General features: G+C 40.5%; 2 protein-coding genes and 1 long non-coding RNA gene across 3 annotated transcripts in view; 2 read left to right on the forward strand and 1 right to left on the reverse strand.

The window, feature by feature from the left end:
- Positions 1–29,540: 29,540 nt before the first annotated feature.
- LOC130996181 (serine/threonine-protein kinase BRI1-like 2) lies at positions 29,541–33,358 on the forward strand. The gene has a single exon (XM_057921693.1). It carries the CDS (start codon positions 29,889–29,891, stop codon positions 33,252–33,254), a length of 3,366 nt encoding a protein of 1,121 aa, XP_057777676.1. The 5' UTR covers positions 29,541–29,888; the 3' UTR covers positions 33,255–33,358.
- Positions 33,359–54,218: 20,860 nt separating this feature from the next.
- On the forward strand, positions 54,219–56,366 carry LOC130994159 (uncharacterized). The gene has a single exon (XM_057919190.1). The coding sequence runs from the start codon at positions 54,219–54,221 to the stop codon at positions 56,364–56,366; it is 2,148 nt and encodes a 715-aa protein (XP_057775173.1).
- A 15,343-nt stretch (positions 56,367–71,709) lies between these two features.
- The window catches only part of LOC130996182 (uncharacterized), a 1,484-nt gene continuing 1,104 nt past the window's right edge, over positions 71,710–72,089 (reverse strand). The window contains exon 2 of the long non-coding RNA XR_009092426.1: positions 71,710–71,971. This is a non-coding gene — a long non-coding RNA (uncharacterized LOC130996182). The remainder of the gene's footprint in view (positions 71,972–72,089) is intronic.

Here is a 72,089-nt window from a genome sequence, read left to right on the forward strand (position 1 = left end):
ATGCTTTGCATATTTATTAATTGAGCATTGAGCATTTACACAAACTATTTACTCCATTTAACAAACCCTGATGAATTTTTACATTTCCGATAATTTTATCCTGAGGGAGTTCCGATAATTTTATCCTGAGAGAATTTAATTGTCCAATCCATACCCATACCATGTGTACCTACTACCCACCCTAAACCTACTACCCTCAATTCAACTTTTGCCCATCCCTTGGCAGTCACCAACCCATATACCTCAGTCAAATCCCCCATTTTCACTACACACGCAATTTACTCCACATTTCTCTGGAAGAAAAAAAGGGCCCATAGCTGATCACCCAAAAACATTCAGAGCATCCAATTCAAGTAATCCATCCCAACAAAGGTTCAACTTCTAACTCCTTGTTTTTCAATCGAACCAAAAGTAGAATAACATATTGTATTCATTATTCCAGATGTGCATATATACATGCATACTGAGCCAGCATGAGAAATGCAGAATTGTTCATATATGCTAATGAGCAAGATATCCAGACACCATACACCTTTTCTATATATTTATATTCCACTGAATCAACTATTAGAGAAGAGTATACATATTTTATTTTGATAACAAATTGCAAGATCATGTTTTTACAAACAAATGAGTCATTGAATGATTTTAAGAGCATAGGTGTGGACTGTTGGCCTGTTGTTGTCCGAGTCGAGTCGGGGGTGGAAGGGGCTTAGCTGCTATCGACCGAACCCTGGTAAAAATTTCCGCCATTTATGTAAATACACTACTACAAAAGTTTACATACATAACAGTGCATACATAACAGTTTTTTTAAAAAACCGTTATGCATGAGCGCACTTTTAGGAATAGATAACGGTTTGACAAAAAACCGTTATCTATGTAGTGTTGTCCATAAGTATAGATAACGGTTTATGGTAATCCGTTATGTTTGTGCGTTATCTATTAGTTGCATACATAACGGTTTTTATTAATTTAATTTTCGAGATAAATAACTAGATAAATTAAAAAAATATATTACAGTTATAAAAAGTGTAAAAAATTGTCATAAAAAGTGCAAAAAACTGTTATATATTTCTATCAAAGATAACGGTTAAAACCGTTATGCTGAATTAGGAAATTTATTAGAGAAAATGAAAAAACAAAAAACCCCAAACGCCGGGGACAAGCAGCGTCAAAATCTCAAAAACGAGGAAAACAGAAAGCAAAAAAACACATTGGATGAGCGGAAGAGAAGACTTCAGAAGTTCCGGCCGAACCATCACCTCCAAGTTTCTTGGCCCAATCCAACGAAACAGGGAAAACCAAACAACAATAACGCCAATGACGCACCAGCACACTAGCGCCCCATCCTAACAAAAGTGGAGTGAACGTCCTCATGCACCAGCTGTGAGATCTCTGGCAGCGAATGATACCAGAAACCTTCATGAGAGACCGAAGACGCCATGAAATCCGCAACTTTATTACCTTCCCGAAAGATGTGAGAACAAATGATAGTAAAGCTGACGACGCCCTTAAGTGCGGCAAGCCAACGTCCACGGAAATGCCACGGCACAGGGGAAGAGCGGTTGTTAAAAATGTTGACGACGTAAGTAGAATCCGACTCTATCCAAAGATTATACCAATTATTGGCAGCAGCTCGTTCCAGAATAATCAAAAGAGCCAAGAGTTCTGCTTCGAAGGGGAATCCAGGTCCCGCTGAGAAATGAAAGCATGCAATCACCGAATTAAAAGCATTCCGAATCACCCCTCCCGCATGCATGGTAGTCGGTTCTCCCCTGATGGAACCATCAATATTAGCTTTGAGCCAAAGCGGCGGCGGAAGCTTCCAACAAACATCAATAGATGTCGGAGGTGGCCTTGGATTGCCCGCGACTTTCACACGGCGGAGCACCTGCAACTCACTAACAGAATTTGCCATACAGCCCAGTCGAAAGTTGCTCGAAGTCTCTTTGAAAGAGAGGAAGAGCAGGCTGATCATCGCTTGCCGCATCGGTTGTATATCATGGAACACCATCTTGTTGCGAGCAGACCACAGTCCCCAAATCATCGTGACAACTCCAAGCCTCCAAAGGTTGGTCACCTGCGCGCTAGCTTCGAATCTCATGGCCTGAATAATCAAGCTCCCCACATCATAAACCAAAGGCGCTTCGACCCCAAACCAAGAAAAGAAGGTGCTCCAAATTTCCTTCGCAAAACTACATTCCCAAAAAATGTGGTCAATGCTTTCTTGCGCTTGGCGACAAAGCGGGCAGAAGCTGGGCCCAACGAACCCACAACGTCGAAGAGCATCAGTAGTAGGCAGGCGACCCAAGATCACTCTCCAGCACGTGATCGAACGACGAACCGGAATAAAAGCAGCCCAAATCCATTTACCCCAATCAACAACCGGGTAAGAGGGAGCAAGATAATCAAACGCCAGAGGAGCCGTAATCTCGCCGAAACGTGAGTGAGTCCAAGCCCTATCATCGATATTATTAGCAAGGGGAACAGAGATGATATCAAAGGCCACTTCCGGGAAGGCTTCGATAAAAGAGTCGGTGAAGTGCCAAGTATCCTCAAAGTAATAATCCGACACCCGTTGAGAAAGAAACGGGAACATGTAATGCGGAATATGCAGCTTATCCACCAATTTATAGCCTAACCAATTGTCGAGCCAAAATAAAGTGGAGTCACCGTTTCCCAGGATACAGAAAGTATCGTCCACAATCTGTTGCATTGGCTCTCGAACTCCAAGCCAAATAGTAGAGGAAAACCAGCGAGATTTCGCGCGAAGGACTGGAGAGAGATATCGTTGGCGGAAAAGCTCAAACCCCAAAGATTGCCCCTTCAGAATCTGCCAGCATAAGCGAAACATGAAGCTGCGGTTTATATCTCTGAAGCTTCTAACACCCAGCCCGCCCATAACCTTAGGCGCACAAACCCGATGCCACGCCACCGAAGATCGAGCAGTGGTCGTGCTGCAACCAGTCCAAATAAAAGACCTGCATGCCTTATCCAACTCATTCAAAAACCCCATTGGCCATTTATAAATTAGCATACTATGCACCGCCGTACTTTGAATAATCGAAGAGACCAAACAAACACGTCCAGCCATAGAAAGATGAAGACCTTTCCAACGAGAGAACTTTGAGAGAATAAAGTCCTTTGTCTTACGAAGTTTTGAGATAGAGGCCCGTCCCGTGAACACCGGCACCCCTAGGTAGGTAAATGGAAGCGAGGCAGCAGCAAACCCAAGGACACGCTGAATTCTTCGCTTCCTCGGAGTAGAAACCCCTTTCCCAAAATAAATGGTCGATTTAGCAATATTACAATGTTGCCCCGACACGCCAGCATATATCTTTAAAATAGAATTAATCATCACACAAGATCTCCTTGACGCTCTACAAAAGAGAAGAATGTCATCTGCATATAATAAGTGTGAAGGAAAAAGCAACTGTCGCGACATACGCATCTGAGAAATAAAGCTATTGTCAGCCGCATGAAGGAGCAGTCTGCTCAAGACATCTTCAGCTAAACCGAAAATGATAGGGGATAACGGATCTCCCTGCCTAACTCCTCGACCGCACGAGAAAAATCCGTGGATCGTGCCATTGAACATAATGGAAATCCGGGCGATATCAAAAATAATTTGGATCCAATTTATGAAGGTAGCAGGAAAACCAAATGCCTGTAACACCACATCCACAAAATCCCAGTCCAGAGTATCAAAAGCTTTTTTGATATCCACCTTCAGAGCCAAATTCTTCCCCTTAAGAGAACGATTCATGCAATTAACTCCTTCTGAAGCAAGAAGAATGGCCTCATGAATCGAACGCCCATTAACAAACCCAAACTGGTTTGGCGAAATAATAGAGGAGGCAATCTCATTAAGTCTAGTGGTTAAGACTTTAGTAATGATCTTGAACAGAAAATTCCCAAGAACAATAGGCCGATAATCCGAAATAGACAAAGCATCCTTCTTCTTAGGAAGAAGAGTGAGAATATTGGAATTAAGGCCCACCGGCAGATAATCTCGAGTAAAGAAGCGTTGCACGGCCGCTGTGATATCCATTTTTATAATCTCCCAAGTCACCTGAAAAAACTTGCCATTAAAACCGTCTGGACCTGGGGCACTGTTACTGTTCATCGAGAAAACCGCCGCCCGAATCTCTTCTTCAACCGGGTAAGCAACGAGTGCAGTCCCTTGATCCGCGGTGACAAGGGAAGGAACATGTTGGTGAATCCAGGACCTATCCACCACCGTAGGTTGAGCAGCAAACAGATCGAGATAGAATTGAACCACATGCCCAGCCATGGCATCATGATTTTCGATCACCACATCATCAACAATGAGCTGCTTTATGTTAAGGCGAGAGCGTCTATACTTAACCATCTTCTGATAAAATTTCGTGTTACGATCACCATCCGAGAGCCAAGTAATGCGACTTTGTTGCCGCAGCAAAGAAGACTGCCTCGTAAGCATGGTGCTAATGGAAGCCTGAATTTGAATCTCCTGGTCAAACAAATCATCAGTATAGCCCGAACTATCAATCTCTTCCTGCAAAGAACTCAGCTGAGTATAAAGATCAGCCAAAGAAATGTTGAAGTTGCCAAAAATATCTCGGTTCCAAATTTTCAGTTCCTTACGTAAGCGTTTAAGCTTTCTCATCACTCTCACAATAGGGCAAAGAAAATTAGTCTCTTGAGACCAAGAGTGACGCACAAAATCCATGAATCCGGGATGGGAGCACCACATGTTTAAAAACCGAAAATGCTTATGTACTGCCGGCGTAGCCAAAGCACAGCTGAGAAGGATAGGAGAATGGTCAGAGCCTAAACGCGGAAGCACTCTATAGCTAATAGAGTCCCAAGCGTCATCCATCGAAGGAGAAATAAGGACCCGGTCCAGCACCGACTCCGTGGTGCATGGAAAACGTCGCCTATCAGTCCAAGTGTAATAAGGGCCCGATGAGACCGGTTGAATAAGCGAGTTGTCGTCTATGAAAGCTCTAAAATCCCGACAAGCAATCGAACTGGGGTGACGTCTGCCCCGTCTTTCATGAGACCCAAGAATGGCATTAAAATCACCAATGACGATGGTCTCATCAGTCAAGTAAGTCGACAACTCCTCCCAGAGGATACGACGAGTTATATAGTTGCAACTAGCATGCACAAAAGCAACAAGGAACGGGGCTGAAGCATGGATCCTAATCACAACCACTTGCTCCGAGGAAAAGACCACATCCGTTATAAAGTCTGGGGAGGCGAAAACCCAAATATTTGAAGCATGTTCCTCACGGCAGTTTTGATGCACCGGCTGAACGTTCAAAGAATGCCAGAAAGAGGCAGGAACATTACTGAAATTAGCTTTAGGCTCATAGAGACCAATCAGAGAAGGAGAGTGAGACACACAATAACTGTGTAAAATATCGCGGGCGATGGAATTCATGCCCCGAATATTCCAAGAAAGAATATTCATTGAAAATTGATTAACTGCTCTTCCTCAGAGTAAGGAATAACAGCTTTAGCTGACTCTTCAGTCATAACATCGCCCCATCTTTTAGTGCTTACCGCGTCCATTGCAAATAAAGGCGTCGAAGTCCTGGAAGTTGTGGAAAAAGCATTAAGAGGAAGGCCATTAGCATTTGCTTCCTTCACACGAGCCAGGAAAGCTTTCGTACGAGCGTTAGGCGTCTCCGAATTTATCCCATTCCCTGATCTGAAAACCCCGTCCGAACCAGCTGAACCAGCGCTCGTGCCTCCAGAAAATCCCACGGCATGAGACTTCGCCAAAGCGAGTGAAGAAGAGAGACGCTGCTGAGTATCTTCTAGCGCCGAGCGAGGAGTGTCTAAAAACCCATCTCCAACTCCACCACCTGTATGCTGAAAAGCCTGAGAGGAGGGGGAGATCTGTTTTCCACCCTGCAAGGGGACCTTTGTTGTAGTATCATCATCAATAATCCTGTTGGCCGAAGTGATGATGACCGAATCCGGTTCGGCATGCTGATCAACAGAACTGACAGGAACAGTCCCATGTTTGCCTCCATAGTCACCAGCTGTTTGTTGAAATTCCTGTGAGGCAATCAAATTTTCCTTCTGTGCGGCTTCAGGCTGAGAGTTGCCTTCATCAGCATTCTCCTTGAGATCAGGATTCTCAATGTTAATAGCATCCCCATGTTTAGGGTCAGCCTCCTCGTAAACCACCTCCGTATCCGAATCCACTTCTAAAGGTTGAAACGAATTATTGCAACGAGCTTCCGAAACTTTCGTTTTCCACTGCTGCCTCTTTCGCCCACGATTTCTTTTGCGAGCTGGATGAAAAGCCTCCTCTCCCAGCGGTGCTTTCTCCTTTAACACATTTTCGACCTTTTCCGGAGCCACAGACTTGACGGGGGCCAAATCATTAGTAAAAACCTTCTCCTTACCTTTATCATCAGTAGGCCTTTTGAAGCATCTGTCAACTGAATGTCCCACCTTTCTACATATGCCGCAGTAATAAGGAAGATTTTCATAATCAAATTCCACATCAAACGTATTCCCACCACGCGTCAACGTTAAACCATTTAGCACAATTTTGGAGACATCCATCTCCACGAGGACCCTTGCAAAACTCCCCACCGCTGCAGAATAGGTCAAACCATCCATCTTAATCGGGGTGCCAACCGAGCGAGCAATACCTGCAACAACATTCGGATGCCAAAATTCATGAGGTAAATAGTAAATCCTCATCCAGACATGAGAGAGTGTGGAGGCTTCCTTGTAGGGGTCAAAATACGGAGTCCATTCCCTGATACGGAAAATCCCAAAAGGTAATTTCCAGGTAGTTCTAGCCTTGGCTTTGAGCATATCAACCTCCGTACTGAATTGGAGTGTGAAGAAACCTTTGCCCAAAGGAACGACCCTAAAAGGGCTGTCTGGTTGCCAAAGTTTGGCCAAATCAGAATGAATCTCCATAGCGTTACGAGGCGTGCCCCCCTTATTCATCAAAAGCCGCGAATGAAGAGCGAACTGAAAATCCTTAAGCTGCTTTTGATACAGAGAGTCTGGGATATCCAGGATCAACTTCTCTCCCGTGGAGTGTGGATGTAAAGCACAAAAATCCTGGGCAAGTACGTCGGGTGGCCTGGGCATCGAAACCCTAGTTGCTGCTGCATAGGAATGATTAGGTTTAGTGTTTTCAAGACCCTCCGCTGAGGGCTGTGCAGGCAAACTGGGAGAATCAGGCAAAACAGATAATCCCTCGCGAGCAGAGGGATCTTGCTGATTCATGAAAGGTAGCCCCATGTCGCCATGCACGACGAGGGCAAGATTGTGAGAACCGGGAACAGAAGTCGGGGAAACGGGGCCTAAAGGAACGGAGGCCATGCCGCCAAACCCCGGAGAAAGCCAAAGCCGGGGTCAGCGGCGTCGGAAAACCAAGAGATTAAGCAAAGACGGCGGCGGCGCAAAACCCTAGCATCGGATTTGTAAGATATGAATTATTCGAATTTTTAACGGTTAAAACCGTTATAAAAAGTATAAAAAAACTGTTAGCTATGATGAAATATATATATATATATATATATATATATATATATATGGGCGCGCTCCAGTGAAAAAGTATAAAAAAATTGTTAGCTATGATGAAATATATATATATATATATATATATGGGCGCGCTCCAGTGAGACCCCCTATTTTTCGTGTAACATGAGTACAATGAATAAGACATATAATACTAATGAACAAAACGTATATCTAATGAACAAGATGTATATACTGATGAAAAATAAAATTTAAAAAATTCGTAATGAATAAGACATATATATTGATGAACAGAGCCGTATTTACTGATGAACAATGCAGTATATACTGATGAATAACAAAATTTAAAATATTCTGCTCCCTCCAGGATTCGAACCCTGCGAAAAAAAATCACCCTCCAGATACAATATCAGCCATAGGATTGATAAAATAAACGCACCAGATCGTGCCCTAGATCTCACTAAAATTAGGAGGTATCATTGGAGCGGCCCCCTATATATATATATATATATATATATATATATATATATATATATATATATCTAATACATAACGGTAAAAACAATAATACATAACAGTAGGAACCTTTATGTATCACTTATAAAGATAACAGATATTTACTGTTATGTATGAGTGCACATACCGTTATCTATACGACTATACATAACGGTTTTTTTTACCGTTACGTATGAGTATCATACATAACACCACTATACTTAACGGTTTTGGGGTCATAAATAACGGATTTTATCCGTTATCTATGAGCGTTTTTGTAGTAGTGAATACTAGCCATATGATACAATGAAATCAACACTCACAAATCAATCTAAGATCTCATCAAGTATAGGGGATCTCATTGGAACACTCTCCTACACACACACACACACACACACACACACACATATATATATATAGGGTAGGGTTAACATAGAAACCCCTCTTAAGATGAAAACTAGGAACAAATTTAAAGTCATTGATTTAAATAAAATAGAGGGCTGAGATTAAACTACAGATGCACAATTTCGATTGCATAAATACACAGTTTCAATTGCATAGATGCACAATTTCGATTTGCTTGAGTATTTTGCATTGTTGGTTTCAATTGCATAAATTATATATTTTTTAAGTGCACAGTAAAATATAATAGATGCACATTTCTTTTGTTGGCTAAATCCTAACCATTAGATCTAATATTTAAAAGGTCAAGATTAGGTTCCTAGTTCTCATTTTAACAGAGGTTTTTATTAGAACCTCTTCCTATATATATTAAACTTTTTTTAAAACCAAGTAATGAAAAGTTATGCATGTGCACCCGAAAATAATTTTAACTTGGAATATTACATGCTTGAGCCTTTTAGACAATCACATTTGCTATTTTCGTTATTTTCCCCATTCGAAGTTTTCAAGTTCTTGGATGAGGTTATGTATGTTTCATGAATCTCAATCCTTTGCACACACACGTAAAAATCTGAAATTATTTGTAGAAAGTGATTAAAAAAAAAAAACCCCCATTAAACAGAAAAGTAACACTTGAAAAAGACTTCCAAGAATAGTACTTCATCCATCTCATTTATAATGTTTCACTTTTCATAATGAGATTCGTATTATAAATGTCCTTTTTTTTTGGTAATATATTTTTTATTTAATATTTAAATAATTTTTATCAATTCACTTTATTTATTAATTATATATTTTTTAATTGTTTTGTTCAAAAATAATGAAATATTTGTAACAGGAGGAAAGGAATATATTAGCTATTGTAATGAGAAATATCACAGCAAATAACGTTTTGCTTTTTGCTATTTGCTATTTGCTTGTTTCACACAATGAGAGGAAAAATAGTGACAAAAACATTATTGATTAAGGGGCCATAGCCAATCATTTGGGTTTTTAGTGGGAAGTGATATCAATGTCCCATCTGCAGGCGTGCCACAAAACAAATATTTAGGTGTTCATTTTGAACCAATAAATTTGCTTTTGCATCAAACACAATTATGATATAAAAATATTCCCCCTAAATTCGTGAAAGAAAACAAACAAATCTATTTATCTCTTCATTTTCAAAATTAGAATAGTCTAGATTATTCAGTTTCGACAAATTCAATAATTGAACAAGTACGAACTTTGATATATGCAGTGCCGTTTTCTTAAAAGCAAAAATTTTGACTACTCGAAATAGCCATCAAAGTTGCTTGACTCCCCCAATTATTATGGGCGTGAAAAAAAAATGCCCTTTTCACTTTGGAGTTCAAATCTTTTCTATTTTTTTATTTTTTATGATACGAATAATTATGAGTGGATTAATCACAAGAATATTGTGCTTTATGTATTCCAAAAAGTTTTATTTTTCAGTGTAATTCGAATATAATTAAGAAGTCCAATTAGGTTTGCAATCGGAGGGGATCGCATGCTATGCTTCCAATAATTACGGTGATGGTCGTTGACATTTGATATACTTCTAAGTTATACGATTCGGATCGATTGACGCACTAAAAAAAAATGAAGATTACCGACGGCAAATGGTAATGAGGGCACGGCGGTCGGTAAAGACATTCCTGGCGGCGTTACCGACGACAAATCGCCGTAGGTGATTTCCTCGTTGATAATGCCATTACTGATGGTGATCGGACGCCGTCGGAAATTAACGGCGATAACGCCGCCGGCATTGTCGTCGTTGATCGGCGGAGAGTTGCTGAAAAATTACCGACGGCAAATGCCGTCGCTAATTAGCGGCGGCGCCACAGTCGTTGGTAATGTTGACCGGACGACAGTGGCGCATTCACCGGACTTGGCCGAGATATTACCGACGGCAAAATGCCGTCGGTAATATATTTTAATTTATTTTTTAAATTATTTATTTATTTGTATATCCACAATTTATTTCTGTATCTATACAGTACTGCATAAGTTAAACGAACTTCCCAGTCGGTCACCCATCTTAGTTATGCTCTAAGTCAAGCACGTTTAAGTCTTAACCTTGAAGTTCTTTTCGAGTGGTCATCAGTACAGAACACTCGTATTATTGATATATCTAGTACATATTAATTCATTTAAAGTCTACTTCAATATACAATATCATATATGTTCATAACCTTAGAATATGTCGAGATGATATCCATGAGATGTTAATTACGAATCGGGCTTGTTTCCGTCCTTATTTTTATATCGGAAAAATATTTATTTATTAATTTATTATTATTATTATTATTATTATTATTATTATTATTTTTGTTAATCTTGAATAAGTATTAACAAAGAGGTTATTTCTTGAGTATTTTTTTAATCTTGAATAAGTATTTCTTGATTCTTGATTAACTTAAGATTCTTGAATAATCTTTTTTTTTTTTGTAAATCAATCTAGTTTATACACCATAAGTATTTTAAATTGGTTATTGTAATGTATTTTGAATTTATTTGTTTACGTCCTTATTTTAGTTGAGATTCTGCTTAAGATTCTTGATTCCAAACTAGATTATTGAATAATCTTTTTAAGATTCTTCAATTGAAGAGTGATTAGTTGGGATTCTACTTAAGAGTTTTGATTCCAAACTAGATTATTAAATAATCTTGTTAAGTTTCTTCAATTGAAGAGTGATTAGTTGGGATTCTACTTAAGATTCTTGATTCCAAACTAGATTAGTGAATAATCTTGTTAAGATTCTTCAATTGAAGAGTGATTAACTTAAAATTCTTGATTCCAAACTAGATTATTGAATAATCTTGTTAAGATTCTTCAATTGAAGAGTGATAAGTTGGGATTCTACTTAAGATTTTTGATTCCAAACTAGATTATTGAATAATCTTGTTAAGTTTCTTCAATTGAAGAGTGATTAGTTGAGATTCTACTTAAGATTCTTGATTCCAAACTAGATTAGTGAATAATCTTGTTAAGATTCTTCAATTGAAGAGTGATTAACTTAAGATTCTTGATTCCAAACTAGATTATTGAATAATCTTGTTAAGTTTATTCAATTGAAGAGTGATTAGTTGGGATTCTACTTAAGATTCTTGATTCCAAACTAGATTAGTGAATAATCTTGTTAAGATTCTTCAATTGAAGAGTGATTAACTGACGATTCTTGATGCCAAACTAGATTATTGAATAATCTTGTTAAGATTTTTAAGTTGAAGAGTGATTAGTTGGGATTCTACTTAAGATTCTTGATTCCAGACTAGATTAGTGAATAATCTTGTTAAATTTCTTCAATTGAAGAGTCATTTGAGAGGTGATAGTGTGCTTAATTAGTTGTGACTTAAGTTCATTTTGAATTGTGACTGCGACGACCCTTACTTACTTAATTTCCTAGTTTATATACATTTTAATGCGATAATCTTTTAAGATCAATCAGTGTATATTGACGTATGAATCAGATGATTTGTTTGGTGATTCATTAATCTATGTTGGATAACTACTTAAACTCTTGGCTTGTTTTATTAGCTAGACTTCTTTATTAATGAAGTTTCATATTTTCTGATAGTCTGGTTGAAAATTGATGTTGTGACACATATTGCTAAAAAAGGTTATTATCTGACTTTTTTTTTTTATATGGGGGAGTTGGGGAGGGGGAGCAGTGGGGTTTGAACCCGAGACCTCATTGTTCACACACAGGAGGTCACGCCGCTTGGTGTCCCCTTGTAGACATTATCTGACATTTATGAAACATGAATTTGGAGAATTTGATTGAAGTAAAAGAAACTTTTGAGGTGAATAATCAATGTTTAAATTTTCAATTATATTTCAATATATGTTTAATTTTTATGTTTTTGTATTATTATTTTTGACCAACTTATTAGATGATAAATGAAAAAAAAATAAAAATGAACAAAAGAAAAAAAACCAAAAAAGGCTGAAAAAAAAAATAAATTACCGACGGCAAATGCTGTCGGTAATTAGCATTTGTCATCGGTAATTAGCGGCGGTGGTACCGCCGTCGGTAATTTTGGCCGGACGGCAGTGGTGCTATCGCCGGATGTCACCGGCGCCGGTGATTAGCGGCGACCACATACCGCCGGTAAATAGCGACGGCAATTGCCGTCGGTAATAAATAAATATTATTAAATTAATTAATAATAAATATAAAATAATATATATTCAAATTAGCGACGGCGCAGCCGCCGCTAATTAGCGGCGGCTGTTTTGCCATCGGTAATGTGCCGGTAATAGGCAAAAGGTGGGTCGCCGTTTTTGCCGCCACCGTACCGTCGGTAATTGTCGGCGGCGGCGACGCCGTCGCTATTCACGCATTTTTTTGTAGTGACGTAATGTAATCAAACAAAAATATTGTAGATTTTTGTTTGAAACCCAAACCAAATAAAGCTTTGTTCTTAACTAATTGAAGTCTTGCGATAAAGTTAGTGCAACTTAATTAGTAGTAAGAGATTTTTCCTTCAATTAATGAGTTGAAATTAAAGTCACCAGAATTAGTATGTGTGAATATGTGCGCGAGTCATTTTGCACTTCTTTAAAGAATATTTAAGAAAATATTGATGTTAAACAATCGCATTAATTGTGGCCGTCCATACACTAATTAAATAATTATTTTATTGTATTGTTCACATTATAATTATTTTTTTATATTTTTTATTTTTTAAATAATAAAAAGTAAAAAAATTATAGAAAATAAAAAAAAATTGCTACAATATAAAAGATATAGTAAAATAATTAATTTTCTTTTTTATTTATAAAAATAAATTAAATAAATTAAATATTTTTCATATTTAATTAGTGCGTGGGCAGTCATATTATAGTTGCATAGATTTGGTGCAGCGCGTCTCAGATTCGATTCGAATCGGCGCTGAGTTTCGGGAGCCCTGATGCAGACGGCCCTAGCTGCACATATTTCTCCTGCCGCCTCTCGCTGATCGATGGCCACTCCTCTGTCAGCCGTATTTCGCGACAAGGGAGCCCTTAACCTCCCCTCCGTTTCTGCGAATTTTGAAAAGCCACAAAAGCCACAAACCATAAATAATCTCAACTCTCCAACTCGGTCTTCCCCTTCATCAGGCAACGGCGCGGCGAATACTGCAAGCCCTAGCGTGGCTGGAAACGCTAGGATTTCTTATGCGAACGCCACTGTGAAGCGACCTGTTAAGCGGTCGGATTTAGCAGCCCATGTGTTTCACGATTTGCGTCCAACGAAGGAGGGAGATCAATTCTCCCTGAAAATACCAAAGGCTTTATATCTTGAGGAGGTTAAAGCTTTTGAGCACGCGTTGACAGGACGTCTCCTGCTGGGGAAAGGCGATAAGCCACGTTCTACTATGGAATTGAAGTCGGAACTTCAACAACTTTGGGGTATAGTTTCTGCTTGGCAATTGATTCCGTTGGGAAAGGGCTATTATACACTCCGATTTACTACGGCGACTGATAAAGCTATAGCGAAGGAGAAGGCGATCTAGGAACTCTCGAAGGGGAATCTTCGGCTCCGGGAGTGGACTTGCAATTTTGATCCGTTCAAGGAAAACTCTCATTTGGCTAACGTGTGGGTCAGAATTCATTACCTTCCAATCGAGTACTGGAATCCACAAATTATCTCTGGCATTGGACGTTTCTTGGGCCACCCCTTGAAGATCGATGGTGCGTCGGCAGGAAGAGATTTTGGACAGTTCGCCCGTATTCTTGTTGAAATAGATATGTCTCTTCCTCTCCCTCATACTATGCTTATTGATATGGAGGAATTCTCATTTCATGTGGAATTTGTTTTCGAAAATCTTCCCCTTTATTGTGGTCGTTGCAAGATTACGGGACATTCTCCCAATGGATGCCGCAAGAACAAATCGGTGGCGCCGGGGGAGGTGAAGGATACAAATACTGCACTGCCGAAACAACCGCAACAGATTATCCAGAAATCCCAGCCACAGCCGGAGTGGCAGCAGGTTGGGAAGGAGCCGGTAGTGGCTGAATCGGAGCAAGTTGGGTCCAAGATTACTGAACCGCAGAAGTTGTTAGGAAACTCTTTTGGATCCTTGGTGGCAGAAGACGTTGACGAGGAAAACTTGGAGGTGGTAGATGAGGATATTGATGTGGAGTCTACAGAGAGACGCCTGGCTGCGAGTCCCAGGAAGGATTTAGAGGGGCGTAATGATGACTTCGACTGTGAGGCCAGCGGCTTACAGAAGAAAGATTTAGCCCTTGAGAACACTATCAGAGCACAACGTCTGGAGCATGAGCTGGAAAAAACGCCAAACTCTTTGGCGTCGCCGGCTGGGGCGAACACAGAGACTGATTCTCCTGTTCTTCCGGGAGCAAATGGAGGAGCTGTGGTAGAGCAGCATTCGGTAGTTAGGACAGAAGATTCAGCGACCCAATCCTATCCTACTCCGGTTGATGTTGAGAAGCAGACCAATCCTACTCCGGATGAGATGGCGAGTCGTATAATTAGGTTAGAGGAGCAGGTTAATCAGGGGATGCAGTTGCTCTCAGAGCAAAAGCACGGACGTGGTCGCCCAAAGGGCTAGGTAAAGGGACGAGAGCCTGTACATGCAATTCCGGAAGGTTGTATTAAAAGCCGTCTCAGGAATGCGGAAGAAATGGGTTACAAGCCAAGGGAATTTGTGGTTGACCTCACCAATAGGCCCAGTATGATTGCAATGAATAATGTTGTCCATGGGCGTTGGTCGAATGACATGGATGATTATCCTGAGTTTCAGTATTAAGTTACTTAGTTTTTACTTCTCTTTTCAAGTTTTGTGCCCTTAGTCTGCGTCTTTGTGCTTTCAAGGGATGTTTTTTCCTTTTCTTATTTAATAAATCTCAATTTAATAGTTGCATAGATTTATTGTTAAAGAAAAAAAAATCGACGTCGTTTTACCAAGCGAGGGGAATCAACTTGTCGTCGCTTAACTTGTTAAATGGGAAATATAATTTGCCGATCTAAATGCATTTGAAATTCCAACCGTCATGCACTTGCTGCTTTCTCGAAAACTCTTCATATTCTAGTTGAGTTGTGCAATAGATTTTCGTTGAAGGTTTGACGATTTTGTAGCGGTCAACACTGCTAAATGAAAGTTTTGTAGTTTGGCCAACGTAAAAATTACTCGCTCAATGCCACTATAAGTAACTCAAAACTTTTCGACACGAAAATTAAGAAGACTATGTAAATGTATTAAAAATGGTAGGATTCACACTTTTTCTAAGAGTTAAATCTTGCCATTTGTGGAAATAGACCGCTTATAATGAGACGACCCAAAATGGAATGCAGACCACTTTTAGTAGGACGGAGGGAGTATATAAATTACACAAAATCTTGAGTACACTTGGGTGTACCGTACAACCGAGTTGATCCGTACCCAAAATAGTGTTATTTATATGATTTGGTCAGAATATGGATTCAAATCAGGGTATGGGTCAAAGTTTAAGTGAAATTGCAACCCAATTGTACGGTACACTTGGGTGTATCCAAGACCATCTCTATATATTATTATGAAATTAAATGCATTCAAAAAAAATAAAATAATAGATTTGTCTCTTATGAAATTTCAATTCAAGTATTGTACGCATCCATATAGATCATCTTCTTTTAGGTAGTATATAAATCCAAATTTATACCACACATTTTCTCCATGTAGCGCACCAAGATTGTGATGTGACATGTGGCAGAGGCTTTCCGAGGCTTTCCAAGGTCTTCCAAGACAAAATCCGCGCAGGTGTAAAATCAGGAAAAAAAAATTAGATATTAAAAACAATCAAATGTTTTTTTATATTGTTTTAGATTTTCTGAAACTGACATATTTTCCATGCATAATATTTCACAGAAATATGCATAATTTTACACAAAAAATGCATTAAATTGTACAATACATTGTATTTTTTGATAAATCTGATTTTTTCCCCGTTGACTCATGCATCTCGTGTCAATGAACCCTGCAACATGTCTGATATAAATGGCATAATACGCATGGTTCAATTTTATAATATGCATTATTCTTTTGTACAAAAAAATAAATTTTCGACAAAATTTTTTTTTTAAAAAAAAACAAAAAAACAAATTGACTAGGGGTATGGGGTGGGTTGGGGGTAAAAAAAAATCAGATTTATCCAAAAATGCAATACATTTTTTTTTCAATTTAATGCATTTTTGTGCGTAAAGTTATGCATGTTTCTGTGAAAATTATGCATGGAAAAGATGATTTTCCAAAAAATCCAAAAAAAATAACTTTTCGTTTTTTTTTAATGTTATTAATATTCAAAAATTATATTCCAATTTTAATCCTGCACGGATTTGTCCTTGGAAAGCTTTGGAAGCTCCTTGGCACATGTCACAATCTTGGTGCGCCACATGTTCAAAATGTGTGGCTTAGATTTTGATCTATATACTACCAAAGGAAGGGTTGTACCGGAACCCAACTATATATATATATATATATATATATATAGGAAAGGGCTACCGTAAGAACACCTCTTAAAATAAGAAATAAAAATAATTTTCAATGTATGAATTTTATGTAGAACACATATGAATTCGCTATATAAAGGTATGAATTGTGAGAAAAATAAATTTTTGCTACCTTTGGGATTCGAACTCAGGACCATGAATTCATCCAACAGTGTTACAATCAACCGTCGATCTTGATGATCTAAGGGTTGAAAATTGTTCTTATGTCCATATTTTAAGAAGTGTTCTTGTTTTAGTATATGCACTTTAATGGTCTTGGGTTTGAATCCCAAATGGAGCACAATTACAGTGCTATTTATTACCACGAAAATATCGACGAATATTAGTATGTTCATTTGTTTTTTATACGAACAAATCGACGAACGTTAGTATGTTCATAAGTTCATAATAATATTCGTTGGTTCCCAGAATTGGAAAATGAGGAATTTACGGGATTTCCTAAACTTGAAGAATTCAGATTAATCTGATTCATTGATTTTGGTGAGATCAATGACTCTGATTTGGTCTCTATTCTCTATGTAGGGAAGTGGTCTCCATTGAAGCTGACCATATATATATATATATATATATATATATATATATATATAGGATGGTAATTTCAATTTTTTAATCAATATTATTTCCTTAAATATGGGGATTACATTATTTCACTACATAAATACAACATTTCATGCAAATTTTTTAATAGCACACTTATACGTAGAAAAAAAAATCCCTTTGATTTTTTTTAATAAACACCTGAAAAGTGAAAGATTAGGCAGATCCACAATCTGTAGATAGCTATCAACCAGTATCCTATACAAGATACTGCCCAAAGTGGCAACACCCAAAGGAATCAACAAGGAAAAACAGAGATCAAACAGATAGAACGCATACATAGATGCAGCCCAAAAGTGACTACACCCACAATATAAATGAAACCAAATAAAAAAGGAAATAATCCAAAGCGTTCTAACTATTATCATAAAACCTGAATCTAAAGTTAGGATAATCAAGTTGGTCCATCCTAACCAGAGCAAGAAAATAACGGGGGGCCGAGAAATAGTCAAAAATAACGGGCTATGTATGTTTCTCATTGCCGTTGGCTATGTATGTCCCCATAGAAACTGATGCCTTATCAGTTGTGTATTGCTCTGATACAATCATATCATTTGCTCTAATACCTTTCTGTTGTGTCTTGCTCTGATATTGTTGTATTAGTTGCTCTGGTACTTCTGATTAGGTATTAGCTCTGGTTTATCTGTTTTCATTTGCTCATATTCATGCATTGTTTTAGTTGTCTTGATGTTGTATTCTATTGGTTTGAGCTTTCTGTTTGCAGGACTTAGGTTTATATTGTTTAGGGGGAACTGTTTTCCCTAAGTTTTTAGTAACTTGCTTTCAGTTTTTATGGGCTCTGATACCGTTTTGCCTTAGGATTTTTTGTGAGGTTTTGGCATCATCAAAAATGAGAAAATTGTTGGGAAATTAATTGAAATATCCTACCCTTGGTTTTTACCCAAATTAAACACTTAGTTTTTCTTTCTCTAAACTAGGGCTTTTCTGAACTCATGTGTTAGAGTTCAATTTCTAGTTAGACTGAAGACTGAAAAGGCAAAGACTGAAGTACCGAAGACTGAAGATCGGAAGACTGAAGATCTGAAGACTGGAGTTCGGAAGACTGAAGACTGAAGGTTTGAAGATTGAAGATCCAAAGACTGAAGACTGAAGACCAACTGAATCAAGACTGCTGACTCAACTAAAGGACTCTCATTGAAGTATCAGTGTTAGGAATACACTGATACACGCCGCGTCAGATAAAGCACTGACTAATACTGAAGTAGAGTATCAGAAGAAACCTCGGACTAATTCCTAATCCGGACTGATTCTTTAGTTTAAGGATGTTTCACTCAGTTCAAACATGGCCACATGGAAAGTAAGCTGCTAACTACCAGTACAAGGTGCATTTAATGCGGAGATATGCAGAATCGTCCTTCAGAGTGCAGAGTTTCTCATTTCGTGTTGTTTTGTTCTACATCACTATCTCCTATGAAAGCAAAGATGGTACCTATTTTTAGTTTAAGGAGACCGAAGACAGAGACCTTAGCCAGATTCAAATATGAGTAACAACGACAGAAAATGAAGAATGACCTCACCCAAAAGATCTATTCTCTAGACGCTGCCTATAAATAGAACTCAATGATCAACCTCATTCTTCACCGATTCAATGCAGAAAGCCGAAACTCTGTCGAACCCAAGAGTCAAGTTAATCCACTGCATCCAAGTTTGAATCGAAGAAGAGAATAACCATTGTTGTAACTATGAGTCTACACTGATAACAAAAGTTCTCTTAGTTGTTCTAGGCACATACATTCTTACCTTAAGCCTAGAAACTGATTACTGAGAGCATGTTCTCAGTAATCCTTGTTGGAATACAAACCCTTTTCAAAGAGAGAGAAAATAGAGTTTGAGAGAAGTATTTGAGACAGTTTTCTGAATACTAGGTTGTTTAGCACCCGCAAGCTAGATGTGTGGATTACATAGCACCAGTAAGCTAAGGAAGAGAAGTCCAACGGTTGTTGGCACTGAAATGAGTGTTTCAGTTGTAAGGTTTGTTGTGCACCTGTAAGCACGAGCTGAATCGATTATCAATGTGATCAACTGACCGTGGACGTAGGAATCAGTATTCTGAACCACGCAAAAATCCTTGTGTTGTTTACTGCTTTCAGTATTTAAGTTTCTATATGTGCACAAACCCTACTTACACTGAAAACTAATAACTTAAAGGATAAACCTTAAAACTGACAATCTGATTCACTAAAGGCTATTTCTTAAATCGCTTCCGCATCAATGTTATCAGTACAACTGATCAGTCTAAGGACAATCAGTAGGATTTCTAACACTACTCTGATTTCGAAAACTGATAAGACTGAAACCTTATTTGAACTTCAGTTGGCAGACTAGTTCTCCACACTGACTCATTATCAGTATCAGTCTTAATCATTTCTCAAACTAATCTTACACGCACTGATCACTTCAGTTTCATTTCAGAAACTGATTTCAGTTTTCATTTCAAAAATAGCCTAATGGTGTATTCTCCCGCCCCCATACACCAATTCAGTACCCCTCCCAACATAAGAAAATATGTCGTAGCTTGTGCATTGCAGGAAAAGTCATACTAATTTTCATAATGAATACAAGGAATATGTGTTGGTTTAATGTAAAAAAATTTGTATGTTTTCTCTGTAAATAATCTAGGTTTGAAACCCATTGGAAGCATTTTTTTTCTTCTTTTGCATTTTATTTATTTTTTCACAATTTCTCTTCTCATAATATTATTTTATTCGTAAAGGAGATTTTCCTTAAACATAAATGAGACTTTTCATAAAATTAACTAAGACTTGATCTCTTATTCGTAAATAAAATTTTATTTAAATGTAAATCAAATATGTCTTTAAGAATTTTTATTTGTAAATGATTTTTTTTTCTATTAAATGCAAATAAGACTTTTCTTAATAGCAAATAAGAGTTTAAGACTTTTTATTCGTAATTGAGCTTTTTCTTGGACGAAAATAATATTTTTAAAAAATTAATGAATAAACTAAAATAAATTATAATTATAAAAAGTGCAAAAGGTTTTCTGAAAAGTTGGTTGGATTACAAATTTAATTAAGTTTCACAAAATACATTAAATGGTAGGGGACCACACTTAATCTCCACTAACTATCACTTTCTTAATCTCCGTGCCGAAAAGAATGTGACCACTTATTATGGGACGGAGGGAGTATTACTTTTCTCAAAAGAAAATAAGACTTTATAAATAAAAGTTATAATAAAAGTAAAAAAGGGCTATTTGGTACAACAATATAACATTGGCCTCTTGAATCAGAGGTTTTAGGTTCCATCCTCAACTTAAGTATTTATTTAATTTCTAACTCAAGTGTTTATGTTTAAAAAATTAAGTAAAATGTACCTAACAACTACACCCGACTACCTACCCCGTACCCTAACCTAAGCCCCGTACCCTAGCCCAAGTCCTAGTCCGCTATATATCTGCCCCGTGCCTCAGTTCGCTCCACGTCCAGCCCAGTCACATATATTCATATATGAAATTGGTCTCATGCTAATTTATTTTATGAAGATAAAGAAAGGCGTCCTAGATTATAAAATTATGAGTTGGTCTCTCGTGAGATCGGTCTCATCCAAGAGACCGATTCTCACCAGGAGCGTATAAATAAAAATTATCCGCAATTCTAGAGATAACACACGTTGGCTTAGTGGTAAACTTCTTCGCCTATCATCTCTAATGCGTTTGATTCCTAGAAGCAGCGTTTTTTTTTTTTTTTTTTCCATCTGATTTTTTATTCTAGTAGCAGTGTATAAATAAAAATTATCCGATCTTTTCCAAATAAGACTCGCTAGCCTAGTGGTATGCTTCTTCGTTTACCATTTCTAATATCGTTGGTTCAATTCCCAGAAGCACTGATGTTTTTTTTTTTTTGTGCTTTTTAGAGCATTAAATTTATTGAAATATTACCTTTCTTCATATGAATGGTTACTTTTTCTTACGGCAATAATGTTTAACCAAATAAACGAAAAGTACAAGTTTTAGTGAGTAAAAATAACAATTATCGTGAAGACAAAAAATAACATTTGACAAACATTATACTTTCATATATCGATTATTATGTTTCATCACAATAATAATTATTTTAAATTCTCCGTATTTTTCAATCATCCTGTGACCCTTGATCCGCACCTAATCCGTCCTGTAGAGCTGACCCGTCTCACTTATATAGTCGGTCTCCCAAAAAAAAAACAATTTACTTTCAAAAAATTTATGTATTGTAATACGAATAACATGGAGACATGATAAGACCGGTTACGATGTCACCTCTATCGCATCGCACATATATTCTTCCTGTGTAGTGTGGTCACATCAATATGTAACTGATTTTGTTCGAATTATTAATTAAAGTTTAATATGAAAATAAAATTGAAAAATGCAAGATATATTGCATGTGTTGTCTTTGCCGACAAATAAATACGATCCCAAAATCTAAGCATGTACTCCCTCCGTCCCGGCTTTTGGTATCCAGTTGAGAACGACACGGGTTTTAATAAAGTTATTGATGTGTTGTGAGTGGAATAAGGGTCTCATATTTTATGTGAGAGCTAAAATAATTAAAGTGGAGTAAGTGCCCCACCTGCTTTTACTAAAAATAGAAATGGATATCAAAATGTGGGACGGCCAAAAAAGGAAAGTTTGATACTAAAAGCTGAGACGGAGGGAGTACCATTTTTATAGAGAATGGGGACTGAAATGACTTATAAGATCTAAATCTAATTAATTTATTATGTATGAGAAGATAGTGCACAATTACAATTTTATTTTTCTTCTAGTTCTTATCTTGGAGTAATTAAATAGTGAACAGTTAGAAATCATCACTAAACATACTCATCTCTCTCGAGAGGGCCTAGCGCATGCCTTGGCGCTAGACGCTAGTCACGTAATATGTCTTATATATATTCCATCTGTGAGTGTCTGATTCAATCTGATCAACTGGGCCCCAAAGTTGCACATACAACTGATTCCAAATCAGAGCAAAATAGAGAAAGATACATACCAGCCTCTAAACCAGAATATATGCAGATGAGTTTGATCATTGATGTATGTATATAAATATATAACTAGCTAGTAATCAAGAAAATTGGTGGGGGCAGTAACCAGTTAAAGGCTTCAACTTTAGTGTTGATCCAGATGGGCTTTGAATTTAACAAATGTAAAAAAGGTCAAAGTACATATATAAGGGGGTGTTTGGTCTCATCAATCAATAAAATTACTAAGACGATTAACACAAAAACTTGAATACAGCTGAATGGATCGTATAATTAAGTTGACCTGCATTCAAATTCTCATTAGCTGCATCCTGACCCAAATCATGTAAATGATACTATTCGATTATACAATGACACTGTCTTTAATTGACACTATTCAGTTATATAAATAACACTAATATTTTAAAATATTATAGTGTCATTTAAAATATTGTCAATTATACACAGTGTTATTTATAATGTTATAGTGTTATTTATACGCAGTGTCATTTGTATAATAGGATAATGTCAATTGCATGCAGTATCATTTATATAATCGAATAGTGTCATTTATATGATTTGGATCAAGATGCAGGTAAGAATTTGGGTGCGGGTCCCCGACTGTACGATACATCTGATTATACCCAAAACCACCTCTAAGATTAATATTGAACACTAACTAAATAATTAATTCAATTTTAGGGTAATAAAAATTATATAATTAAATTATTAGAGTAGTAATCGAGCTATTCATTACAGATATCAAATCATATCAACTAAATACTGAATTATTTTATTAATTCATATTTTATCAGTCAACTCGAACTTCTGTAGGATACACAATATCAAAATAGGAAAACAAAAGAGAGCGCGAATTATGAAGAAGGGAGAAACACTGTGGTGGTGAGCATGATAAAAGGAGCAGAAATAGTTGGTGGAAATGAGGCATCATGATCATCCCCTCTTAAGCCTTTTGATACCAGAGCTCACTTATGCGATATTTATTTATTTTTTAATTCTTGGTGGCCATCATTTTGTATTTTTACCTTTATTTTCCTTTTCATTATTATTAACCATTGTCACTTGCATCAAATTAACCACTACCATTGAACTTTTTTTTTTCTTTGAAGAAAACTAAATAGAATGAATGATAAATCGATCATGTTGTGATGAGTTATTGGACTTGAGTGTAAGATATCATTTGTAAAAGCATTGTCATGAGTAGTTTACTTCTTCCATATGATTTTGTACTCTTGTTCTAGCTACAAAAATACATTTTGTGGAATTATATATATGTGTATATTACTTACTAAAATTTACTCCCTCCATCCAAATAGTAGAGTCCCATAACTTTTCAGCAGAAATGTGTAAAAAGTAGATAAAATGAGTTGATGGAAATTATTTAAATAATATTAGGTATATAGAGAGAATATATTTACAAAAAAGGAAATGAAACATTATTATTGAGATGGCCCAAAAAGAAAAGTGGGACACTACTATTGGGACGAAGGGAGTATTTATTTATTCAGTTGAGTGAAACTTAGTAGTTAGTATAAGATAAATCGGGCAAAATTAGCAGAACACAAAGTATTATCAAACCTAATTAATAAATTGAGTTAATTAGTTTTTCCTAAAAAAAAGATTGAATTAATTAGTAATTATTCCAATGATCAATAAGTGAGTCAAATGGATTTTATTCAACACACCCGGAGTTACGACTTTTATTTTTTGATTTTTCAAATTAATGAGGAATTTAAGGTTTACACCAAAAGGGCAAGTAATAATTTTTACAGATAAAGACATTGGTCCACAAGCGAACAAGATATGTAATTATTAGATTTCTTATTTAGCTTGATGCTCAAATAATCATTAGACTGAGTGCGATTTCGAAAGTTAAAAGGAAAAAAAATTACAGTTTTCTCAACTTCATAACATTCTTTTTAATTTTTAAATTAGTCCTATGCTTTATATAACACAATCATTTTCAAAATAATTAAAAAAACTATAGTATAAATTAAAGTTTAAATCATCCATTTTCAAAATAATTAAAAATTATAGTACTCCTATAAATTAAAATTTAAATAATCCAAAATTTGATTTTATTCACCAAGTAAAATTGAAAAACCAAGTATGCTGATTTCATAATAATCACAATATTTCTATTTTTAATTTTAAAATTAAATCAAAAGGTCGTTTATAACGTGCATTTTATATATAATAGGAAAATGTGTATTTGGCACTCTAAAATCTCTCAATTTTCATTTTCCTCAAACATCTTTCATTTGCAATATATATATATTTTTACAAAGCATAATTTATGAAAATTAATTAAAACAAATATATCAATATTTTACTCTTTCTTTATTCTCAAAAAACAAATACATAAACGACACGTTAATCTTTTTTCTTCGTAAAAACAAATACATAAATATATTAGTTGCATTTTTCCTATTTAGATACAATTTCACTTTTATGAGAAAAATTATCCAAATGAGAAACCCTTATTCAAAATGAGAAGGAAAAATCATTCTCACTCCTGAGATTGTGAAGATCTGGGGTGGATGCATGATCTTGATGGATAAGTGCAGTAATTAAGTTTGCATTTCGAGCTTTTTTTTAGAGCAGTAAATTTGACTACGAGCTTAGTAATTTTATATGGCTAATGCAATATTCTCATGATAAATGTAGTTCTTATGTAACTAACTCATATATATATATATATATATATATATATATATATATATATATATATATATATAGGGTGTGGTTCTAGAGAGAACTACATTATTTGTGAGAACGGGAGAACCATCAAATCTAATGCATTCACAGTAAAAATTAATGCATCCGCTGTTAAAATTAATGCACTCAAAAAAATAAAAAAAAATGCTCCCTTCAGGATTCGAACCCAGGATCTGCATTCATCCAACAAGATGATGCATCCACCGTAGATCTTGATGATCGAATGGCTGAAAATGGTTCTCCGGTCTTCTTTTATTTATGGTTCTTTCCTGAACCTCTCCCTATATATATATATATATATATATATATATATATATATATATATAGGGGCGCGCTCCAGTGAGACCCCCTATTTTTCGTGTAACATGAGTACAATGAATAAGACATATAATACTAATGAACAAAATGTATATCTAATGAACAAGATGTATATACTGATAAACATGGCCGTATATACTGATGAACAATGCAGTATATACCTATGAATAACAAAATTTAAAATATTCTGCTCCCTTCAGGATTCGAACCCTGCGAAAAAAAATCACTCTCCAGATACAATATTAGCCATAAGATTGATAAAATAAACGCACCAGATCGTGCCCTAGATCTCACTAAAATTAGAGGGTCTCATTGGAGCGCCCCCTATATATTTATATATATATATATATATATATATATATATATATATATATATATATATATATATAGGAGGGCTACGGTATAAACACTTCATAACATATAAAATACGAACTAGCTAAAATGTATAAATTCTATGTAAAACACGCATGAATTCGCTGTGTAAATGTAAGAATTGCGAAAAATATTTTTTTTGCTAGCTATAGGATTCGAACTCGGGGCCATGAATTCATCCAACAAGGTGATGAATCAACCATAGATCTTGATGATCTAAGGGCTGAAAATAGTTCATATTTTATATTTTAAAATGTGTTTTTATTTTAGCCCACCCCTATATATATATAGGGGAGAGTTAGAGTATAAACACTTATTAACATATAAAATACGAACTAACTAAAACATAGTATGAATTATATGCAGAACTGAACACTTATGAATTCGCTATGTAACTGTATGAATTGTGAAAAATAAATTTTTTGCTACTTATGGGATTTGAACTTGGGACCATGAATTCATCCAATAAGGTAATGAATTAACCGTAGATTTTGATGATATAAGGAGTAATGGCTGAAAATGTTTCATATTTTATACTCTAAAAGGTTTTTTTATTTTAGCTCACCCCTGTATATATATGTGTGTGTAAAGGATCATATAGAACCCCTTCCCTTGTGTAGTATATATAAATCTAAATTTGGACCACACAATGTGTGTATGTGGCGTGCTAGGAGCATGACACGTGACAGATTTCTTCCAAGGCAAAAAACACACATAATTTAAATAGGATTAAATTTTTTGTAAATTAAATATATTAGTATAATTTAAAAAAAAAAATTGGTCAATTTTTTTTTTCACTACCGCTGTCAAAATTGTGCATATAATTGAACACAAATATGCATAAACTGGTCACTATTTTTATAGAAATAAAAATACCACAACTAACACTGTGTAATCGTAGTATAAATAGCAACCGAATATCGTATCCACAGAGACTAATAAGCGAAATTACTATAAGTAATCCTAATAAAAACTCTAACAATATTTAGGCAAACATAAAAGATGGATGAAATAAAACTAAACTCAAAACAAAGCAAATAAAAACAGGAGAATAAATCAAATAATAAAAGACTCTGACTCTAGGAAATGTATTATCGTAAATCAAACACATGCATTCAACCTATTGATTTAATTACCAATATTAATTCAGCCTTGATGAAATATCACTATACTATTTATAATATTCTCTAACGAACAACTATAAAAGTAGATTAATAAACCCCTAATCACATTCAAGTATCAAAGAAATAAATTAACTGCAAATAACACACAAAGAATAGTTTCCTATAACCCACCTATCACATTCAAGATTCTAGTCAAAACTATATCAAGCATTCCTAACTCGGCTGAACAATTATCACATTCAAGACTCAAACTGAACAGCTAGACATGTAAATTATTGATCGGGTAATTCACAAGAAATCAAGCACCAAGAATCATGAATCACAAGCTGTAGGGCAAATTGATATCAATAAATTAAACACACATATTCAATCCACTATGTAGGTTCAGATAAAGGAACTAGCCAGACATCACAAAACAAAGCATGAACATAATTGAAAAGAAAGCAATAAAAACTAAATTATATAAAACTCGAAATGAACGTTGAATGACAACTTGAATCGAAAAATATACCTAAGCTATGAAATTCTTTTGTAGTTTGTCAGATACGGATGGTCTGCATAGAATCCACTGATTGTAGACAAAAAGTCAACTGCAATGCCTGATCAGCTGCTTTCGTATGACTCAATTTGATTAGAGTGTTTTGTAGACTGAGTCATTGATTGATTCTTTAGATTGTGATCATGTAAACATAGAATGCACCTTTCTTAATATGTGAGTTGCGGTCTACAAGATGCACCATTGATATATAAACATTAGTTTAGGGGTTTTGTTATAAAATCAAAATTTTAGTAATTTTTCCAATATAATTCACAATTAGTTGTCTTCGTTGTAAATTCGAGTTCTAAAATTAGAATTCACAACTCGAATATAAATTGATTGTGAATTCGAGTTTTAAAGTTAGAATTTACAACTAATTTTCTTGATTATTGTAAATTTGTTTTAAAATTAAAATTCAAAACTAAATTGGCCGTGAATTCGGATTTTAAACCTACAATTCGCAATTAGGAATAGTCTTGGTTGAGAAATCAACCTCAAAAACTCGAATTCACAACTAAAACAATTAATGAATAATTTTTAAATTTTTTATTAAATTTTTCTATCTTCATAAATACTCCCTCCGTCCTATTAGGCTTGTCTCATTTCTTTTGAACACGATTATTAAAGAAAGTTAAATTAATGTAGTCAAAATGTGTAAAGGCGTGAAGTGTAATATCATTACAAAAAATAAAAATAGGACAAGATCGGGACAACCTAAAAAGAAAACTAGACAATATCAATGGGACAGAGGGATTAATTTTCATTATTTTAATTTAGATATTTTAAAAATTCAATTATTATTATTTTTTAGATTTTAATTTTTGCATGATGGGGGTATTAGTTAGTATTATTGAATCCTTGCATAAGTGTAAACTTATGGTTAATTCAAAAGCAATAGTCAAAGTCCCATTTTGTAGTTTGGGCAAAATTGTTTATAGACAAGTCACTGACATCAGCTATCATTTTTGCTCTCTCCTTTCCTACCACTGGAGGGAACATTCTCACGCTTATTGACAGCACCTCATTCTTGGATCAAACACTAATATTATTTCATCAATTATATTACTATATATTTATTCTCTCGCTCTCTCTAAAGTGCTGTATTAGATAAACCTGTCTGTGGGCCTTATTTTCTTTGACCAATTTTCACGTTTTTTTTTTGGGGTCCTCTGGATTTGCTTTAAACATCATTATTTTCTCTAATAAGATATTCATGTCCGAGTCTATATTATTGTTTCTTCTTTAGCTATAACTAAATAAAATCAGTATCTACTAATTATCGGTTTTACCCCATTAATTAATTTCGCTGAACCTCACTGAATTTATGATTTCTATGACACAAGAAGTATTTTTTTGAGGATAATATTTTTCTAATATTGTTAGACTAATACAAGTGTGGATTTGGCGGTCCGAGTTCCAGTCAAGATGTGATTTTAAAAAAATAAAATAAAAATTATTATACCTAAAGATTGAAAAAACACCCTCACATTCTAATTTTTTAGGTGACTCGAACCCTCAATCTATTGATTGGAGGAAAAATGTCTTATCAACATCGAACCTCCGATCTATTAGTTGCAGAAGAAGCATCGTATATACCAACAAATTGCGCTTCATTGTCAGTGAAGATGTGATTTAGAAAAAATAGGTCTTATATTTAAATTAACTCGATGTCATCAAAATCTACCTTAAAATTTGGTGTCGATAGTGTGATAGCACTACATATATACCATTATATATAAGGATAAATACTCGAAAGCAAACTCATTTCCTTACTTGAGACTTTTCTGTAATTCATAATTCATACTGAAATTACTTTCCATCTCACTCAAAAGTCACGCATATATATCCACTGTATTGCTCTGTATATCTCAGTAGTAAACTTTCGACTCCCCCTAGTTATTTTCTAGTAAAATAGTACTACTATAGTAATTCTATTGAATTGAAGATAATTCATTTTAATATCATGTTTTTATTATTATGAGCAAAGGGCCACTGTATTAGATTTCGAACCATAATATCGATCTACATCATCATAGTAGTAATACATAAATGTACACATCGACGTGTAACACGAAAATACACCAACCCCCTCCCCCCTTTTTTGTATGTATAATACAGTCTTGTTCTTCTTGATTATTCATTCATTCCCACTTTCCCTCCCTTTTTGAATATAAAAAACATATGCATGACTTTTTTGTAAAAGATCCTTACTTCACACAAAGGAACTCTCATCATTCTCCTCACCACTCCAATTCTCTCTCTCTCTCTCACTAAAGATCCCGGACTCGGAGTTTGCCTGCAGCCGATCGAGTTTGATGAATGGAGATGAAGATGTTGCTAGCTCACCTCGCTCTCCTCCTACTCTCCACCGCCGCCGTCTCTTCTTCGCAGCGAAGATCATCAACATCAACACCATCATCACAGACCGATAAACTCGCCCTCCTCTCCTTCAAGAAGATGATCCAGCAAGATCCCGACGGCACTCTCTCCGACTGGCAGCGCAACACCGACCCATGCACGTTTCACGGCGTCACCTGCAACGATCAACGCCGTGTCACCGCCCTCGATCTCGCCCAATCCAACCTCGTCGGCCAAATCTCCTTCTCCCCATTTTCCTCACTAGACATGCTCGTCTCCCTCAACCTCTCCGCCAACTCCTTCGCCATCAATGCCAACTCTTCTCTCCTGCAAATCCCCTACGCCGTTAAGGAGCTCGAGCTCTCCTTCTCCGGCGTCATCGGCCACATACCGGAGAAGATGTTCGCCAACTGCCCCAACCTCGAGTACGTCAATCTAGCCTTCAACAACATCACCGGATTCCTGCCTGAGAATCTCTTCCTTGACATCGACAAGCTTAAATATCTCGACCTCTCCTACAACAACATCTCCGGCATGATATCCGACTTGAAGATCGAGAGGTGCGGCTCTCTGTCTCATCTCGATTGGTCGGGAAATCAGATTGCGGGATCACTACCTCCGTCCTTCTCCAACTGCACCAGCCTAGTGGAGCTGATTATGCCGGAGAATTTCCTCTCCGGCCAAATCCCCTCCGCTTTCGGCGCGCTGAAAAGCCTGCAAACCCTAGACCTCTCCCACAACCACCTCACCGGCTGGATCCCGCCGGAGCTCGGCAACACGTGTGCCTCCCTCGTCGACCTCAAGCTCTCGAAGAACAACATCACCGGATCGATCCCCGCCACCTTTGCGTCATGCTCGTCTCTGCAGACGCTCGATCTCTCCAACAACAACTTGACGGGACCTTTCCCGGATTCCATTCTCGAAAAGTTGTCGTCTCTGGAGACCCTCCTGCTCAGCGGCAACTGGATTTCCGGCGAATTTCCGGCGTCCATTTCCTTCTGCAAGAACCTGAGGGTGGCGGACTTCAGCTCCAACAGATTGTCCGGGAACATTCCCCCGGACATATGCCCCGGCGCCGCCTCGCTGGAGGAGCTCAGGGCGCCGGACAATCTCCTCTATGGCCCGATCCCGACTCAACTGTCTCTCTGCTCACAGCTGAAGATCATCGACTTCAGCATCAATTACATCAACGGATCCATTCCCAAGGAATTAGGAAATCTCGAGAATCTGGAGCAGCTCATTGCCTGGTACAACGGTTTGGAAGGGAGCATACCGCCGGAGCTGGGGAACTGCAAGAAGCTGAAGAATCTGATATTAAATAACAATCATTTAAGCGGCACAATCCCGACGGAACTATTCAATTGCGCTAACATAGAATGGATTTCCCTCACCAGCAACGCCCTCACCGGCGAAATCCCCAAAGAATTCGGGGTTTTAACACGGCTGGCGGTTTTGCAGCTCGCGAGCAACAGTTTAAGTGGGCAGATTCCCAAGGAGTTAGCCAATTGCACCAGTTTGGTATGGTTAGACCTCAACAGCAACCAGTTGAGCGGCGAGATCCCGCCGCGGCTGGGGCGGCAGCTCGGGGCGAAGGCGCTCACCGGAATTTTATCAGGAAACACATTAGTCTTCGTCCGAAATGTGGGGAACTCGTGCAGGGGAGTCGGGGGCCTTCTGGAATTCGCCGGCATTCGCCCCGAGAGGCTGCTGCAGGTGCCGTCGCTCAGGAGCTGCGATTTCACCAGGCTCTATTCCGGCCCTGTTTTGAGTCTTTTCACGCGGTATCAGACGCTCGAGTACCTCGATCTCTCTTATAATCAGCTCCGCGGCAAAATCCCGGATGCGTTTGGTGAGATGATAGCTCTGCAGGTTCTGGTTATATCGCATAACCAGTTATCCGGCGAGATTCCGGCGACGCTAGGGCAGCTAAAGGATATCGGAGTGTTCGACGCGTCGCACAACAGACTGCAGGGGCATATTCCCGAGTCCTTCTCCATGCTGTCGTTCCTGGTGCAGATTGATCTGTCGTATAACGAGCTCACCGGCCAGATTCCGCAGAGGGGCCAGCTGAGCACTCTTCCGGCGAGCCAGTACGCGAATAACCCCGGCCTCTGCGGCGTTCCGTTGCCGGAATGCCAGTACAGCCAGGCTTCCTCCAATCCTGATGATGAGCAAGGGGGAAGAAGTAGCGGGAGGAGTGCCACGTGGGCTAACAGCATCGTGATGGGGATACTCATATCCGTCGCCGCCGTATGCATCCTGATCGTGTGGGCCATCGCGGTGCGCGCGCGGCGGAGGGAGGCGGAGGGGGTTAAGATGCTGAGCAGCCTGCAGGCCTCCCACGCCGCCACCACGTGGAAGATCGACAAGGAGAGGGAGCCACTCAGCATCAACGTCGCCACCTTCCAGCGCCAGCTGAGGAAGCTCAAATTCTCGCAGCTCATCGAGGCCACCAACGGGTTCTCCGCCGCCAGCATGATCGGCTCCGGCGGGTTCGGGGAGGTCTTCAAGGCCACGCTCAAGGACGGGTCGAGCGTGGCCATAAAGAAACTCATACGCCTAAGCTGCCAAGGCGACAGAGAGTTCATGGCAGAGATGGAGACGCTGGGGAAGATCAAGCACAAGAATCTGGTGCCATTACTAGGCTACTGCAAGATCGGGGAGGAAAGGCTGCTAGTGTACGAGTTCATGGCATACGGCAGCCTGGAGGAGATGCTCCACGGGAAGGCGAGGGGGGGCAGGGTGCTCCGGTGGGGGGAGCGGAAGAAGATCGCGCGGGGGGCCGGGAAGGGGCTCTGCTTCCTCCACCACAACTGCATCCCGCACATCATCCACCGGGACATGAAGTCGAGCAACGTGCTGCTGGACAACGACATGGAGGCGCGGGTGTCGGACTTCGGGATGGCGAGGCTGATCAGCGCGCTGGACACGCACCTGAGCGTGAGCACGCTGGCGGGGACGCCCGGGTACGTGCCGCCCGAGTACTACCAGAGCTTCCGGTGCACGTCGAGGGGGGACGTGTACTCGTTCGGGGTGATCCTGCTGGAGCTGCTCACGGGGAAGAGGCCCACGGACAAGGAGGACTTCGGGGACACCAATCTGGTGGGGTGGGTGAAGGGGAAGGTGAGGGAAGGGAAGGGGATGGAGGTCATCGACGCCCAGCTGCATGAGGATGAGGACGAGGACGAGGCCGAGCAGGTGAAGGAGATGGTTAGGTATTTGGAGATCTCGCTGCAGTGCGTCGACGACTTCCCCTCCAAGCGCCCCAATATGCTGCAGGTCGTCGCCATGCTCAGGGACCTTGGATCCGCCCCCAACAGCGCTTAATTCATCACCTCTTTCTCTTTCTCTATGTTTTTTTTCTTTTTCTTTCTCATAATTGTAATATCACCTTTTCTGTCAATCGAGATATCATCAAATTTGGAACGGCACCTCTGATTATAACTTCTTTAATTTAACCTTGATTAATCGAATGTGTTTGGTAAATTAACTTTCAACTTGAGTATAATACACTACTGAGATTGTTTTACATGCCTCCTTGGCCATGTTCTTGTCTGAGGAATAAAACAAGATTTTACTTTTCTCTACTTCTTACTAGTAGATAGTGTAAAAAAATTCATAATTGATTGCCAAAAGATTCATAGTGAACTTCGAATGGGAGTTTACTTTTGTTGATCGTGTCGCTATTCAAGTCACAAAAAAATATAGTTGAATTGATCCATTTTTATTGGGCTTTTATACTATTTGATAGTAGCATTGAAGGCCCGGTGAAGTGGGATTTTGCTACTTGTCTAGATTATTTTGGAGCGAATAATTCTATTCGTGGACTTCATTTTACTCAAGAATAATTTCTCGCTTAAAATAATACTAATAATGAATAATTATAAATTTATTATTTTACTCAGGACCTAACAATTGGTATCAGAGCAGGTTGTTCGCAAGAACTATCTGTATCTGATTAGGTTCTAATTGAACTAGATCCTAATGAGGGCATTTTGTTTTTGATCAAAATCTTTTCTCAAGATTCCTCTTGAGATTGCTTGCTCTGTGTTGCTTTCTTCTTTCCTGTGTGCTTCTCCCTGTTTTCTCCTAAATGTACAGGAACAAGAAAGACTCCTCCTGTAATACCCTGTATATTTTTATAATATTTTTATTAGTATATATATTTGTTAAAGGAATTAAATAGCTTGAGATGCTATTTAATCATTTGACTATTTTTTTTTACTAATGAGTTTATTGGTTTAGTAATTAAGATTTATTACTAAATCAATAGTGTGAATAATATGAGAGTATTTAATTTTATTTTCTTGAAGATTGATGAGGAGTAATATGTGTAGAGTAGGGAAAAGATACGAACCAGATGAATCGACCTTACCAGCGGGACGAGTATGGCAGAAGAAATACACTCGTCAGAAGAATCATCTTCACCAGAAGAGTCATGTTGGTCAGAGAAGTCACCCTCGCCAGAGAAGTCATCCTCGCCAGAGAAGTCACCCTCGCCAGAGAAGTCACCTTCGCCAGAGAGATCACCCTCGCCAGAGAAGTCACCCTCATCAGAGGAGCTACCTTCGTCAGTGGAATCACCAGAAAACGCGGGAGAGCCCCCACATGAAGACGAAATTACTATTCTATCCTTCGATCACACAAGGCGCACGCATCGCAGGCGAATTTACTATTTTGCCCCTCTATGTAGTCTATAAATAGGCCCTGCACTCGTGCATTGTAATTACGCTATCTCTTGTTTTTGAATATAACAGCTATTTTCTCTCTCGTACTAAATTCTCCGATCGCTTACTTTGCTCTTTCCGATCATCTCGACTAGGTATAGTTTATGATTTCAGCTCTATAGTTTAGGTGTTGGTTTCGTGAAACACCAACTGGCGCCGTCTGTGGGAAGGATACTGAGTTAGGATGTGAGGTTATGGTCGCCGGCGTACGCAGATCTGAAATTCCAATCGGGTTTGCGTGTGTCGGTACTATTTGCGCCGATAATTCGAGCACCCAGACGATTTTAATTAGTTTATTACGTTTGACGGGCTAATATGTTGTTAATCTGTTACGGTCCGTGTCTATTTATGTGTTCGATGCATGGGAAAAGGTGGTGAGAGTCATGAACAGTGAATCGGGGGGAAACTGTGTTTATTTACCGTTCGATCAGTTCAATTGTCAACGAAGGAGAGGTTTCTTCCTAAAATGGGGGTTTTATTTATAGATCTGACGTTTGTATCGGGGGATAGTGGAATATTGTTCTGTTTTTGCTTATATTGGGCTTTTGCTGGTGATTTGTGGATTTTGCTTCGGTAGAATGTTGGTTAGCACTCCATTTTGGTAGTGATGGAACTTGTGTTGTTGATCTGTGGGTATTTTTCGTTTATGGGTGATGTTTATCAGTGTTTTCCGTGTTTTCTATGGTTAATCGCCGTTTTTTGTCGGTAGATTGTGGAATGATGTTCGGTTCCTGTTATTTTGGGTTTTTGTGGCGGATCTATGGGTTTTGCACCAATAATATGTTGATCGTTACTTTGTTGCCGATTATCCTGGTTCGGTGTCGTGGATTTACGGGTTTCGCACAGATAATATGCCGATTAATACTATGTTCCTGTTACAATTAGGCTTGTGCTGATTGATTTGCGGGTGACTTTCGCCCAAGAGGAATAGTTATGGGTGTTTTCCATGTTTTCCTCGACTAATCTTCGTTTTGTGCTCTGATTAACGCATTATGCTGCTAATCTGGCTGATAGCCATGATAATTCTGTTGTTTGTAGGTTTTGTGGTTATTATAGTGCATGATTGTGTTAATCTTGGGTTATGATGTTCGTTTCCTTACATATCTCTTATTTATCTATCATTTCTAATGTATTGCGCTAACGAGCCTTGTGATGGTTGCTTTGTTTGTGTTTGTCTTTGGGTCTTCTACTTTGGTTTTCTTGATGCTCTGTTTTTTCCGCCGGATCTTAATGCGGGTTCCCCGGGGAAAACTCTGTTATGCGGGTTCTGTTTTTTCAATCTATGCCCTGGGTTTATTTCCCAGTGCATAGCGTTACCTCGAGGGGAATTTTTTAACGGTATCTGTACCGGTATCCGGGATTTCTTATTGGATCTCTTATATCGGGATTTCAATCAGTAACGCAGGATTTATGCTTTCGTCGCTAGGATTTTCTCTCACTCTGTTTATATGCAGGTACCATGGGATCCTCTGATGCTCACCGGAACTTGGAGAAGGAGTTTGATTCTGCTGCTGTCACTACCGAGGTGCCTGCCTCACTGTTCACTGGCCTTCAGGGTAATCCCACTTTCACTGTGCCACCGGGTTTTCAGGCTATCTCAGCCACTCCGACAACAGGGTTGAATGTTAACGCCCAGAGGTTCGCTTTGGTAACACCGGGCTCTGATCTGCCAAGTCTGGCCCCCGCGTCTGGAGGGGGATCGATTAACTTCGGGCTGGCAGAGCAAATGATGGCCTTGCTCAGCTGTGCTAACATGCGTCAAGCACTGGGAACTCCGATGATGTCTGTCATCCCTACTGTGGCTACCCCGGTTGGAGCGACCAACCCGCAGGGCACTGAGGCCCCACCTCCCGTTGCTCAGGAGTCAAACATGCTGGCAATCAACAAACAGGCTGTGATGCCTGGAGAAATGCAAGGGGACGCTGCTGACAGAGAACTAGCTAGACTAGAGGGGAGCCGTGTTAGGCTTAACAGTGTTTTCAGGAAAGAACGGGTTGACGAGTCTGATAGTCAATCCGTCTCCCTTATGTTTGAGGAAGAGAGACCGAAGGAGAAGGCACGGTTGAAAAAGCAAGTGTCGCAGCTGAAACATCAACTTGAGAATCTGGAAGAATCGTTGAGGGAGAAATCCCGAAGGGACGACAAGGAACAGAGATCTGAGCGGTCCTACAGAGCAGAGAAGTCTCACCGCCCAGAGAAATCACGGTATACCGAAAGAGCAGAAGAAGGGGAGCTGGAGTTTTCCTCTGGCAAGCCAGGGCACCGGGCTCACAAACGTCATGACCGTGACGTGCCAAGGGACAGAAGGGAGCAGGGAAGGTATAAGGAGGACAAGAGGGCTAAGACTTCAAGGTTCCATCCTATCAGCAACCGTAGTCCTTTCTCTGACGATATTTTGGCAGACACTTTACCTAGAAGCTACAAGCCCATCTCGCTGGATTATGATGGCACTACCGACCCGGAGGTGCACCTCAATCGGTTTGAAGGATTGGTTACACTGCATATGTACACTGAGGGCATCAAGTGCCGTATCTTCTCAACTACTCTTACCGGACCAGCTCAGTTATGGTTTGGGACGCTTCCCCCGAATTCTATTTACTCTTTTGAAGATTTACAGACTCGCTTCCTACGACAGTTTGCGAGCTCGCGGAGGGTAGGGAAGTCAGCTCTCTCGCTGATGGACATCAAGCAGGATCAGGGTGAGACACTGCAGGAGTACACAGCGAGGTTTAATCTTGCCGCTCTGGAAGTGCCAGAGGCAGAATCACAAATCAAAAATTGCGCCTATGTTCGAGGACTCAGGCCGGGGATCTTCTTTGACGAATTGCAAATCCGACCAGCAAGGGATTTCGATGATATTATGGCAAGGTTGCCAGGTTATTTACAGTTAGAGGACGCCAAGATGGCGAGAAAAGTGGAAAATGATAAACATAGGATCAAAAAGGCCGAGGAAGCACCCGAGAGACAGAGACACCAAGATAGAGCCCCATTCAGAGGGTTGCCTCCGAGGGTACTGCCACCCCAGGGAGGAATGCCGTCCCATCAACAACGCACTGTGAATGAGGTTACGCGGTTTACTGAGTACACGCCCTTAAATAAACCACAAGATGAAATCTTCCATTTGGTAAAAGACCAACCGTTCTTTCGGGCACCGGGAACCTATCGGAATGGGCCGCCACAAGAGGGGCCTAATAACAAGCTATGTGAGTATCACAATTCTTTTGGACATTACACAAAATATTGCGGACATCTTAAGCACCAATTGGAATTACTGGTGCGCCAGGGAAATCTCGACCAGTTCATTGACAGAGGAAATGAGGGCCAGAGGCGAAATGATCAGAGGGATCAATGGGATCAGAGGGATCAGCGAGATCAGAGGGATCAGAGAAATAACCGTGATCAACGACAAGAGCAGGGGAACAACAGAGATCGTAGGCCCGATGACAACCGGGATAATCGTAGAGAAGGAGCAGAGAGGCAAGCACCTCCTCCACCGTACAGAAGGGAAGTTCATATGATTTGCGGAGAGAACGGGACGCCCACATCAAATCGGGCTAAAAAACAAGTCGTCAGAGCAGTAAAAATAGGGTATTATCCTAAAAGGGTCATGGAAATTACGAGCGCGGCAGAAGAGCCGACGATCACTTTTGGAGCAGAGGATATACGTACACTAATGTACCCGCATGACGATGCGCTGGTTATCATGGCGGACATAGCAGGCTGCATGGTTCACCGTATCTTTGTTGATTCGGGTAGTGCCGTGAATATCTTGTACAAAGAATGCCTTCAAAACATGGGAATTGAAGTGAAGATTGAGCCAATGAATGCCCCTTTGTTTGGGTTTGGGGGAGAGATGGTCATGCCGTTAGGTTATGTGGAGTTGCCATTAATCCTTGGTAATGCAGCCGCTAGCAGCCGAGCACGGATGGTACGATTTTTAGTTGTGGATTTGCCCAAACCCGCGTACAATGTCATACTCGGACGGCCTGCCTTGACGGCGTTCAGGGCAGTGATCTCTATGTTTCACTTGAAAATGAAATTCCCCATCGAGGGGGGGGGGGAAGAGTATGGGAAGTTTGTGGGGATCAAACAGCGTCAAAAGCATGCCACGTCCAAATGCTTACACACTCATCGGGACAGAAAAGAGAAAGAATGACAGAGGGGTCGGATGCACGAAAGAGGGAAAAGGTGGGCGAGGTGCATGCCCCAGCAGAGGAGCGTCAAGAGTTGGCGGATTTATTGAAAGACAGAGATTGTACAGAAAAAACTGCGTTGGTGTCCACCAGCGATGTCTGCAACATGATCGAATTGTTCCCAGGAAAAGAAGGGTTTCAGACCAAAATTGGGTCTAACATGAGTGATCAAGTCAGAGACGAGCTCATTGTTTGCTTGCGCAGAAATGCGGATGTGTTCGCATTCAGCACCGCCGATTTGAAGGGAATCGACAGAGGGCTGGCGGAGCACTGCCTTAATGTGGATCCTAAAATCAAGCCAGTAAAGCAACGAACAAGGAATTTTGGGGCCGAGAAGGACGCTGCAATAAGGGAGCAGGTCTATGGGTTGTTGGAAGCAGGGCACATCGTGGAGGTGCAATATCCAGAATGGATTTCAAACGCGGTGATGGTACAAAAAAAGACAAATACTTGGAGGATGTGTGTAGATTTCAGAGATCTGAACGCCGCTTGCCCGAAAGATCACTATCCTCTGCCGAGGATTGACCAGCTGGTAGATTCCACTTCGGGGTGTGCTTTACTATCCATGATGGATGCATACCAGGGATATCATCAAGTGAAGATGAATAGGGGAGACATCGCCAAAACGGCTTTCGCCGTCTATTGTGGGGTATATGGATGGAAAAGTATGCCTTTTGGCTTAAAAAATGCCGGAGCTACGTATCAGCGGATGATGGAAAAAATATTCAAGGAACAGCTTACTAAGAATATCTCAGTGTACGTGGACGACATGCTTGTACGGAGTGTCAGGGCAGAGAATCATGTTTTTGATCTGGAGGAAATCTTCACGGTGGTCAGAGATCATCGGCTTATGTTGAATCCTGCGAAATGCACCTTTGGGGTCACAACAGGGAAGTTTTTGGGATATAAAGTCACGCCTGCATGGATTGAGGTTAATGCAGAAAAGGTCAAAGCTATTAGGGAAATGACACCGCCCAGGGGAATCAAGGAAGTGCAGACTCTGAACGGGCGCATCACTGCTCTGAGCAGGTTTATATCACGATCGACAGAGCGTAGCATGCCATTTTTCAAAATCTTAAGGAAATGAACCAAATTCTTGTGGACAGAGGAATGCCGAGCGGCATTTGAGGATCTTAAAGTGTATCTGGCAAAACTCCCGACTTTGACCAAGCCGGTCCCGGGAGAAACGTTGTACCTATACATAGCAGTAGGGGAGGATGCAATTAGCTCTGTGCTTATCAGGGAGGAGGGAAGTCACCAGAAGCCTATCTACTTTGTCAGCAGAATCATACAAGGGCCCGAGCAAAATTACACAGAGATTGAGAAGGCTGCTCTGGCAGTCATGATCACGGCGAGAAAGTTGAGGCCCTATTTCCTTTCACACCGAGTGGTGGTGCGCACGTCTCTACCTTTCAAATAAGTGTTGGGGTGCCCGGATTTGTCGGGAAGAATGGTTAAATGGGCTGTGGAATTAGGGGAGTATGATGTAGAGTACGAGCCGAGAACGGCAATCAAAGCACAAGCGTTAGCAGACTTCATACAAGAAACAACCCGTCGTCCCGTGCCAGAGTTCTGGGTGGCCTTTGTGGATGGATCGGTAACAAAAGAGGGATGTGGGATCGGGTCTATATCACTTCACCGGGTTATGGGACATATCAATTTGCCATAAAGTTCACCTGCCGGTTGTCTAACAATGAAGCCGAGTATGAAGCAGTGGTCAGAGGGGCACACATTCGGTCAGAGCTCAAGGCCGAATGTGTCATCATCAAGACAGATTCCCAGCTGGTAGCTCAACAGTTCTCGGGAGGTTATAATGTCAAAGATCAGCGGATGAAAGCGTACCATTCCAAAATCAGCGAAATGAAAGAAAAGTTCATGGAATTTAAACTCGAGCAAATTTCCCGGGAAGAGAACACGAAGGCAGACTTACTGGCACGCATGGCTAGCGCAGTAGAACAAACTTGGAGCGATGAGGTTATTTTACTCTGTGATACCAGAGAGATGGAGACTTCGCAGGTTTTCTCAGTAGAGATCAGGGACGATTGGTGGGCTCCGATCATACATTTTCTCAAGACAGGGGAGCGGCTGAGCAGATAATCAAATCAGAGGGCTCGCCATGAAAATTACTGCTTAATCAACGATCAACTCTTCAAACGATCTTTCACTCAACCCTTGCTAAAGTGTTTATCTCCAGAGGAGGCTAATTTTGCTTTGAAAGAAATTCATGCAGGTTGCTGTGGTGGGCATACGAGATTTCGAGATCTCGTACGTAAAATCATCCAGGCAGGGTTCTATTGGCCTCACATCAACAAGGAAGCCAGAGAATTCGTCCGCAAGTGCGAAGCTTGCCAGAGGCATGCTGGGAGAATCAACATACCAGGGGAGCCTATGGGTGTCATGTACGCTGCATGTCCGTTTGACAAATGGGGCATCGATATAGTCGGAAAGTTGCCTACAGCACCTGGGGGGAAATGCTTTCTCATCGTGGCAGTAGACTATTTTTCTAAATGGGTCGAGGCTGAGGCTGTGGGCAAGATCGATGAAGTTACAGTTGAACGCTTCATTTGGAGGAACATCTGTTGCAGATTCGGAGTACCGAGAATCTTTGTGTCTGATAATGGGACTCAGTTTACAGGGCAGAGAATCGCAGATTTTTGTGACCGAATGGACATCACTCAGCGTTTCGTCTCAGTGGCTCATCCACAAGCAAATGGCCAAGTGGAGTTAGCTAACAGAACAATTTGTGAAGGGATTAAAAAGAGGCTGAACCAGAGTAGAGGGAAATGGGTGGAGGAGTTGGACACCGTTCTCTGGGCCTACCGAACTAGCCCAAAGACGGCAACAGGCGAGGCACCTTTCACGCTGGTATATGATCCAACGCAGTGATACCAGCGGAGGCCAGACTGGAATCATACAGCATCATCACCTACGATACAGAACATAACGCCGATCTCCGAAGAACAGAGCTCGACCTTGTGGAAGCACAGCGAGAAGAAGCTCAAATCAGAGCAGCGAAGTATAAAAGTGTCATCAAAGCAGGGTACGACAAAAGGGTCAGAGCGCGGAAGCTGGTCAAGGGCGATCTGGTCCTAAAGAGAGCTGACGCATTAAAGGCAGTGGGCAAATTTGAAGCTAACTGGGAAGGACCGTTCATCGTCACAGAGGTCTTGGGGGGAGGAGCGTACATACTGTCGGATTCAGACGGCAGAGCTCTACCTAGGCCATGGAATATAAACACGCTTAAAAAGTTCTATGTATAACCGCTACTCAGCAGGAATGATCACTTGTAGACCGGATACTCTTTTTCCCCACAGGGGTTTTAACGAGGTCCGGGGCCATGATATCAATAAAACAGATATGTGGTTCTAGGGAATTCCCTGGTGTTGTTTTCATTTATTTCAATTATCGCTTTCCTACTTTACATATGCTAATTAACATGTTCATGCAGAGCATTGCACATGTCACCAGAGGGGGGAGTAGGGTGTATACCCGTAGTTCCCAATTTTCAAAAATTCAAAATACAACACTGTTTCTTAGCAGGACAAGGGAGAAACAAATACAAACTGCTTCTTAGCAGGGCAAGGGAAAAACAAGCACAAAACTACTTCTTAGCAGGTCAAAGGGAAAACAAACATCAGGGATCGGCGACTTCTCTTCCACGCGCTAACACTTCGGGTTCTTCTTCTCCGCTGGAACATCCCTACTTCTCAGATCTACTCCAGATCTACCCCATGCCTGCAGAATACCAAGAAAAGCAACAAGTCAAAATGCCAAAAGGAAAGAATACGGAGGAATAGACCAACCAACGTCCAGATCTCGGGAAACCGGTAATAATGCTCTCAAATACGGGAAGTCCGCTCTTTACAACCACAAAGCTAGAGATCTGCACTGGGAGCACAGAGGGAAAAGCGGAGCCTTCAGGGATGTGAGTGTTCTGAGGGGAACTTCCCATACTTGAGTGCCTTATAACCAAGCTAGGGACGATTCAACGAGGAAACGTTATTCAGGAATCCTGGAGATAAAACCCTCAGGCGGGGGAGAGTCCTGCCTTTTCAGCCTCCAACACTGAGTACTTTCTTAACAGGACTCACTCCCCCGACTGAGGGCATTACAACCAAGATAAGGAGGCATCTTAAGCCAAAAGGACAGGAGATCTAGGGTTTGAGAGAAGAGCAGTTTGGGGCGGCGGAAAGGAAATAAGGGATTCTAAGCTAGGTCATGAAGGGTGGAGGGGTATATATAGAGATGGTATTGGGCTTAAGAAAAGGGCTAAGGGGTAACGGGCTCACGCGAGTTTATGGGCCGGAGATGGAACAAAAAGTAATTGGGCCAACATGTTCATAACAGAGTATTGCACATGTCACCAGAGGGGGGAGTAGGGTGTATACCCGTAGTCCCCAATTTTTAAATTCAAAAATTGCTCCTCAGCAAGTCAAGGGGAAAAGCAGAGGAATCACGCTGCCAATCAAAGGGAAGCGCTCGTAAGCCGCGAAAGTTGGTTGTGCCATCCGGGCCTTCCATGCTCTGCGCAGAGGGAGGGAAGCGCTCGTAAGCCGCGAAAGTTGGTTGTGCCATCCGGGCCTTCCATGCTCCGCGCAGAGGGAGGGAAGCGCTCGTAAGCCGCGAAAGTTGGTTGCGCCATCCGGGCCTTCCATGCTCCGCGCAGAAGGAGGGAAGCGCTCGTAATCCGTGAAAGTTGGTTGTGCCACCCGGGCCTTCCATGCTCCGCGCAGAGGGAGGGAAGCTATCGTAAGCCGCGAAAGTTGGTCGTGCCATCCGGGCCTTCCATGCTCCGCGCAGAGGTTGCACATAATCGTAAGCCACGAAAGTTGGTTGCACCCCCCGGGTCCTCCATGCTCCGTGCAGAGGTTGCACTTAACCGTAAGCCACGAAAGTTGGTTGCACCCCCGGATCTTCCATGCTCCGTGCAGGGGGTTACTATTTAATCGTAAGCCGCGAAAGTTGGTCGAGCCATCCGGGCCTTCCATGCTCCGCGCAGAGGTTGCACATAATCGTAAGCCACGAAAGTTGGTTGCACCCCCCGGGTCCTCCATGCTCCGTGCAGAGGTTGCACTTAACCGTAAGCCATGAAAGTTGGTTGCACCCCCCGGGTCCTCCATGCTCCGTGCAGGGGGTTACTATTTAATCGTAAGCCGCGAAAGTTGGTTGCGCCATCCGGGCCCTCCATGCTCCGCGCAGAGGGTTACTATTTAATCGTAAGCCGCGAAAGTTGGTTGCGCCATCCGAGCCCTCCATGCTCCGCGCAGAGGGTTACTATTTAATCGTAAGCCGCGAAAGTTGGTTGCGCCATCCGGGCCCTCCATGCTCCACGCAGAGGGTTACTATTTAATCGTAAGCCGCGAAAGTTGGTTGCGCCATCCGGGCCCTCCATGCTCCGCGCAGAGGGTTACTATTTAATCGTAAGCCGCGAAAGTTGGTTGCGCCATCCGGGCCCTCCATGCTCCGCGCAGAGGGTTACTATTTAATCGTAAGCCGCAAAAGTTGGTTGCGCCATCCGGGCCCTCCATGCTCCGCGCAGAGGGTTACTATTTAATCGTAAGCCGCGAAAGTTGGTTGCGCCATCCGGGCCCTCCATGCTCCGCGCAGAGGGTTACTATTTAATCGTAAGCCGCGAAAGTTGGTTACGCCCCCCCGGGTCCTCCATGCTCCGCGCAGAGTGTTCAAGCTTGGATGGGAAGCAGCAAAGGAATGCTTGGATGGGAAGCAGCAAAAGAATGCTTGGATGGGAAGCAGCAAAGGAATGCTTGGATGAGAGTCACCAAAATCCTCGCCAGAGGAGTCATCAAAATCCTCGCCAGAGGAGTCATCGAAATCCTCGCCAGAGGAGTCATCGAAATCCTCGCCAGAGGAGTCATCGAAATCCTCGCCAGAGGAGTCACCAAAATCCTCGCCAGAGGAGTCATCAAAATCCTCGCCAGAGGAGTCATCAAAATCCTCGCCAGAGTAGTCATCAAAATCCTCGCCAGAGGAGTCATCAAAATCCTCGCCAGAGGAGTCAGTCAAAATCAGCAGAGAGGTCATTCAGATTTCAACAGTCAGAAATCAACATCAACACCAAAAATATACATCGCAGTCGGAGATCCGGGAATGCAAACTCAACATCAGCAAAAATAACGCGAAGTACAAAGGAAGGCAGAGGCAGCATAGAAACTTAAAAGACAAGTTAAATAGCAAGGCAATCTCATTCAAACAAAGAATGCCAAAGAGGCAAGCTATACATTGAACGTCAGAGGTAAGTATTAAGTTTTGTGGAAATTGAAAAGTTACAAAAATATTTGCCAAATCCAAAAGGGAGAGCAGGGTTATCAAGCAGGAGGAACAGAGGAATCTTCAGCAGGGACAGGGGAGACGGGAGCAGAGGTGGCAGTTGCAGGGATCTGGCTAGCAGAGGCCCCCTCCGTAAACACCGGCAGCATGCCAGCTTCCTTCATCTTCGGGAGACGGGAATCCACGTCCAGCAGCTTCTCAGCTTCTTGTACATATGTTTTCTCGTCTCTATACAGGGCAAAAAGCTGTTCCACTGCAGAACGAGAGGAAGCCGAGTCTTCAAAAGCTGAGGCCGCCAAATCAGAGGGCAGGGGAGGCACCATGCTATATTCAGAAAATTTTCGGGTGCCTTTGCCAGTAGGATCCCGTAGCCGGTTCACAAAGCCCACCAGGGAAGCAGAGAAGGCAGGCATATACTTGGGAACGGAGGGCAACGAGTCAGACCCAACTCCAAAGGTAAAATAAGGAAGGGCCTTCTCTAGCACTGGATACCACCACACTGGCCTCTTCGGAGAATTCTCAGGGATCTTCATCAGTTTGTTTATGTCTTCATCCTGGAGGTTATCCATCAAGGCCCGCAGATCCAGGGTGGCAAGTTGCTCCGGAGATGCCCCCGCCATCTCTAACGCCTTTGTGGCGGATCGCTGTATCACATAAGCAAAAAGGGGTCCGAAATCTGCCAGATACTCGGGAGTTCGTTTGAAGGCCGCCAATGTATCTTCCAGCATCACCTCTAGGAAGTGCTGGCCTTGGGGAGATAAGAAGTACTCCAGACGCTGGTCTCGTGCCCCCAGGACATAAGCACGGTTCTGAGCCTCCACTAGTGTCTTCCTCCAGTCACGTCTGGCTTCCCTATAGTCTTTTTCGTACCCCGCCTTGAACCTCATAAGGCTCTCATGGCTCTCCCTTGTCACCCTTGTCAGCTCAGAGGCCAGGGACGACTTCTCCACCTCTACTTGGGCCAGCTTGGCCTTCAGCTCAGCAATCTCTGCCTCAGCCCCACTCAGGCGCTCCACTACCCCAGCAACAGCGTCATCACGTTTGGCAATATCTGCCTGCTCTTTTTCTCTCTCCTTCTCCAACACATCATAATCGTAGATGCGCTGGATAGCTCCCCAGAACCGAGCTTCCACCTGCAGGGAAATAGAATGGGTTAGGTCAGAACAAAGAAACCATCTTCACCAAATGAATGATTTTCTTCAGAGAAAGGGGGTCCACCAGAACAGCCAAAAGGTTAATAACTTAAAGTTTTAGATAAGGATACCAGCTGCAAAGTACCTGAAGAGCCGTCTGGGCAAGCAGACTTGCCAAAGCCCCCCGTGTCAAGTTCTCCATTTTCTCCTTGTCTTTCGAATGAACACGAGAGGACAAGGCATCGATAAACCCCTGCCCCGACAAGCTTGAAATCGGGCCAGGGACAATATCCTCCGAGTCATCTTCAGCAGGGACCACAACCTTGCCCTTGCCCTTTCCCCCAGCAGAAGGAGGGACTTTCGAACCACCAGCAGACTTCTTGGCTGGAGTCGCGGACTTGCCAGCCTTCTTCAGGCTTTCCTGCTTCTCCTTCTCACCCACGGAGATCAGAGAGCCCCTCTTCCGCTTCTTCGAGAGATCGGGAGTGGCGGCGTCCTGGGCAGAGTTGTGAGAAGGTACCTCGTCAGTAATGTCCACAACTTGGACACCTTTTCCACCAGTACCAGATGCGTCACCAGTACTGGAACGTCTGCGCCCGTGGACAAGGCCACCTGCATCAACCTCCTCTGCATCAAATGTGCGGGAGGCTTCCACGTTTTTCTCAGGGGCCTCTGCCACAGGAAGAATGGCGACTAGCTCAGATCCAGTGGGCTGTTCTGAGGGTCCCGTTTGGGAAGTAGAGCCTCCCGAGCCATGTTCCCCGCTGCGGATGGGAGAAGCAACGGCAGCCAAATTGGTTCCGCATTGTTTCCTCCAAGACATGTCTGCAAACAAAAATTCTTCACCGTTAGAATCAGGGTAACAAAAGTCAATATATTTTCTAACTCATATTTTTTACCTATCGATTTCTGTGGATACAGGGGAAATAGGCCGTTATAAGTCAAAGCCGAATTATTCTCGGCAAGATATCTACAAAGGAGGGGCTTGTCGGCGTTCAGGGCATTGAGATGAGTTATAACCCCCATGTCAAATGCGGAGGGGGAACCCGGAGAAGCAGGTTTATAGGTGGTACGAGGGTCATGCCATTCCAGCTCCGCAACGCCGTAATCGCGCCAGGAGCCGACAAGAGTGCGCACATAGCAATAGTAGCTCAAAAAGCCCTTATCAAAAGAATTTAAAGAGGAAAGGAAGGTGGTGGGATACTTCTGGAGGCCAGCAAAACTGTATAAAGGGCTGCCCTGCATACGGAGCGACTGGGTTTGAAAAAATAATTGGGCGGTGTCTCCAACACCGTGAGCTCGGCACAGAATGTGGAAGGCATATAGCCTACGAATAGCAGAGGGGGTGATTTGATAAAAGGGGATACGGTAATGGTTGCAAACCTCAGCTAAAAGAGCAGGGGGAGGAAGCCTTAGGCCGGCATCAATCTGGGCCTTCCAAATGACCACCATTTTAGGATTACGCATTCTCGTAGGGGGGGTTGAAACTTTAGAAAAAGGTTCAAACTTCAGGTCTGGGGGGTTACGACATTTAGCCTTCATCTTTTCCATCTCCGCAACGCTAAGTCGGGATTCAGGAATACTCTTTGGGGGTTGGGGTGTTTTTCTGGTTCTCTTTTTTGGTCGAGAAGGACTAGGAACAGTTTGAGAATCAGGAACAGTTTGAGAATCATGAGAGGCAGAAGGGGAAGGAAGATGTTCAAGACTCTGGGGCTGGGAAGAAGAAGATGAGGCATCACGGGCAGAAGGAAAAGGCGACTGCGAGAGTTGGGGAGCGGAAGTGGAGGCCATGGTCAGAATATTCAAAACCTAGGGTTTCTAGCACGCTCAATCAGAGCACCAACAAATTTCGAAACTACTCTACAACTAATCACAAATATCGGGAGAATAGGATACGCAAGTTACCTAGGTCAGGGGAAGACTGACAACGAAAATCGGAGCGGAGGGGTCGCGGGAAAATACGCCAGAACAGGAGGGAGGATCACCGGAAATTGCAGATGAAGGAGTTCGGAAAAATTGGAGAAGAAGAATAGTGAAAAACGGAAGTTCGAATCGACTAAGTAAAAATGTACGCGGGCAATTACTAACATACGGGATGAACGACACGTGGCATACAGAAATGAATCAACGGCTGAAAATCCTTACGGAGAGGCGAAAAGACGCAAAGGTTAGAAAGTAACCTCGGGGTACGGGAAAAGCATTGTAGATCGGGCAGGCATTTAATGCAGGGACCAGGGAAAACAGCACGGTGCGAGCTTTAACAATACTTCGCTGGTTGAACACGAAGAATACCCGGTTCAACCAGACTAGAGGGGGGAGTGGTTGATGAGGAGTAATATGTGCAGAGTAGGGAAAAGATACGAACCAGAGGAATCGACCTTACCAGCGGGACGAGTATGGCAGAAGAAATACACTCGTCAGAAGAATCATCTTCACCAGAAGAGTCATGTTGGTCAGAGAAGTCACCCTCGCCAGAGAAGTCATCCTCGCCAGAGAAGTCATCCTTGCCAGAGAAGTCACCCTCGCCAGAGAAGTCACCCTCGCCAGAGAAGTCATCCTCGCCAGAGAAGTCACCCTCGCCAGAGAAGTCACCTTCGCCAGAGAGATCACCCTCGCCAGAGAAGTCACCCTCATCAGAGGAGCTACCTTCGTCAGTGGAATCACCAGAAAACGCGGGAGAGCCCCCACATGAAGACGAAATTACTATTCTATCCTTCGATCACACAAGGCGCACGCATCGCAGGCGAATTTACTATTTTGCCCCTCTATGTAGTCTATAAATAGGCCCTGCACTCGTGCATTGTAATTACGCTATCTCTTGTTTTTGAATATAACAGCTATTTTCTCTCTCGTACTAAATTCTCCGATCGCTTACTTTGCTCTTTCCGATCATCTCGACTAGGTATAGTTTATGATTTCAGCTCTATAGTTTAGGTGTTGGTTTCGTGAAACACCAAAGATGAATAATTGTTGATAGATAGCTTTGTTAAAATTTTGTAATTGGAAAATATTTATTTAAGTGTATTTCTAGAAGAATTTCTTTTAATTATAAATTGATGGTTTTATGTTATCTACTAAATTAAGATTATATATATATATGTTAATATCTTGCTTGATTTCCAAATGGGCCGAGTAATAGTGGCCACCAATTGGGTTTTTAATTCAATTGGATCAAATGGGTTTTTATAAGACTTGTTTTTAATGCACAACTTCCAAAAAAAGAGCATAGCTAAATATAGGTATTAGAATTTAGAAATCTCATTCCCTTGCTCTACACCTACACTGCCGATTTTCTTCCCCAAGAAGAGAACCACCCTTTTTTCCTCTTCCAAGTTTAATTTCGCAGAGAATTCAAGTAGTAGCTGCAATACCGTAATATAAAGGTGAATTTATTCGATTCTCTGTTTTCCTACAAGTATAGCATGAAGAAAATTATATTTTGGATTCTAGGGTTTTTTGAAAATTTGGGGATTATATTCTAGAGTTGAAATATGACTTCAATATTGATATATATTATGTTTTTGATATTCCTAAGCATGATTATGGTAGTTAATTATGAAGATTTTTACTTGATTTTGATTTTACTCAAGTTAGTATAAACCCTAGGGTTGAGTTCGAAAATTCTGATTATGTTCTTGAATAAATGAGTTTATATATGTGTTCTTGAGCTGGAATTTTGTTATATATGAGTATATTATGAGTTTGCACTATATGGTTGTGAGATTGATTTTGTTAGTTTAGGGGAAGTTGGGGCTTTTAAGTTGAGAAAGTTTATATGCTATTGTTTGATGGATATAAGTATATTATAGTGATTCTATTAATTATTGAGGTTAGAACAGTTACCCAATTCTTTTGTACAACTCTATAGTATAAAGAGCATGGAATTGATAAAGTTTCTATTTTTATGCATATGGATGAGATTAGTGACTTTAATAATTGAGTTTAAATTGAGATCATTGAGATTTTATTTCAAAGAGATTGAGGAGATTGATAAAGTTAGTTTATTAAACTAAATATGTATCTATTCATTGAGAATTCACAAACATCTATGAGCTTATTCTTTTTTTTCCTTATTGAGTTAAGAGGATGAGTGGTGTTATTGTATTGATGATATGATGTGAGGAAATGTTAGAATAATAAGTTAATAGGAAACATGAGTTATTGTTATAATATTAGATATATATATATATATATATATATATATATATATATATAGAAAAATTTTGAAGTAGCCAAAATGAAGCATAAAACACAATTTATGGTCACACATTGAAAAAACACAAATTTTGGCCATTTTTATTGATTTGGACGTTTTTACCCTTAATGAGGCGGACCAGGTAGAATCAGGCACGCGGGTCGCGTGCCGGGTCGGGTTAGGCACTTATGGCACTATTAGTTCCATAAGTGCCAAGATTTTACTTTGGTTTTATTTTGGATTTCCGATGACACTTATGACACTAATAGTGCCAAAAGTGCCAACGAAAATCCAAAATAAAACCAAGTAAAATAGTTATTTTGGCACTTATGGCACTAATAGTGCTATAAGTGCCAACGGAAATTCAAAATAAAACTAAGTAAAATGTTCATTTGGGCACTTATGACACTAATAGTGCCATAAGTGCCATACGTGCAGCACTAATACAGAAACAACAACATCATTTAAACTCTATATGGAACATCTAAACCCTAAATGGATAATCTAAACCCTAAATGAAACATCTAAACCCCAAATGGATAATCTTAACCCTAAATGGAATATCTAAACTCTAGGTGGAAGTGTGCACTTATGGCACTAATAGTGCCATAAGTGCCATACGTGCAGTACAGATCAGATCAGATCTGATCTGTCGATGGCTGAAATCGAAGGAGGCGGAGATCAAATCTGCCGATGGAGGAGGCGGCGCAACGATCAGATCAGATCCACCGCCGCCGCCTCATCAGATCAGATCTGCCGCCGCCGCCGCCTCATCCTTATCAGATCAGATCTCCTCCACCGCCGCCGCCTCATCCTTTACTCCAATGAAGTCTGCCCAAGCCGCGAGAGCTCCGACGAATTCTCCAAGCTCGGCGCCGCTGGAGAGAGAGAGAGGGAGATGAGAAAGAGAGAGGAGAGAGCGGCAGCCGAGATGAGAAAGAGAGAGGAGAGAGAGAGAGAGAAGGGTAGAATAGTCATAACATACAAAAGATGGCCAAAATTTATGTTTTTTCAAATGGTGGACAAAATTTGATGTTGTATGTTGAATAGGGCCATTCGGCCCTATTGTTTATATATATATATATATATATATATATATATATATATATATATATTTTCCTTACTTATTTTTCTTACGAAATTTTTATCTATTTAAAGGTTCCAGCTAGGAACGAGCGTGACACTATGGTACAAAGTGAGTAAAGAAGATATATCAGGTGGGCTTACTAACTCAAGAAACAATGATGCATACTTTATTATATAAAGTTTAAGTGTATGCATTTATTTTTAAATTGTTGACTTGCCAATGTTTAAGATTTGTATGATACCATCTACATAGAAGAACGAATTCGGGTCCTGAGCGAGTCAGGATTTATGTACACAGAGTGACGGTTAACCTTGAGTTAGCTTGTCGTTACGTTTGGGAAGGAGGCCTACTTCTCAACGTGTTTATTGAGACTAGTAGATATGGTACATACTTACATGAGAACTTAGTCTGCGCAGACACTTTCAAATACTATGTAAAAACAGTTTAGCAAACACAGGTTGCTCCAGAAAATCCCTTGTGTATTGCTTAAAGTGGCAAGTTCAATATATAGCATTATCATGTAGAGTTTTAAATGTTTTCGGCATATGTTCACTAAGTGCTTGTGGTACTCAGCCCTGCATATCTTTCTAAATGTGCAGGTTAAGTTTGGATGAAGATGAAAGTGTGCTGAGCTGGAGCTTTTTGTTTATGTAAATAGTAATAGGCTCAGGATGTTGTGTCTTCATACATAATGTCCAATGATGTACTCCGCTGCAACACTTTATTTCTCTATTCACTTTTGACGTGTTGTAGAATGTTTTAAAACCTTAACCTGTATATGAGCTTGATAAATCTTGGTTATGATATTTATTTGGTTTAAACTTCTTTTGTTAAAGTTTGATGGTTATATATGTGAGTTAATTATTTATTTGCCTTAGTTTCCTTTCAATTACTTTCCATCTCTCGTTCTCCACCCTAGTCGTACGATACCTGGTCTAGATATCTTTCTCCTAGGCCGAGCTGCGACAAAGTGGTATCAGAGCAGGCCCTTTGCTCTGAGCCTAATTTATTTTGAGTTTAGTCTAGATTGTATCTCTAGACTACTAGAATATTAATGATGAATGCTCAGCACACCATCTCATCCAGCTTAATCAGGTATGAGTTTAAATTATTTCCATTCTAAAAAAAATTATTTTGATGTGATTTAAAGAGTTTGAGATTCTGATGAATGAAGTGATGGATATATTTATGAGATTATTTTGGATTATTGTTTATTTTAAACTTTTTATGATTTTGTAAGTGATTTGGATGAGTATTTAGTTATTCAAGTATGTGTTATTTGAGTGAACTATTTCATTATTTGGGATATTTATTAGGAGTTAATTTTTATGGGTATTATGTTAAGCTAAGTTGTAAAGGTTATATTGGGCAGGATGGCTCGTACCCTACGTACCGCGAGGAAGAGAGTTAGTGTTAGAGCGACACGGGATGAGATCCGCTGGGAGTACCTTCACTATGGCATGTGCTGGAGAGACACATTGGGGGAATTTCTTGCCCACTTCCACGAGCACTGGTTGGCAGCTAGCATGTATGGGATCTCCTTGTATGATGGCATTATTCGACTGTTGACTCTACTTCCATCCGATTGGAAGGGTTAGGGCGACCTCCATTGCCTCAGACTACTTATACCATTATGGTGAAGAATACAACCTGTATGTAGATTTTCCAGGTTTCGTAGCAGCGGTTAGTTATCAGTATTACCGCTATGGGGCAGCTCCTTATGGACCATACACGTTACCAGGAGACTACATCCAAGCTGGAGGAGGAATTGTCGATTTCTTACCATGAGATGACCCTGCTCCGTATGTGCCGCCCGAGCCAGTTCAGGTGGCCCCACTCCTTGAGTCTGATACTGATGACGAGATAGCTGCTCTACTTCATTCTCCTACACCGATCTACCTAGTGATTTCCTCTGATAGTGAGATGACTTCTCAACAAACACTCACGTCCGACTGTACCATCCTTGGAACCCGCACCTGCGACGAGTATGAAGCTGGACCTTCCAGACCACCTGGAGTACCTCGAGACCATATGGATTCTCCTGGAATGCAGCCAGCTGTTGGAACCATACGTCGAGAATCAATAGATCTAAATCAAGCGGATGTGGTAGTCGACTCGGATGATACACACGAGGCAGAGACACACAGTCAGATGATACGTGTGTTCTTGGGGAGGGATTCTGCAGGTAAGGGTGTGAGAGTTCACGAGGTTCCACGACATGAGGACGAGACAGAGACGGAGCCTAGCGAGTCCAGTGCAGCATGAGCAGATGTTAGCTACTCTTTGATGATGGTTAGATAGGAGGTGTAGTAACTTTATGTATGTACATAGATGTATATAGCTATGTGTGGTATGTAGATGTATATATGTGTTTTGATGATACGGATGCGAAGTCTAGTAGACCGCACCGTGGTATAGTACTAGTTGTGATGTTTATATAGTAGAATATCAGGATTAGTACTAGGGATTTTTGCTGTACATATCCCTCATATTTTGTAAAAGTCCTCCGAGGAGGCAGCTTTTACCTGATGATATATGATGATGACCTACGCGGTCATTTAGCAAATTTCATGAGTTACTATTTGTTGAGTTAAATGTGAATTGCTTAAGTATGAGTTATTTTGCAATGATGATGTACTTAATATAGACTTTGTGCATTGAAAATAGAATGCCGCCTAAAAGAAGAAATCGAGAACTAGCAGGTGTATATGATCAGGAACCTACATCACCTCCATCTCCACCACCTGAAAGGAGAATAGAAGAACTTTTTCTTCGTCAGAACCCACCTACTTTTAGTGGGACTGGAAATCCGACAGAGGCTGAGGAATGGATCCGATCTATGGAGCGAATCTTTTATTTCCTAAGGTGTAATGATCAAGAACGTCTTTTATGCACATCGTTTCAGCTAAAAGGTTCAGCTGACTACTGGTGGGAGGCTAGGCAAAAGACCTACACTCCGGAACAAATTGAGAATTTAACTTGGGAGCAATTCAAAACTGCTCTTGTTGACAAATACATTCCCCGGAGTTATCGTAAGCAAAAGGAAATGGAATTTTCTAATTTGAAGCAAGGGAAGAAGACTGTTGCAGAGTATGACCATGAATTCTGCGACTTAGCTCGTTATGCTCCTTATAAAGTAGACACAGATGAAAAGATGTCTGAACTTTTCTGTGCTGGACTGAGACAAGATATCCGAGTAATATTGGCAAGTCAAGATACTTTAACTTATGCCGAAGCTCTGAATAGGGCACTTGACATGGAACTAGCTATGCAGCCCGAGAAGACACCTCAAGCACCAGAGCCACCTCAGTACCAGGCGAAGCCACGAGCGCCTATGAATCCACCTTTTGCTAATCGAAATTCAACTCAGAAAGGAAAAAGAAAGTGGAAATATCAAAATCAGCCCAACAAGAAGATATGGCAAGGACCAGGTCAGCAACAATTCTCTGGAAATGTTAAACCACCTCTGGGACAACAAGGAATTCCACCGTGTTTCAAATGCAATAAAATGCATACTGGAATTTGTAAGGCTGGTAGTAACAGCTGCTATACATGTGGACAAGCGGGGCATTTCTCGAACCAATGCCCAAATAAGCAACGAGGTAACAGAGGGGGAAGACCGCACCCTAACCCAACTCCAAATCTAAAGGCTATGGAGGGAAATTTTCCACCGCCGCAACAACAACATCCACCACAGCAACAGCAACAGCAACGACAACAACAGCAGCAGCAGCAGCAACAACAACCACAGAAGCAGCTGCTGAATCAACAACAACACCAACGGATTTTTGCCCTGGAGCAGAAACCTTTTGAGAAGAACCAAAGTAATCTGGCAGGTATGGGTCAATTAAAGGGTGTGCCTATCATCGTGTTATTTGATACTGGTGCCTCGCATTCATTCATATCATATGCATGCGTAGATACCTTTGAGCTTAATGTAGAACAAGATAAAAATGAAATGGGGGTAATGACTCCTCTAGGCAAGGGTATCACAACTAAGCACACCTGTCATAACTTAGACTTTGAGTTAGGTCCACTTAAGATGACAGCTAAATGTTTGCATTTAATGCCGATGTGGGACGTGGACATTATTCTTGGAATGGATTGGTTGACGGAAAATTATGCGACGATTCGATGCGAAATGAGGGAAATTTGTTTTCAACCACCAGGAAAAGAACCTACTTGCTTCTACGGCATGGAAAAGCAAAAGAGGAAAACACATGTTGTATTATCAGCAATGCAAATCGTGAAGTTGTTGAGGGATAGGGAGAATGTAGCATACATGGTCTATTTGAATAAAGAAGTAAAATCAGAAATAAGCATTGGTGATGTACCAGTAGTGCGGGAGTATAACGACGTTTTTCCAGAAGCTTTGCCGGGTTTGCCACCGGATAGACAAGTGGAATTTACTATTGATCTCGAACCTGGCGCTACTCCAATATCCAAAGCACCGTACAGAATGGCTCCGAAAGAATTGCAGGGATTAAAAATTCAACTGCAAGAACTTCTTGATCTAGGATTCATTCGACCAAGCGTGTCTCCGTGGGGAGCACCAGTCCTGTTTGTCAAGAAAAAGGACGGTACATTGAGGATGTGTATCGATTACCGTGAGTTAAATAAACTCACGTTAAAGAACAAATACCCTCTGCCAAGAATAGACGACTTGTTTGATCAGCTTAAAGGAGCAAGTGTCTTTTTAAAAATGGATTTGAGATCTGGATATCACCAATTGAAGATACGACGAGACGATGTCCCTAAAACTGCTTTTCGAACAAGGTATGGACACTATGAATTCGTAGTAATGCCTTTTGGTTAACCAATGCCCCAGCAGTGTTCATGGACCTTATGAACCGTGTATTTCACACATATTTGGATAAGTTTGTATTGGTGTTCATAGACGATATTCTTATCTACTCAAAGAGTAAAGAAGAACATGAAGAACATCTCAAGACTGTATTGGAGAGATTAAGAGCTGAAAAACTTTATGCCAAGTTCAGCAAATGCGAATTTTGGTTGAGAGAAGTAAATTTCTTGGGGCATATTGTCTCATCGGAAGGAATTAAGGTTGACCCTGCAAAAGTACAAGTTGTGCAAGAGTGGAAATCACCCACTACAGCTAACGAAATTCGCAGTTTCTTAGGTCTTGCTGGGTACTATCGAAGATTTATTGAAGGATTCTCTAAGATAGCACGGCCGATGACCCAATTACTCAAGAAGAATACCAAATTTATATGGACGGAGGAATGTGAAGAGAGCTTCCAAGAACTCAAGAATAAGTTAACTACAGCCCCAGTGTTGGTAGTACCAGAAGCTGATAAAGAATATGCAATTTACACTGATGCTTCAAAGATTGGACTAGGTTGTGTGTTGATGCAGAACGACAAAGTCATTGCCTATGCATCACGACAACTACGACCACATGAATTGAATTATCCAACACACGACCTAGAACTAGCAGCTGTAGTCCATGCACTTAAAATTTGGAGACACCATCTCTATGGGGCTAGGTGCGAAATCTATACAGATCACAAAAGTCTCAAATATTTCTTTGAGCAGAAAGATCTGAACATGAGACAAAGACGATGGCTTGAATTGGTCAAAGACTACGACTGTGGAATCAATTATCATCCAGGGAAAGCTAATGTAGTAGCTGATGCTTTAAGTAGAAAGAGCCAATCCAAGCTAGGGTTTCTCCTCACACAAAGGGAAGAACTTATCAAGGATTTTGAAAAATTGAAGCTAGAAGTGATTTTACCACCGCAAACTATGGAGGGTATGATAGCGACCTTGACAATAACTCCTGATCTGAGAACTAGGGTGGCCAATGCGCAAAGAAATGATGAAAAAGTTAGAAGGGTTACGACTCAAAATTCGGACAGAACGAGTTAGTGGATATAAAGAAGCAGCAAACAATGCAATTTTGTTCGAGGGAAGACTTGTTGTTCCGAATGATAAAAGCTTAAAGGACGAAATCATGAGTGAAGCTCATAAAACGCCGTATACTGCTCACCCAGGAAGCACCAAAATGTATCAAGATCTTAAACAGAAATTCTGGTGGGAAGGAATGAAACGAGACATAGCTTCTTTTGTTGAACGATGCTTGGCTTGTCAACAGGTAAAGGCGTTACACCAACGACCTTATGGGAAGTTACAACCGTTGGAAGTTCCGAAATGGAAATGGGAGCATATAACAATGGATTTTGTAACCGGTCTGCCAAAGTCCAAAAGAGGAAATACGACAATTTGGGTAATCGTAGACCGACTTACGAAGAGTGCTCATTTTATTCCAATCCCCATTACTTATGGCTCTGACAAATTAGCCCAATTGTATGTCCGAGAAATAGTACGTTTACATGGAATACCAATAACTATTACGTCGGACCGAGATTCTAAGTTTACCTCACGATTTTGGATGAGTCTACAGAAAGAATTGGGCACCAAGCTGAATTTCAGTACAACTTTTCATCCCCAAATTGATGGGCAATCTGAAAGGACCATTTAAACTTTAGAAGATATGGTCAGAACCATTGTATTGGATCAAGGCACACAATGGGAACAAGCTCTACCCCTTATTGAGTTTGCTTATAATAATAGTTTTCAAGCAACGATCAACATGGCACCATACGAAGCTCTGTATGGGAGGAAGTGTCGATCTCCTCTTTATTGGGATGAAGTGGGTGAAAGAAGAGTCTTAGGACCCGATACTGTGGAAGAAATGATTACAATTGTCCGACAGATCAAACAACGAATGAAAGAGGCACAGGATAGACAAAAATCTTATGCCGATAATCGACGAACCGAGCTGCAGTTTGAGATGGGGGACAAAGTATTTCTAAAAGTTTCGCCGACTAAAGGAGTATCCAGGTTTGGAGTGAAAGGAAAGTTAAAACCTAGATTCATAGGACCATATGAGATTTTGGAGATAATAGGCCCAGTCGCCTACAGATTAGCACTGCCACCGAATTTTGGCAACGTGCATAACGTGTTTCACGTGTCGCAGTTGCGAAAGTATGTATTTGACCCCAAACATGTCGTCCACCAAGAAAAGATAGAAATTGAACCAGATATGAGCTATGAAGAGAGACCTGAAATGATTTTGGATAACAAGATTCAACAACTGCGAAACAAATCCATTAACTTGGTCAAGGTCCAGTGGAGACACCATGGGCGAGAGGAAGCGACATGGGAACTCGAGAACAAGATGAGAGAGAAGTACCCCGAGTTATTTAACGAGGTACGCAAATTTCGGGACGAAATTTATTTTTAGGGGGAGAGGATGTAATACCCCGTATATTTTTATAATATTTTTATTAGTATATATATTTGTTAAAGGAATTAAATAGCTTGAGATGCTATTTAATCATTTGACTATTTTTTTTACTAATGAGTTTATTGGTTTAGTAATTAAGATTTATTACTAAATCAATAGTGTGAATAATATGAGAATATTTAATTTTATTTTCTTGAAGATGAATAATTGTTGATAGATAGCTTTGTTAAAATTTTGTAATTGGAAAATATTTATTTAAGTGTATTTCTAGAAGAATTTCTTTTAATTATAAATTGATGTTTTATGTGATCTACTAAATTAAGATTATATATATATATATATATATATATATATATATATGTTAATATCTTGCTTGATTTCCAAATGGGCCGAGTAATAGTGGCCACCAATTGGGTTTTTTAATTCAGTTGGATCAAATGGTTTTTATAAGATTTGTTTTTAATGCACAACTTCAAAAAAAAGAGCATAGCTAAATATAGGTATTAAAATTTAGAAATCTCATTCCCTTGCTCTACACCTACACTGCCGATTTTCTTCCCCAAGAAGAGAACCACCCTTTTTCCTCTTCCAAGTTTAATTTCGCAGAGAATTCAAGTAGTAGCTGCAATACCTTGTAATATAAAGGTGAATTTCTTCGATTCTCTGTTTTCCTACAAGTATAGCATGAAGAAAATTATATTTTGGATTCTAGGGTTTTTCGAAAATTTGGGGATTATATTCTAGAGTTGAAATATGACTTCAATATTGATATATATTATGTTTTTGATATTCCTAAGCATGATTATGGTAGTTAATTATGAAGATTTTTAATTGATTTTGATTTTACTCAAGTTAGTATAAACCCTAGGGTTGAGTTCGAAAATTCTGATTATGTTCTTGAATAAATGAGTTTATATATGTGTTCTTGAGCTGGAATTTTGTTATATATGAGTATATTATGAGTTTGCACTATATGGTTGTGAGATTGATTTTGTTAGTTTAGGGGAAGTTGGGGCTTTTAAGTTGAGAAAGTTTATATGCTATTGTTTGATGGATATAAGTATATTATAGTGATTCTATTAATTATTGAGGTTAGAACAGTTACCCAATTCTTTTGTACAGCTATATAGTATAAAGAGCATGGAATTGATAAAGTTTCTATTTTTATGCATATGGATGAGATTAGTGACTTTAATAATTGAGTTTAAATTGATATCATTGAGATTTTATTTCAAAGAGATTGAGGAGATTGATAAAGTTAGTTTATTAAACTAAATATGTATCTATTCATTGAGAATTGACAAACATCTATGAGCTTATTCTTTTTTTTCCTTATTGAGTTAAGAGGATGAGTGGTGTTATTGTATTGATGATATGATGTGAGGAAATGTTAGAATAATAAGTTAATAGGAAACATGAGTTATTGTTATAATATTAAATATATATATATATATATATATATATATATATATATATATTTTCCTTACTTATTTTTCTTACGAAATTTTTATCTATTTAAAGGTTCCAGCTAGGAACGAGCGTGACACTAGGGTACAAAGTGAGTAAAGAAGATATATCAGGTGGGCTTACTAACTCAAGAAATAATGATGCATACTTTATTATATAAAGTTTAAGTGTATGCATTTATTTTTAAATTGTTGACTTGCCAATGTTTAAGATTTGTATGATACCATCTACATAGAAGAACGAATTCGGGTCCTGAGCGAGTCAAGATTTGTGTACACAGAGTGACGGTTAACCTTGAGTTAGCTTGTCGTTACGTTTGGGAAGGAGGCCTACTTCTCAACGTGTTTATTGAGACTAGTAGATATGGTACATACTTACATGAGAACTTAGTCTGCGCAGACACTTTCAAATACTATGTAAAAACAGTTTAGCAAACACAGGTTGCTTCAGAAAATCCCTTGTGTATTGCTTAAAGTGGCAAGTTCAATATATAGCATTATCATGCAGAGTTTTAAATGTTTTCGGCATATGTTCACTGAGTGCTTGTGGTTACTCAGCCCTGCATATCTTTCTAAATGTGCAGGTTAAGTTTGGATGAAGATGAAAGTGTGCTGAGCTGGAGCTTTTTGTTTATGTAAATAGTAATAGGCTCAGGATGTTGTGTCTTCATACATAATGTCCAATGATGTACTCCGCTGCAACACTTTATTTCTCTATTCACTTTTGACGTGTTGTAAAATGTTTTAAAACCTTAACCTGTATATGAGCTTGATCAATCTTGGTTATGATATTTATTTGGTTTAAACTTCTTTTGTTAAAGTTTGATGGTTATATATGTGAGTTAATTATTTATTTGCCTTAGTTTCCTTTCAATTACTTTCCATCTCTCGTTCTCCACCCTAGTCGTACGATACCTGGTCTAGATATCTTTCTCCTAGGCCGGGCTGCGACACCTCCAGCGATTATGTTCATACATACTTTCGAGGAATCATCGGACTTGAGATGGGGACACTGGATTCTGATGAAGAAGATATATTCATCTTTCCAGAAGAAAATCAGAGTCCAACCCACTCACAGTCAGAAGAAGCAAGCAGATATGATCAAACACGACTTGAGTATCAACACCTAAGAACGAGATTTGAAAATCTCCTTAGGGAGCACAAACAGATCATCAGAGAGATTGATCTTGTGAAAGATGCTCGAAGGATCGTCATGCACCACTTCATTACAGATGAAGACGAAGAAGACAAAAGAGATGTACAGGAGCGCAGACTGATCAACAGACTGAAACTTCTTCAGTCTCAGAAACAAGAACTTCTGCCTCGTCTCAAGGAAACAGAGACAGAATTCAAAAAGGCGTCAGAAGTTTTTTAAGGAGTGATCCGTGAAGAATCACTTCAATACAAAAGAAAGATGAAACGTGAAAGGAACGTGCAGCAACAGCCAACGGACTTGAAATCAAAGGAGAATCAGTCATAAAACTCAGGGGAAACTTGCACTTCAAACAACGATGTATCTAGTGATAATCACTGTGTAAGCTTATCTCAACGATTTTACTTGTATCTATGATTGCTTTTCTTTATCCTTATTCGGCTGATTTGTGCTTAGTCTGACGTGTCATTTTACTTACACTCTCATTTCTTTTTAATTAACACGTGCAAACTTCTTTTAAAACGAATGACACACGATCCCGCCCTTTTTACTAACAAGCGGAGTGATCCACGTGCCACGTCTCCATTTGCACGGATTTCAAACGTTTATTGAAACCGCCTCATGCACGATCTTTCACACTCTATTCAAAAACGTTTCATCTTCGACTAAAGATTTACTCAATCTCAGAGAAATCTTTTGTACAAATCTCTTTGAGTGTGTCTTTCTCTGCAAGACTAACAGTAAGAATCCACAGTTCAATCTCTGTGAGAACCAATTTACAGACTTTTGCAGAAAACCTCTCAAAATTCCAAATGGGAAAACCAGCATCTCAACAAGTTGTGTGTTACGAATCTTTTGTAACACTGGAGTCACTCCAGAATCTTGTTGATTTCAACAAGATCCACGAGATCTTAGAACGACATGGATGGATGAAGCTCATTCAATGCTCACCAGAGTTTCTTCTCGACGAATCGATCATCAGAGAATTCTACGATAACATCAAGACTGGTGAGTCAACTGGTGATCTCAAAACTGAAATCACAGTGTTCACAAATGAAGATTTCTCAGACTCTACGAAGATACTCATTAACATCTCTCAAGCGGCAAGAGAAATGTTCAACCTCCCAACTGATGGACCAGCCCCAGTCTTTGCCGATGATGAAGCCACGGATCTCATGAGAGAAGCGTTGATGAGTAATGCAACTGCCGATCACAACATCACCAATGTTCTGAGCATTTCAAGACTACATCATCATCTCAGACCCATCGCCAAAATGATCAAGAAATGCTGGTTTGGCACTCTGGGATCCCCTGGTCATCTCTCAAGACCACACAAACTGGTGCTGATCGCCCTGCTTCAGAAATGCCCATTCAACTGGGAGAAGGCCTATCTTCAGATCCTTGCTGAAGAGAAGAAGGAATCCCATTCCACCAAGCATCTGCGTCAAGGAACCAGAGTTTCAACACTTATCCTTTTCGATGTAAAAAGAACTCAATGCTTCTGGAAGAACACCACTCGAGTGTCTTCCACCATCCATCTGTTCGAAGGACAGAAAAGCTCAGCCAAAGGGAATGTCAATGTGTCAACTGAAATCCCTCTCCTCACTACAGAGCCACGCTACAAGACTCGAGGCTCAATCAAAAGAAAGTTTGACAGCTTGTCATCTCCAGTCAAGATCTCACTTGACACTCATCAAAGGTCTCTCAATGAAGATCATGAAGAAGCTGCACAGAAAGCTTCAGAAGAAGTGCTAATTCCAAGCACTGAAACATCTCAGCAACAGTCTCCCACTGTTCCTCCACAAGATGAAGGAAATTAACAGCCAGAGGAGACACAAGCAACCAACGACAGAGGAACTGATTCTGAAGAACTTCCTCTCAGAGGATTCTTCCACTACTGTCTGGAAGGATTCGACAAGAAGGCAAAGTTTGATGAACCTGCTGACATCAATGCCGCATCCTCATCCTCAGCCACTGTCAATCAAACTGCCCTTCTAAAAAACTTCGTGACACAACTGTCTGAACACTGTGTCACAACCCTCTTTCCCTCAATTCTAGCTTCCCTTAATCCTAAAGAGTTTCAGGATCTTGTCAGCTACTTCTTCTTCATCTTCGTCAAAACCCTGCCCAAATCTCAATACAAGGAAATTGATGAAGTTCTCACTGAAGGAGAAATGGAAGCCTTAGAGAACAGCATCTTTGAGAAATTCAGAGTCATCAATCTTTGGGATGCTATTCACGACTGGGCACCCAACTTCAGACTGTACCTGATTTCCAGAGGTCTTCTCAAAGAAGATGATGCCGAGGACACTGAAATCCACCATGAATCTCCACTGCATCAGACTGCTCCAGCCGATGCAAGAGGTGAAGAAACACCAGCTGAAGAGCAAGGACCTGCAAGAACTACCACCGATGAGAGATTTCAAATGCTGGACGAGAGGCTGCTCATTTAAGAAGAAGTAACATATGAGCTGAAAGTCAAAATAGCTATTCTTGAATCAACAGTCACTCATCTTCAACAGCAATGGGAAGTTCAAAACAAATACAGCGGGGCTCCTGAGTCTGATGACAACGACAGGCGAGAAGAAGACAAGAAGGGAAAATGGAAGATGATTGAAGAACCAAAAGGAAGTCCTCCAAGGAAACCAAGCAAACAACTCTGCATCAACTGAGGACTAAGGAAGATCAAGGAATGTCATCTAATCAGAAACTCCTTATTTTACAAATGATATTCTTAGTTTGTCATTGTTAATTCTTCCCTGTTATGTTCTTCTGCACACTTTTGATACATTGTCTTTTACTGATTTCGAGCTAATTTTTTATTATGCAGTCTTAGTTCTCTTTGCCTAAATTCACTTGAGTTGATTATGGATTATCTAATTTAGGGGGAACTCTGTTTAAGCTTTAATCAATACTTGACTGTTTTCCTGACTGATTGTTGGGAACTTGTTTGTTTTCGCTTTTGATTTGACTATTAAAGAAAATAGGGCCTATGAGTGATAATGATTAACTGACGACATTGTGTCTTGCATTGGACTTTCTATTTCTGAAAACCTCTTTTTGAGCATATCTTTTCAAATCATTGCACGCACTATACGCCGCCTATTTTCATTAAGAGATCGTGCCAAATATTCCATATCTGTTAATATCTCTTATTTTAAGGTACTCCTCTGACGGGCATTAACGATCACACTTTCTCCATTATGGCCACTAATCAATCTTCCATTTCTTTTGCACTCTTTCTAACTTCCAAAATCCACAGCACTCTACTGTGAGATTACTTTCTGCAAAATTTTTCTTCACAGAACTCTCATTCAAAATGGCCAAGACCAACATGAAAAAGAATGACAACAAGAAGGAGGCTCCGAGAGAAAAAAAAGTCAGATATGAGCAATCTGTGCACAAGGAATCTTTCGAGAAGAAGCCTGAATTTGCAAAGGTCTCGACAATTCTCTACCGACACGGATGGACCAAATTCATCATCAGTGAACCAATGTATCTACTTGACGACGCAGTCAGAGAATTCTACAGGAATCTCAAGTTCAACGATTCCGAAGAACTTATCTCAAAAGTCAGTATCATCAACGGGGCAAACCGTGTTGAAGAGACTCTCAACGTCTCTAAGATTGTCAGGAAACTGTTCAAACTCCCGAACAGTGGAACTTCCTTCTCCAGACAGACTGATAAGGAAGCAAACAAAATTCTCAAGTCTGCACTGAAGGATGAATCCGAATCGACGGAAAGTCAAGTCACTCTTTCCCATCTTCATCCAGAGTTTGCCATGCTGGGCAAAATTATCCAGAAATGCTGGATAGGTGCAACTGGAACTCCCGATAAAGCTTCTCAACCTCAGAAGAATGTCATGGCAGCTCTTCTGGAAAACGAGTCCTACAACTGGGAAGAAGCTTATCTGAAGCTTCTCTACAATGAAGCTCACAACACGAGGCCGGCGACGATGGTTCGACAAGGGAACAGGGTCTCCCAGATCATCATCGAAGGAACAAAGAAGCACAAATTTGTGCAATGGCCAAAGATGATTGAATTCACAGACAGTCTTCGTCTCTTCAAACTGGCAAGAAGAGAATCCAAACCTTCTCCACAGACGAAGGTAATTGATATCTCTTCTCCACCATCATCTGACTCTGATGCCCCTGATTCACCCCCATCAAATCCTCCTACACGCATGAATGTGCCTCGCCGAGTCAGTTCCATCCTTCCCCAAAAACCCTTCAAAAGACCAACTGAGATGCCTTGGAAATTCTCTTCAAAATCCAAAGGCAAAGCAGTCTTGGAAGTTGCCCCAGAACCAGCTTCCATCTTTCTTTCAAAATGAACTTAGGAAGCAGTTGAACTTCAAATTGAAGCTCAACAAAATGCCACAAATCACCTCCGACGTATACTTGGTGATTTCGATACGTCATTAGAAGTCTACCGAAACCTTCATAGACTTCTCACGTATACCTTCCTCAAGACGGCGCCATGCCCACGAATCAACAGTCTTCACAGTTCTGAAGCCGAAGACTCATTCGAGATGGAAGAGGCATCCCTGATCAGCCTCTTTCAAATTGAAAATGTCTGGGATGTAATTCATGACTTTGACAGATTTGTCATGAATTATCTGTATTCCTCCAAACAATTCAGACATCTCATCTCACTCAACAACGATGCTGGAACGTCAAGAGCGTTTGAAGAGCCCCTCATCATCGAACAAGTAACTGACGTTCTCAGCTCTCCATTTGACAACACTGTTCATTCGGCGGAATCTGTTGCTGATCCTGTCGCCGCTGAACAACCAATGACTGATTCAATCTGTCAGCCAAACTTGCCATCAACTCCTCCAACAAATCCTGCTGAAGTTGACCGGACTAGCATCACTGAAGCTTATGCTCCTTTACCAGAAACAGAACAGAGATCAGCTGACAATGCCGATCGCCCAATTTCTGAAGGACGAGTCGAAGACATCTCCAAGTCTCCTGAACCTTCATCGACACCCCTCTTGAACACTGATGAGCCTACTCCTCTTGAAGAGCAGTCAATTTCCCAGCATCCTGCTGATGAAATAGCGGAACACCCTGCTCCAACGAGTCAAGCCGAGGCATCCACATCCAAAGCTCATGACGATCATCAGCAAGCGCAGACTTCTTCTGCGGACACAGACATACCAATAGAACACGTAGAGCTTCCTCGCGCAGAAGGACTTGTTCTATTTGATTCAGATTCAGAAACTGACGAGCTTCTTACAATCTGGAAATACAATCGGCCACACAGGAATCTATTACTGATTTCCGACGATGTAGAAAAACCGATGGATGTACTGCTTGAGCAGCTTGCCGATCAATGGCTTGAAATCGACTTACTCCAACATGAGCTCGAACGACAGAATATTTATGGTGAAAAGTTTGTGAAGAAACTTGAAGAAGTCGAGAAACAGGCAACCGCAAACATGATCTATCATGCCGACTTGATCAATAAGCTCCAACATCGAATGAGAGCAGAAGAAGTTGCTCTGATCAAATACAAGGCGGAAATTCTTGATCCAAAGAAAGGTATCCCCAAAATCGAGAAGGATCACAAGGAATTGCACAAACTCTTTCTTGAATCAGAGATTCAAACGAAGACGCAACTTCTTGAGCTGTCTGAGAAGATCAGAGAAATGCATATTGACTTCCTGAAGATGTTCATGCCAAGAACTGAAGTCAACCTCCTCGTTACAGAGACAGTAAAACCTATCCTGGAACGACTTGCGCAAGTAGAACAGCAAATCCAACGTCCTCAAGAGTCCCCTGACTCTGCCCTCCTTCAGAAGATGTTCAATGATCTTCAAGAGCTGAAAAGCCGACTTCCTCCCGATGATGCCAAAAAGGGGGAAGAGGATATAATGAAACACATCCAAAGGGAAGAGGAAATGATCCCCTCTGTCTTTAATAGGGCAGAAGAGATCATCGCAAAGGTTGCTCCTACTTTTGCCTCAGTCGACCTCAACAGAAAGAGAAGCAGAGAAAGCTCCTCAAATGAGCCAGAGCTGAAGAAGACGAAATTCGATTTCGTATCAACTCTGAAGGAAGGTCAAAAGCTCGAACACTACTTCAAGAATGGACTGATAGTATCATATTTGGAGAAGTTTGAGCGACCAGACAAATGGATACCGTTTGAGTTGAATGACTGGTGGGAGAAAACCAAGGAATGCTACACCAAATGGATGATTTTTGCAAACATCCAAGGTGGCAGGGATTACCGGAATGACGCCTGGAAGTTTTTTCTGTTGCAGTTGGAAGAACGAGACTTAGTTCTTCAAATGCAAGATGCTCAGAGAGATCCTCAGAAGAATATTGTGACTCCACCAAGGATTAAGAATGGAGTCAACAGAGACAGAATCAAGAAAGAAGTCAGAGCCATATGCAAGATTTGGAATGTTCATCCAGACTCCAGTGATGCCAAAGAGATCTGGGAAGCAGTCTTCAAGCTTTACAATCAGAAACTGTGAGTCTCTTGGCTGTCTTCTGTATTGTTCTTTTCTGATTCCAAATTGTAACTTAGACTGATGACTTATCAGTCTTTTATTAATGAAAAGAACTTCTTATTGATCTCAACCTGAAGACAATGACTCTTTGTCCAGGCTCTGATTATGTTTTTCTGTCTTCTCCTTGTTCTATTTTAGAACTGTTTCGTTCTTAACTCTATGTACAAGTTTTTAGATTCTATTGTTAAGGGGGAACTGTTTTTACCCCAGGTTTAGAACTTGTACTGTGAGTTCAGTCTTTTTGTTGTCTAGAACTGCTGTATGGTTTTGGCATCATCAAAAAGGGGGAAATTGTTGGGAACCTTGTGGAATTTCCTAATCCTTGTTTTGATGATACCAAAATTCATAGGACTTAATTGTAATAGAGTACTAGAATTGTTTTGAACTCAAGTGTTAGAGTTCGTTTCTAGTTTAGCTTGCGGTGTCGAAGACTGAAGACTAAAGAACGAAGGACTGAAGACTGAAGACTGCAGATACCAACTGAAGTATCAGTTGAAGAATCAGTTGAAGACTGATTACTTAATGCGCGCAATGGACTGATACTAAAGTCAAGTATCAGTTGAATATTCCTCCTCGGACTGATCTTCCAACGTTCAGAGGAAGCCACGTACTCACAAAGTACAGCCGCATTAAATGCAGAGATCTCAGGATCTTATCTCTGCAGAGGTCATTCCTATCTGGTGGTTACTTTTCAGAGACGTCCCATCTCCTGTCCATCAAAGAGAGCCGTTTCTACCCAGACAAGGAACCTCGAAGATTGAAGCCTCAGCCCAAATTCGAATTGCTCTCCAACGGAAGAAATCTTGAGGATGATTTACGCCAACGGATCTATTCAAGAGTTCTCCTACAAATAGCGCTCGAGGATCACTTCAACCTTCACCGATTCAACGACATAAGCTGAAGCTCTGCCGAAATTGCTACTCAGCCTTAAGCTTAAACTCCCCAAAGCTTGAATCGAAGAAGAGAATTCCAAAGCCAAAAAACAGTCACTGCTGATTACATACATTCTCTTAGACCTTAGGCAAAACTCTGTTTACCCAGAAGCCAAAGGTCAAACTTGCTTCAAAGAACTTGTTTTTTGTAAGTATAGTTGGCACTCGTTCAAACCTCCCCCCCATAAGAGTGTTTTGAGTGATTCGGAGGTCAGAAGGGTTTTCTGTCTCTGAGAGTCTTAGCACGGGTTGTGTTAAGCAAGAGAAATCCGACGCGAGTGAAGCGTGGGTACTGAAGAAGGGTTTTCTTCAGTGTACGATTGTGTGCACCCGGCAAGCACACGGTTTGGTTTGCAGTGCACCTGTTAAGCACTTGCGGAGTGGATTGTTGGTCTGATCAACCAACCGTGGATGTAGGAAAGGGTTTTTTCGAACCAACTAAAAAAATCTCTGTGTTGTTTACAGCTTTCAGTTTTACATTCTTATTTGTGTTATTTCAATTGATAAACTGAATATTGATTAACGGCAAAGAGCAACCTAATAACCAACAACGTGCTTCACCGAGGCTATTGCGAAACTAAGTTTAATTTTCGCTGCGTATGATATCAGTTTGACTGATCTATCTTCTGATAGTCAGGAAGAGTGTTATCATCTCTGTTTTAGCAAACTCGACTGAAGCCCTTACTTGCATCAGTTAAGTTCCAGCAACTTAACTGATAACTCTTTACTGAAGAGCTTTCAGTATCAGTCGTCAACCCTGTTTGGTTAAAACTGATTTCAGTAAAACAGGCGTCTTTGTTTGCATGCAAAGTTTCATTTTGATCTCTGACTGAGATCCTTCTAATTGAGGATTGTTTGAAAATAGCCCATAGGTGTATTCCCTCCCCCCCCATACACCTATTCGAGACCCTGAGGACCTAACAGCACCACTAAACATCCTATGTCTAACCATATTTCTTTTGCTCGTTTGAGTCCTACTTTTCGTGCCTTTGCTCTTTGTCTTCTATCTACAATCATTCCAACATCTTACCAAGATGCACTAAAACACCCTCTTTGGCGGGCTGCTATGGATGAGGAGATGCGTGTTTTACTCAGTAGAGGTACGTGGGATTTGGTGTCTGTCCCTCTATCGGCAGTTATTGTAGCTTGTCGTTGGGTGTTCACGCTCAAGTTTCTTGTTGATGATACTATTGATCGGTACAAAGCTCGTCTTGTGGCCAAAGGGTTCACCCAAACCTATGGTGTAGATTACTTTGAGACGTTCTCTCCCACTGCTCGTCTGAATTCGATCTGGATCTTGTTTTCTCTAGTTGACAACCTTTCTTGGCCAATGTATCAGGTAGATGTGAAGAACGCCTTTCTTTATGGTGATTTGACTTCGACTGTCTATATGGAGCAACCTCCAGGGTATGTTGCTCAGGGGGATGATGCTACTAAGGTCTGTTGTCTAAAAAAGGCAATTTATGGGCTTAAGCAAAGTTCGAAAGCTTGGTTTGATAAATTCAGCAGTGTTCTTGAAAATATCGGATTCAATTAGTGCAAGTCGAATCACTCTGTCTTTGTGCGCCATCAAAAATTTAGAATTGTCATTCTCTTTGTATACATTGATGATATTCTTGTATCTGGCAGTGATGCACAGGGGATTGATGAGACAAAAAGTACTTGCAGCAATAGTTTGTTATTAAGAATATGGGACGTCCTAAGTATTTCTTAGGGATTGAAATTTCTCACAGTTAGTCTGGAGTTTCTCTGTCTCAGCAAAAGTATGCTACAAATTTTCTTAGAGAAACTGGATTACTTGGAGTGAAGCCCGTTGATACTCCTATGGATGTTGATCTGAGTGTTTGGGTTGACAGTGGAGACTTCTTCAAGGACAAAGCTAAGTATAGATGACTTGTTGGGAAACTTATCTACTTGAGAGTAACATTGCCTGGCATTTCTTTTGTTGTTGGCTTGGTTAGTCGTTTCCTGGATAAGCCTAAGCAAGTTCATTAGGATGCTGCTATTTGAATTCTTCGATATATCAAGAAATCTCCCAGGAAAGGATTGCTATTCAAGAAGAATGGTCATCTAAAGATCAAAGGACATTCTGATGCTGACTATGCTGGCTCTAAAACTGATAGGAAGTCTACTTCGGGATACTGCACCTATTTGGGAGGAAATTTGGTAACTTGGCGAAGTAAGAAACAACAGACTGTTGCTAGATCTTCTGCCGAGGCCAAGTATAGAGCTATGGCTCACACTGCTACTGAGATGATAGGTGAAGAATCTACTTGAGGAATTGGGGTTCACTTTCAATGAACCTTTACCTATGCATTGTGATAACCAAGCAGCTATCTACATTTCTAACAATCCAGTGTTTCATGAGAGAGCTAAACATATTGAGGTTGACTGTCATTTCATTCGTGAGTGTGTCTTGAGTAAGACTATTGCTACTCCTTTCACTTCTTCGTCCAACTAGATTGCTGATATTTTCACTAAATCGTTGGGCGAAAAATGATTTTTCTGAACTTTGCATCAAGTTGGACATGATCGATATATATGCTCCAGCTTGAGGGGGAGTGTTGAAGAATATTTTGTATTTAATTTTCCTTATTTATGTTGTAGCCCTAGTTTTCCCCTATATATTTGTGGGAGGTCTATTGTATTTTAAATACTGAACATAATAAACTATTCTTCCTCTCCTATGTTTCCATATTTTACCATTCTACACCTGTCATCCTTCTGCTTCCAAAGTTTTTGCAAAGCAGGAGCTATAGCTTCAAGCTGTTCTTTGATTGTTCTCGATGTCTTCTCAGGCTGCAGAAGAACAAATCAGCACAATCTACAATTTACTAATATATACTTAAAAGCACACACTATTGTACTCCTAACAATATTAACTCATCCACTAACATGATGGTCATATCCAGAGTTTGGTAAAACGACGTAGCTGATTTTCATATAACATAATAAACAATTACTTACAATCCCGGTCAACTTTTTTCTTGTATACATCCAAACAATATAGAGCTCTACCTTTTGGTATCTCACAATACTTGATATATGTTAATGATTATGCTAGGAATCCGAAAACTTATCTGCATATGATCGAAGATCAAATCTAAACTTCAGCAAACTATCACATGTTCTGCAGTAAGCATGCATCGACATAGCTGGTGCGGGAAAAAAAAGTCAGCTAGAACATAAATATATATA

Source organism: Salvia miltiorrhiza, chromosome 7, assembly GCF_028751815.1.
Source record: "Salvia miltiorrhiza cultivar Shanhuang (shh) chromosome 7, IMPLAD_Smil_shh, whole genome shotgun sequence".
Classification (NCBI taxonomy): Eukaryota; Viridiplantae; Streptophyta; class Magnoliopsida; order Lamiales; family Lamiaceae; genus Salvia; species Salvia miltiorrhiza.

What these genes read in the sequence shown, in the direction of transcription:
- LOC130996181 (XM_057921693.1), top strand. Translation starts at nt 29,889, where the DNA reads ATGGAGATGAAGATGTTGCTAGCTCACCTCGCTCTCCTCCTACTCTCC.
- LOC130994159 (XM_057919190.1), top strand. Translation starts at nt 54,219, where the DNA reads ATGCCGCCTAAAAGAAGAAATCGAGAACTAGCAGGTGTATATGATCAG.